This window comes from Juglans regia, chromosome 11 (genome assembly GCF_001411555.2).
Source record: "Juglans regia cultivar Chandler chromosome 11, Walnut 2.0, whole genome shotgun sequence".
Taxonomy (NCBI): Eukaryota; Viridiplantae; Streptophyta; class Magnoliopsida; order Fagales; family Juglandaceae; genus Juglans; species Juglans regia.
In genome coordinates this window covers 35,448,434-35,499,649 of record NC_049911.1, presented here as the reverse complement: position 1 = coordinate 35,499,649, position 51,216 = coordinate 35,448,434, and the positions used below count along the sequence as shown (strand labels likewise).

At 34.9% G+C, this 51,216-nt stretch overlaps 6 protein-coding genes and 1 pseudogene across 8 annotated transcripts; all 7 read left to right on the top strand.

Moving 5' to 3' along the window:
• The first annotated feature begins 710 nt into the window (after positions 1 to 710).
• On the top strand, positions 711 to 3,855 carry LOC109001759 (probable indole-3-pyruvate monooxygenase YUCCA4). The gene is made up of 4 exons (XM_018979153.2): positions 711 to 1,616; positions 1,836 to 2,084; positions 2,172 to 2,294; positions 3,453 to 3,855. Exons 1-4 carry the CDS (start codon positions 984 to 986, stop codon positions 3,681 to 3,683), a joined length of 1,236 nt encoding a protein of 411 aa, XP_018834698.2. The 5' UTR covers positions 711 to 983; the 3' UTR covers positions 3,684 to 3,855.
• A 7,704-nt stretch (positions 3,856 to 11,559) lies between these two features.
• LOC109001794 (transcriptional corepressor LEUNIG-like) lies at positions 11,560 to 24,971 on the top strand. 3 transcript variants are annotated; one of them, XM_018979220.2, is made up of 19 exons: positions 11,560 to 11,611; positions 11,797 to 11,961; positions 12,449 to 12,546; positions 12,663 to 12,772; positions 14,165 to 14,557; positions 14,638 to 14,726; positions 16,326 to 16,404; positions 16,486 to 16,561; positions 16,888 to 16,937; positions 17,232 to 17,540; positions 17,710 to 17,883; positions 18,905 to 19,150; positions 19,233 to 19,368; positions 19,712 to 19,821; positions 20,039 to 20,188; positions 21,726 to 21,881; positions 22,719 to 22,835; positions 23,690 to 23,896; positions 24,446 to 24,971. In XM_018979220.2, exons 2-19 carry the CDS (start codon positions 11,930 to 11,932, stop codon positions 24,587 to 24,589), a joined length of 2,676 nt encoding a protein of 891 aa, XP_018834765.1. In that variant the 5' UTR covers positions 11,560 to 11,611; positions 11,797 to 11,929; the 3' UTR covers positions 24,590 to 24,971. The 3 variants fall into 3 exon arrangements, with proteins under 3 accessions (XP_018834765.1, XP_018834766.1, XP_018834764.1); XM_018979221.2 differs by lacking the exon at positions 11,560 to 11,611 and having other exon boundaries at positions 11,680 to 11,961; positions 19,260 to 19,368; XM_018979219.2 differs by lacking the exon at positions 11,560 to 11,611 and having other exon boundaries at positions 11,680 to 11,961.
• Positions 24,972 to 25,823: 852 nt separating this feature from the next.
• LOC109001758 lies at positions 25,824 to 27,261 on the top strand (annotated as a pseudogene).
• Positions 27,262 to 30,792: 3,531 nt separating this feature from the next.
• Positions 30,793 to 32,121, top strand: LOC109009444 (probable 2-oxoglutarate-dependent dioxygenase AOP1). The gene is made up of 3 exons (XM_018989898.2): positions 30,793 to 31,172; positions 31,374 to 31,692; positions 31,867 to 32,121. The coding sequence occupies exons 1-3, from the start codon at positions 30,793 to 30,795 to the stop codon at positions 32,119 to 32,121; spliced, it is 954 nt and encodes a 317-aa protein (XP_018845443.2).
• Positions 32,122 to 33,368: 1,247 nt separating this feature from the next.
• LOC109009428 (probable 2-oxoglutarate-dependent dioxygenase AOP1) lies at positions 33,369 to 34,719 on the top strand. The gene is made up of 3 exons (XM_018989883.1): positions 33,369 to 33,751; positions 33,960 to 34,281; positions 34,450 to 34,719. The coding sequence occupies exons 1-3, from the start codon at positions 33,369 to 33,371 to the stop codon at positions 34,717 to 34,719; spliced, it is 975 nt and encodes a 324-aa protein (XP_018845428.1).
• Positions 34,720 to 39,297: 4,578 nt separating this feature from the next.
• LOC109009631 (probable 2-oxoglutarate-dependent dioxygenase AOP1) lies at positions 39,298 to 40,493 on the top strand. Its single transcript, XM_018990212.1, has 3 exons — positions 39,298 to 39,686; positions 39,832 to 40,153; positions 40,239 to 40,493. Exons 1-3 carry the CDS (start codon positions 39,298 to 39,300, stop codon positions 40,491 to 40,493), a joined length of 966 nt encoding a protein of 321 aa, XP_018845757.1.
• Positions 40,494 to 48,815: 8,322 nt separating this feature from the next.
• On the top strand, positions 48,816 to 50,489 carry LOC109009441 (probable 2-oxoglutarate-dependent dioxygenase AOP1). Its single transcript, XM_018989894.2, has 3 exons — positions 48,816 to 49,215; positions 49,387 to 49,705; positions 50,102 to 50,489. Exons 1-3 carry the CDS (start codon positions 48,830 to 48,832, stop codon positions 50,357 to 50,359), a joined length of 963 nt encoding a protein of 320 aa, XP_018845439.1. The 5' UTR covers positions 48,816 to 48,829; the 3' UTR covers positions 50,360 to 50,489.
• The last annotated feature ends 727 nt before the right edge of the window (positions 50,490 to 51,216 follow it).

Here is a 51,216-nt window from a genome sequence, read left to right as displayed (position 1 = left end):
TGATCTTCCTTACTTGCGGATCTTGTAGTTGTTCCTGGTAAGTTGCATTGGATTTATCTTTTGATTTATGTGCTTACTCTCTTGTTTTTTTTGCTGATTTGTCTTTTGAGGTATTTGTTCCTTTTAGACTTTTTTGTATTATGGCTGGTAGCTTTAGGTTTTTTAATGCATGAGTTTGGATTTTTTTGAAAAATTGTATTCTCAGGAATTTATGTTGTAATTACGGTTTTTCTTTGTTATAAGTGAGAATTTTTAATAAAATTTAGAGTACCGTTCACTTTCTTCTTTTTTTCTTTTTTTAATTTTAATTTTAATTTTTTTAATTCCGTACGAGTGTCTGTCTTGAGCGTAAAAATATCAGTTTGAGAAATGCGAGTGGAATAGAAATGCCAGCTCCTAACTTTAATCCAGTAAAATTACGGCATATTTTTTTTAGAAATATTCATACCGATCGATGTATTTATTGTATCTTCTCTTTGCCCACGGCCTCTCTCCTACAACCACACCTGTGCAGACTCGCCAGGAAGAAAGGGCATTGAAAGAGAAACCAAATCCTTTCCTTAACCTTCACGCCTCCATTAAAACACACACATCTCTCTCTCTCTCTCTCTCTCTCTCTCTCTCTCTCTCTCTGTTGTAAAACTTAAATCTCCCTCAGATTTTTCTCTCTCCACCTCTCACTTCTCATAAAAACTCTGCTTTTCTCTCTGTTTTTTATATATATATACGTGCACTTAAAAGCCTCAGTCCACACCCCCTGATTCTCTTCTCATTGACTCTTCTCCCAGAGTCGTTCGCAATTTGTTTACTTCACCTCTCTCCTCCTCTCTTTAAATTTCCCAATTCATCCCGCAGTATATTCTCAGGCTTTAGGGAGTGGGGAAAAAAACAGGGCAAGTAAAAAGAACAAAAAAACAGAGGATTCTTTAATTTTCTTTCCCTTTCTTCTCTCTCCCTCTCTCACTTTCTTGCGGTTCTCCTACATGGGTTCTTGCACAGAAAAAGAAGAACCAGCAAAGTGTGTGTGGGTTCATGGGCCCATCATCGTGGGGGCTGGACCATCTGGTCTAGCAGCCTCTGCTTGTCTCTCTGAACATGGAGTTCCTTCTGTGATTCTTGAGCGAAGCAACTGCATAGCTTCTCTTTGGCAGCACAAGACCTACGACCGTCTCAAACTGCACCTTCCCAAGCAGTTTTGCGCCCTCCCATTACTAGGTTTCCCTGAACATTTCCCCATGTACCCAACAAGGGATCAGTTCATCTCATACATGGAGTCTTATGCTGCACACTTCTCAATCCAGCCAAGGTTCAACCAGTCCGTCCAGAGCGCTGAGTTCGATTCCAGCTGTGGATTTTGGAGGGTTAGGACTCATGACTTGGAGTACATTTCCCGGTGGCTTATTGTGGCTACTGGCGAGAATGCCGAACCGGTGATACCCGAAATTGTTGGTATGGAGCGGTTTCGTGGTCCCATTGTTCATACAACAGCGTACAAATCTGGCTCTGATTTCGCAAACCAGAGGGTTTTGGTTGTTGGCTGTGGCAATTCTGGCATGGAAGTTAGCTTGGACCTCTGCAGACACAGCGCTGTACCTCATATGGTTGTGAGAAATACTGTAAGTTGGTTTATTTCTCTCCAAATCTCTTCTTTGATCTTGTTATGCATTTTTTTACACTTTTATCAAAATATAGGTTCATTTTTTTTTTTACGTTGTTTTAAGGGTTATTCATTCCATCTGGGTGAGTACGCTTCCTACTTACCATATAAAATAAATGGAAAATGAGGAAAAACATTCGATTTTTGCTTACTTTCGTCTGTAATCTCGGTGATACAGGTGCATGTTTTACCACGAGAAATGTTTGGCTTCTCAACGTTTGGAATAATAATGGCACTTCTCAGATGCTTTCCTCTAAAGATAGTAGACAGACTCCTCCTACTAGCAGCGAATTTCACCATCGGAAACACAGACCAGTTAGGCCTCCACCGGCCGAAAACCGGTCCAATTGAGCTAAAAAACGTTACCGGGAAGACCCCAGTCCTCGACGTGGGAGCATTATCTCAAATTAAATCCGGTAAAATAAAGGTAAAAATACCCATAAACACGGTTTCTTTGCCTCTCTCTGTGCATGTTATTTCTCTATACCTTCAGCTGATTCTCTTGGGGCATCAGGTGACGGAAGGGGTGAGGGAGATAACAAGAAATGGAGCCAAGTTTATGGATGGACAAGAAAAGGAGTTCGATTCTATAATCTTAGCAACTGGGTACAAGAGCAATGTGCCTACTTGGCTCAAGGTAAGCATGGCCTGTTGCACTCTTTTTAGTTTTACTTCTATCGTGTTATGAATCACCTATCCCTTTCGTTGGGCTCATGGACAGAGGGCAAAAACCTCCAAACCTCTTCTTTTCTCCATGCAGAAAGGAATAAAATCATTTTGGTTTGCTTGGTCATCCTATATACCCTTCTTTTTATTCCATTTTTCTAGGAAAAAAAATTAAAAGTATTGCTTTGTGGTATTTTGTGATGTGTGACTACTATCGTGAGATGTTGAGCTCTGCAGAGTTGCAATTTACAACAAAGATAGTCTTAGAAAGTGTCCCTTTTTAACTCTTACTTCTAGTAATTTGGAGAATAAGGATTCTTCATTCTGTTTTTAACATTTTAACAAAATATTTGTGGATGCCTTTGTGATATTAGTATATCTCATCTGACTATCTAATCGTAAATAGTAATTTTTATTTTTTTTCATTAACTTTTTTTATTTTTACGTTAAGTTTGTTAAGTCCTTTTTTATCAAAAGACCTTTAAAATTCTTGATTATTTGATGTGTAACTCTCTTATAGAATTTAATAAAAGATCATGTTTTACCAAAATGTCCTTAAGACGGCTTTGACCATTTGACGTGTAGCTCCGTTGTAGAATTTAATGAATGATCATATTTTACAAAAAAATCCTTAATAGTCCCGCAGCCGCAGTTAGATACTTTGCTGAAGTTTAGATTTTTTTTAATCTTAATTTTTTATCTCTCTTTAACTTTGTATTTTCTTTTTTCCAGAAAAAATAAGTTGCTGAATTTTTTATTTTTTTTATTTAAACCATTATGTCAAGTGCATCCCGAAACTAACGTACTCGGAGCCGTTTCCTAGTATCACATAAAAAGCAATATTATTTATTAGTGTCCTAGTCTTATATACACATGGATTTTGATAATTGTTAAATCTCGTTTGGATAGTGAAAATGTTTCATCTCAATTAATCACTATAATTTTTTTAAATTTTTACATAAAATATAATAGATAATTCAATTTTTTTAAATTACAAAACTATAATAATATTAAAAATAATATTTTATTCAACTTTTATCTCAAATAATTTAATCTCAACTTATTTCCAAACTGCAACTTAATTTCTTTAAATAAGTAATGTTTTGCCGATTTTTGTTTTGGAACTCAGGGCTGTGACTTCTTCACAAAAGACGGCATGCCCAAAACGCCGTTTCCCAACGGTTGGAAGGGAGAGAACGGATTGTATACGGTTGGCTTCACGAGAAGAGGTCTTCTTGGGACCGCCTCGGACGCCGTGAGAATTGCAAATGACGTTGCTGATCAGTGGAGGACAATCAAGGACTGTAGAACTTATTGTAATTCCCATATTATCCTACTGGAAAATCGTAACAAAAATTAACTTGTAGTTGTAGAAGAAGTAGATGACCTAGATCAGAGAAACATAAATTGGGTTGTTTTCGGGGGTTAGGGTTTTAAAATGGGATAAATTTTCTTCGCTTTTTCAGTACTTGTAAATTTGTCAATTTTGCTAGGGGGTGTAAAACTGTAAATCCCCTTATCTTGTCACGAGGTTTTGTTTGTTTGTATAAATGGAATCAAATCAATAGATTAATGCATTTTCGTTGCACAAGGAATAGTAAGGTTGTGTTTGAATGTTGAAGTGAGTTGAATTAAGTTGAGTTGAGATGATAAAATATTGTTAGAATATTATTTTTTAATATTATTATTATTTTGAGATTTGAAAAAATTGAATTGTTTATTATATTTTGTATTGGAATTTGAAAAAGTTGTAATGATGAATTGAGATGAGTTTGGTAACCAAACTCACCCTAAATGAAGAATTATATTTATAGTTATAAAATGTGTAAGTACCGTGTATTCATTTTTAAAAAAATGAGTAAATATAATATTTACATGAAAAAACTAATTTTTTATGTAGACTTTATTTTTTTTTTTCTAAAATGAGTGTGCGGTATTTGCACAATACATGACTATATTTAATATTACTCATAATGTTACTCATATTTTCTTTTACTATTATATTCTCATCATTCTATTATGTGTTATTAAATAATTATATATAATTTATTATATTTTATTTGTAAGTCTATCATTTAATGTCACATCAAGAGATGACGTTGATAAAAAAAAATGATAAATATATGATTTTTTTTTTTTAAAAATTTGCGTTGATGGGATCATAAATCACTTCATAATTCTCATAATTTAGTTCTTTGTAAGTCTCACATTGCTTAAATATGACTATTATATTACATTGACCTCTTATATAATGATTAGCCAAGAAGGTCAAGACAATCTAAAATATAACTCTAATGAGTTTAAGTTCTTTTAGTGTTTATAAATTTTAATTTATAATTTTAATTATATTATAATTCAAGTTCAAAAAAATATTTTTGAACTCAAAAATAATTTTTTAGACTCAATGGGTTGGCCTAGGAGGGGTGTGGGGTGGGATGTGGGTAACACCCCAACTCTATAGGTTAAAAACAAATGAAATACCTAACCTCGATGAGCTTTTCCAATTGTCTGGTTGTCTCTGAAGGATAATGATAGATTTACTATTTTTTACCATCTATTTACTATTTTTTTTATTTTTTATTAATTTTTTCTATTGAAGATGTTAAAAAAAAAAACTTATATAAAATAATAAAAAATAAAAATTTTAAATATACTATAAAACAATAAAAAAGTAGTAGGAGAAGCCTAATTATCCGTCTTCTAATACTATGTGCGAGCTAACTTTAAAAAACTACGACTGCGTACTCAACTACACGGGGAAAACAAGGAAAAAGATGCGAAAATAGTATACTATGGCACTATGCTCACGTCTTGGAAGTTCTTATTTTTCTGTATTTAATGGTGACGGGCAGCTAGGTAATTTTCCCTTCCCATCATTTGATCGTTTATTCGGTTATGCTGACATGTGCTGTCGGATGGTAGGTCACTTTTCATGGGCTTGATTGAATTGCTTGGGCGGGCAGACCCATGGATCTGATCAATCACTTCTTCTATGCTTTTTTTTTTTTGTTTTTTGTTCTCAAATGCCCAAAAAGGGTACAGTATATCGGTTGCCAATGTGATTTCTACAAGGGACTTGGGGAGTGTTACCCTATCTCTGTGGTCCATACTTCATATAGCCTTTAATTTTGTTTTTAACGTGGGAAGATACATAAATTATAATACATAATAAGTAGTTATTTAATTATGAATAGTAATTTTTGTTATTTTTTATTAATTTTTGTTATTTTTTCGTTAAGTTTGTTAAGTCATATTTTATCAAAAGACTATTAAAATTCTTGACTATTTAACGTGTAGTTCTCTCGTAGAATTTAATAAAAGATATTGATTTATCAAAATGTTCTTAACACCTTTGATCATTTGACGTGTAACTTCATTATAAAATTTACTGAAGATCATGTTTTATCAAAAGACCCTTAATATTCCCGCGGCGCATATGAATTGACGTATCTTTTTCATATCTTTTTTGTTTTGACAGTGTACTTATTTTTTTTTATTTTTTTTAGTTTTTTTAAAATAAAAAATTAATAATATTTTAGTAAATAGATAATCCAATATGAATGAAGATCAATACTCATACTTTGCTAAAGTTTAAATTTTTTTTAATCTTGATTTTTTATCTTTTTTTAATCTTGTATTTTATTTTCCCAAACAAATAAATTATTAATTTTTTTTATTTTTTTTATTTAAATCATTATGTCAAGTGCACATCAGAGCTAACACATTCGGACCGTTTTCCAGTATATAATAAATACAGCAAATTAAACAAGGTTTCTTATACAATTTGTTGGAGAATAATAATTATATATGTCAATGTCAAGTTGAATATAAATATTAGAGCTTTTGGTTCGATTTATAATTTGTCTATTCTTATATACGCAAGCTTATAATATAATGATGCAGTTCCAAGATGAAAAACATACGTACGTGAGACGAATATTGTGACGGATTAAGATAGTAAGCTCAAAATCATGGCGAAAGAGAAACATATATATATACAGCTCACGTAATTTGAAAGAACAGTAGTTCTGACTCCTCCAGACTACAGCGTCTTCCCCAGAAGGGTCAGGAATGCATGCGCAATAGCTTCGTTTTATTCAGAGGTTGGTGTAGGTCATCATGTACCTTTCTATTTCTACACCTGGTAATCCGTAATTCGATATATAGCTTGTTTACGACATGCAGCTAGTTTCAAATTCCATGCATTATCGACCAAAGCAAAACTGCACATGAGGAAAGGGGACGAGAGACTGGAAAAAAAACACGTCCGTGTCAAATGGAGTTTTATTTTCAAAAACTTTAGCACAATACAACGATTGAAGTTAAACTTTAAAGCATGATACTAGGTAAAACTAAAAAACTAGCCTTTTCTGCGCCTTATTTCTTCATGTTTATGAACGATTGGTTCCTTTGTCCCTGTCTTGAAATAGAAATTAGGACATGTGTCCTCCAAAGGCAAGCGATACCATGGGTATAAGCCTGCTCCTGCAAAGGAGTTTAACACACTTTCTTTTTTGCATTGATCGGAAAGCATGACGCACAGTGCATGCCAAGGTCCTATAGTAAGTAGCTAGCCTTTGATATCTCTCTCTCTCTCTCTGATAATTGAGACAATGATGGGGCTCTGACGCCCTCTCTTCCCATAGAGAGAAAAATGTACGAAAGCCTCAGAAACGGATTGACAGCTCTGTTTCAGTACTCTTGCACCTCTTCTTTCCCTCTCTCCCTGCTCTGCTAGGTGCTGATGCAAGCTTAAGCTTCTCTCTGGGATATAGAAATTATCGATATTCTCTTTCTTTCTTGATCTCTCTGTGCGTGTGCCGCCATAAGACAAGGAGTGGGGTGAATATGTAAGACTGAATACTCGTATATTGGTAGACTGTGGGGAGGGTGGGGAAAAAGGTCCAGTGGGTGAGTTAAAGAAGGGTTTTCTTAGGCATTGAATTCGAAATCCTCATCACACGCTTCCCAAGCACGCGTTTCGGTGTCACTTACGTCATCTTCTCTCTGTCTCTGTCTGTCTCTCTCTCTCTCCCTTCGCTGTCCCGCTGATCAGTCGAGTGACCCATATTTGCAGAGAGAGGACTGAGAGGCAGATTGCATGGTTTTATCGAAGAAGCTCAACAAACCTCTCTCTCTCTCTCTCTCTCTAACCGTTGATATAGATTCATCTCATCACTCTTTCCATGCACACCTGATGTCACCCCGGCCACACTGTCCAAAAACCGTGTGCGGTACGCAAATTTATTATCTTTTCAGCTTGAAACTATATAGATGACATATGGTTGTTTCTTTGTTTTTCTCCTCGTTAATTCTGATCCTTAGTTTGATTATCGTACTTTTGACCAACATTGTTCTAGATTTAATGTTGTGTTGTTTTGTTGATTCTAGTGTTGGAGTAGCTATCGAGGCCGTTCGTTGTTGGGGACGCGCTGAGGGAGGGATCAATCTTTGTGTGGGATTTACTCAGACTTCGATGCATATTGCAGGGGGCGTATCTATAGCAAGTATAGGTTGGCATGACATGGCATGCAATTGTACTGATCAGAGACTGATGGTTGTGCATGCATGCCAATGCCATCCCCCATGCAATCTCTCTCTCTCTCTCTCTCTCTCTCTTTTAATTACACACATGCACGCTGACAACATTGAAAATCTGCCATTTACTGTTGGGATTCTTGCTTTTGTTGTGTTTTTGTTTTTGTTTTTTTTTTTTCTTTTGTAGTGATGAGACGATGATGATGATATAAGAAAAAGGTCCCCGAGAGAATTCTCTTGGATTTGGGCCCACTTGGATCTCAGTGGCATGTTGCTTTTGCAGCAGCTTAGCTCGTGCTGACACATTGAGAAAGGTTACCATTATATATAGACTATATATAGGATGAGAGAGAGACCTCACAATGGTTACCCTTTCTCTTTCTCTTCCACATTTTCTGTTTGGATTTTTCACCCCCACACACTCTGTTAATCTGCTGCTATACTAATGTTCATAAGGGGCCAAAACACGACACAGTGGCTTGATTCTCTTAAATATACGAGAATATGGCTATGAAATAAATAACTTTATAGAGTCGGTCCGACGATGTTATGTTAATCTTAAGCAATTTCAAGCGAGGTATTGATATAATGTATTTGGAATTTTGGACACAACTATATCTATCTGATTTAACGAGGATGTTTGATGATGAATCAGCGTTGGTTTGAATCTACTCGAGTCAGAATTGGGTTTGACTGGCCCAACCCAGGATAACTCATTGGTGAGAACAAATATGGGCCGATAGAGAAAGCCCAACGTATTTTGGTATCCAGATGGCCCATCAATGTTTTGTCTACCAGTCTACCTTGTTGAAACCGTGGGTGCTTTTGTCGCTGAGCGGTGCTACTCAGCTAGCAGAGTAGCTGAGTAGCACCGCTTGTTTATACCGCTACTTACTTTTTATTTTATTTTTTTTCTTCACAGTTTTAATATATTTAATTATTTTTAAAAAATAAAAAAATATATTAATATATTTTAAATTACTTCCTTAATCATTAAATCTAAAAAAAACATGTTTTTTTTTTAGAGCGATACATTGTAGCGGTAATGACATACAAACTTTTCTCTTTGTTGGTTGGTTTAGGTCCCGTGAATTTAGAGTTTATTTTAATTCATCTCATCTTATTTTATCTAATTATTATAATTTTTTAAAATTTTCACATGAAATATAATAAATAATTTAATTTTTTCAAATCACAAAATAATAATAATATTATTAAAAAATAAAAATAATATTATAATAATATTTTATTCAATTTTTAACTTTCATCTCAACTCCCTATCCAAAAATCACTTTAGTCAAACATATCATCATTATCCGTCTAAATCGGCTTATTTGTTTTGGAGTTGAAATTACATTATTAAAAATATTGACTTAAATTCTACTTTTGTTTTGCGTGAAAATTTATTATTTTTTAATAATATATATTTTAATGGGTGCAATGATAAAATAAATTAAAAATCTTATAATATTTTACATAGAATTATAAAATTTTTTGTGGGTCCAATATTTTGTCGTTTAATGCATAACGTTTTGGAACCTTACAAATATATGTTGATCACAATCATCTCATTTAATATTGTCATCCATCACGTCACAATTGAGATTGAACATTTTGCGACTTGCAATTTGTAGTGTATAATTCGAAACTCTCCCATAAATTCCTCGAAATTAAGTTTAGGCCCCAATTTTTTTAGAATCTACCCATGACATTTTTCTTTTGAATAATCACACTTTTGATCTCTAAAATTCAACCATTTTAGTCGGTAAAACTATTTGGTTTGGTTATTAAATATCTTTTAACTCAATTCATCATTATAATTTTTTTAAATTTTAATATAAAATATAATAAATAATTTAATTTTTTTAAAATTTAAATTAATAATAATATTAAAAAATAATATTTTATCATCTCAATTCAACTTAACTCAAAGGTAAAGTCTTCTCGTCGACACTTTGAATGGTCAAAATAGTAATTTCGTGGTTGATAAGCGAGGGAAGGGCTACCAACCAATTATTAACGTTAGGTCACGGTCCAAGGACAGGGCAAAACCGAGATTCTCTTGACCAAAACGAAAAGGGATCGATTCATAAATATAGAAAAAGAAGGGGTGTTTTTTCATTAGATTTTCAATTTTATTGTTTCGTTATCTAGGCTAGACATTTTTTTTTTCTCCAATCAAGTACTTTTTTTCCATATTACATTAACAGAATGTAGGGCACAACAACTCAATTAAATAAACATTATTTTTAAATAATTTATAATCAAAATATATAGTGATGATAATCATAAGAAACAATAAAAATATAAACGAAATAATACACCACCTTTTGCAGAGATCGTGAGTAAAGGGTACTGAATTATTTTATTTGAAAAGATTTTCGAAAATTAAGGAATAAACTCAAGAATAAAATAATAAAAGTGCTGCTGCTCGGGCTCTTACAAATACATTAAAATAAAATTATTCCGAATAATAATACAGAATTCAGCTAGTCAGCTTAGACCAAAATGGGTTGGTTTGATGCTTACAATATTTTTAAATATTTATGAATAGTAATGAAATAGTCTAAGTTAAGATATTTTATTGAATTTTAGAAAACAAGAGAGAAAAAATTAAATTCAAATATTATAAAATTAAAAATTTGTATGAATCAAATTTTTGTTTTAAAATTTAAAAACTTTGTATTGTTTTTTATGTATTATTTGAGAGTTTAAAAAATTATAATAATTAAATAATAATTAGACGAAAAAATTGATGATTTGAAATTGAAAGCATTGTGTTTAAGTGATGTTTGAAAAAAAAATATGTAAAAAAACTTAAAAATATATAAGAATACTTAAAAAAATATATTTGTTTTCCAAAAATCCCTCTGAGTTTTGATGCCAAATTACACAACTTTGATGCTGTGTTTAAATGTTGAAGTGAGTTGAGTTGAGATGATAAAATATTGTTAGAATATTATTTTTTAATATTATTATTATTTTGAGATTTGAAAAAGTTGAATTGTTTATTATATTTTATATTGAGATTTGAAAAAATTGTAATGATGAGTTGAGATGAGTTTGATAACCAAACTCACCCTGACTGTAGAACAATACTAGTCTTTCCGCTAGGGCTCTGATCCGATATTTTTTAATTTATTTTGTGATTAATAAAATATTTTTTAATGATATTGTAAATTTTTTTATTTTTTAAAAATATTTAAAATATATATATAAAAAAAATATAAAATACAATAGATCAGGAGCTCCCAGCGTAGCTGTAGTGTTACTCTTGGCCATAATACTTGGTAGTACTTTATGGCTTCGTTTGGTTCTCCAAATACTCTCAACTCATCTCAACTCATTATTACAATTTTTTCAAATCTCAATATAAAATATAATAAACAATTCAATTTTTTTAAATCTTAAAATAATAATAATATTAAAAAATAATATTCTAAAAATATTTTATCATCTCAACTCAACTTAACTCAACTCACTTTAACATCCAAACACAACCTATGCACAAACGGATTTCTGTAATTGAAGTAAAAAGTTGTAGATGCACCGAATGTCTCAGACGGAAAATTTGACTGATTTGAGGGCTGATTTGGTAATTTCGGTTGAAGCATTATGGTACCTGCAACAGTAACTCAATCCACCAAAGGGATATGAGAAAAATCTTCCAGAAAAAGATAAAATAAAAGGTTTATAAACAAAAAAGCTGTTTTTTTTTTTTTTGGGGGGAGGGGTTAGTTGCAGTTGTAGGTATATCTATCCATTTTTCACTTTCTCTATTTATTCATTGAATTTAGTATAATATTAATGTTTTGACGTATTATATTAGATTATCATCTACGTTCCTATTCGCTACAATTTGAGGCTGTTCTTCCGTTCATTCACATTGATTATCTCCCTCTTGTCTCTGTACCGTCTCTTGCTTTCTTTAACAGGTTTTCATGTTTAGTGACAAGAATTTGCTTTTCTGGGCTTGATTATAGTCAGAGGTAGAGGGAAGCAGAAGCGGGTGTTTCTACCAAAAATCCTTACTATCGCCTGCTTGTGTGAACTCTTAAATTCAGCACCATGTCCCAGACGAACTGGGAAGCGGATAAAATGTAAGTGCTTTTTCCTTCCTGCATATTGTTCTCCTCTCGTTATTTATGGGTATCTTTCTCCTCTCGTTCAATGCCCTTGTCGTGTCAAATCCTGTTTGATCTGGGCTCCGTGGTACTGGGATTTTCTGAGTTCTGAGTTCTGAGTGTGAATTTTTAGATTCGTTCTTTATTCCATGTATACTATGTATTTGTAAGTGGGGGTAATTTAGGGTTTTTTTCCCCTACTTTCTAAGGTAGTTGAGTTTATTTAGTAGTTCTTTCATATGTATATTTTTATATATTATTTTAACTCTTGGCTTGGGGTTCGTCTCTGAATTTTTGTTGTAACATTACTGTTTTCTATTGGCTTCCTATCATCTCTCTATTGACAGTAAACTTGGGGTTAATTTTTATTTTAGATATTGTCATTCATAAAGTTTTAATTTTTTTTTTTTTTCCCAAATACGCATGATTGATACAATATGTTCTTCCCACTGCTAAATAACAGGTTAGATGTGTATATCCACGATTATCTAGTGAAGAGGGACTTAAAGGCTTCTGCACAGGCTTTTCAAGCTGAAGGGAAAGTATCGTCTGATCCCGTCGGTATGTATAGTCAGGAGGAGTCATGTGCATACACACAGACATTTTTCAGTTCTGAGACATTTTTCTTTCTTTTATACATTTTGATCTCTTTAAGTTTTTGGAAAATGGATTTACAGCTATTGATGCCCCGGGGGGGTTTCTATTTGAGTGGTGGTCAGTATTCTGGGACATATTTATTGCTAGGACCAATGAAAAGCACTCTGAGCCGGCCGCATCTTACATTGAGGTTGGTTAAAGAATATTTTATTATCATTTTTGGATATGCTCTTTTAGGTTTTGTTTTTGACGAAGAGAGTGCTGCTGAGGAAATGTGGTAACCATTCTGTGTGATGAGAGTAGAATGAAACTTGCTGTTCAAACACCATTAGAACACTTTTTCCACGTATATGCAAACTGTTTCATCTTAAGGCGCTGATGCTTTCATGAAAAGCATGGATTTTGAGCTTCTTGAATAGAATTAACAAGATTCTCTTTTTTACATGTAGATTAGTTTTTTTACTCAACAAAGTTACTCAAATTCTTTTAAAGAATATTGCTTATTGATGGTATCCTAGATATTTTTTTGGTGTCGGAAATTGGAATCCTGGATATCAGTTGATACTTGATATTGTGATTCAGTAGTTCTAAATTTGTTGTTTTATTCCTGCTACTCGTGTGTTTATTGCAGTAATAGTTACTAGTATGGGATTTCTGCTATTAATCACTTCACTTTTGTCTCTCAGCTGCTAGAAAGTGAGACTAACCGCTTCTGTTCCTGTGTCTGCTTTTGGCATTTTTTTGACATTGCATCTCCAATGACAGTTGTTGCTAGATTATTTTTTCTTGCATTTGTCCTTGATTGTGACAAGAATTGAGAATCAAAATGATGGATACTTAGCATGCTAAGAAGCCCAACAAGGGTACCTTTTGAGATGTGGTTTCTCCTTCTTCTTGCTTGGTTTTTATTTTCTTTTCCTAACTACGGCAATAGTTACTTCTCTCCCTCATCTCTCTTCACAAACCTGTGCTAGGTATGTCCTTGCTCAAGCATCATTTGCTCTTTAATGTTTGAGTAAAGAATAGTCACTTAACTCCTCTATGCTGTTCTGTCAAACATACGTACAGGTTATGATAAATTCCTTGATCGTGTCTCTTCTTTGCTTTTCTTTTGATTTGTCAATTGTTATGCGGTGGAAATTGGTCTTTTAAGATTTGGTTGTGGGTTTGAAGCTTCATTAGTTATCTTCAGAGACGTCGTCACACAACTACCCATTGATACACATCTTGTTGCTTAGTCTCTAGCCTTGTGTATGAATTGTGCCTACTTACCCCTAGTGGGAATCTGTACCAGTACAAGCACATTTGTCTATATTATTCTCCTAAGGTCAATCTTTACTAGTGTACCAGGGTGGCTGTGGTGCAAAACAGGCAACATGCCTAGGCTAGTTGATGGCTTTCGGAGTTTGGTCAAAGTGGAACTTTGTGTTCTGTTGTACTTATTAAATTGGTGGACTTCACATTTGCCTGTATGGGTACAATGGTGTTTGTTGAAGTTCTTCGACAATTAGAAAGTATAAAAGGGAAAAAAAAGTTTGAAAGAAGGTGCTATGTGGAAACTCATGGACTTATTAAATTGCAGACGCAGTTGTTTAAAGCAAGGGAGCAACAACAGCATCAACAACAACAGCAGCAACCGCAGCAACCCCAACAACCCCAGCATCAACAACAGCAGCAGCAGCAGCATCATATGCAGATGCAACAGCTCCTGTTGCAGAGGCACGCTCAGCAGCAGCAGCAGCAGCAACAACAGCAGCAGCAGCAGCAGCCACAACAGCAGCAGCAGCCACCAACGCCGCAACAGCAGCGAAGAGATGGGGCTCACCTTATTAATGGCAGTACAAATGGCCTTGTTGGAAATGACCCTCTTATGCGACAGAACCCGGGAACTGCAAATGCCTTGGCAACAAAGATGTACGAGGAAAAATTAAAACTGCCTCTTCAGAGGGATTCTCTGGATGATGCAGCAATAAAGGTTGGTGGACTATTTAGTCTTCTGGATAGCCTGATTATTATTGTATTCAAGTCTTTAACCGTCTTAGGAAATCGTTACAGCAAAGATTTGGGGACAATGTGAGCCAGCTTTTGGATCCAAATCATGCCTCGATATTGAAGTCAGCTGCAGCAACTGGCCAGCCTTCAGGGTACTTTTCTCCAAGATTTACATCCTAAAGTTTGGTTTATTGTTCATGTGGCCCTCCTTTCTCATTCCCTAAGAAATTTCAACCCATTAGCCGTCCCTCTCTAAACTAAATGCACTCCCTCCCATTCCTCTATTAACACCCACATCACCCATTCCCAAAACATTGTGATTTCTAGTGTCCATCCCTGTGGCCCCCACTGGTCTTCTTTGGCCTCCACGTCAAGAAATAGCAAGATTGAAGTTTTCATAAAAATTTCTCAAATCATTGAGATAAGTTATGCTGGGGTTTGTGAAGTGGTCGGGCCCATTGAAAATATTTTTTGACCAGAAAGTTTTGTGAGATTTTTTTGCGAAATTTGTTCTGGTCTTTGTGTTTTTGTTGTCTAATTGAGTCAAATGATTAGATTGGAATTTTTTGAGGGATGGAAAATTTTGAAGATGTCTGCATTGAAAGTGAAAAGAAATGAGTAATGATACACTTACAACTCGTTTATTATTCTTAGGATAATTATGTAAGTTGAAAGATTCAAATAAAGTAAACTTATTTTTGATAAGGTGGCACAATCACAATGGTTGGTTGTAAAAAAAAGTGTAAAATAATTTTAGGTCTATTAATATTCATGAAAAAAACTAAAAACTCCCAAATTTTTTTGCTGCCAAACGTGGCCTAATCAGAAGAGTTGTTGAGAAACCATTGTATTAAGGAAAATCCTAAAGGCACACGTTAGCTCTTGGAGAATGCTAACTTGTGCCTAGCGCATTCTCTCTTTGGAGGCTGGATCTTATAATACTCCTTAAGGCTCTTGTAGCTTTTTCAAGGAGGGCTATGAATTGTATTCCTATGAACAAAATGCCGTCTTTAAGACATGTTGACTGGATTGCTGCATGACCCTAGACTGTCAGGCGCATTAATGCTAGATGGGCTGGTTGTGGACTCACCATTGGAGTAGCATTTGGTGGTGTTAAGAGGAGAGAGTGGAGTGAGGGTGGTCTGCCGGAGATTGCAAGGTTTGGAGGTTGGGGGTGTGGTGTTTGAGAAGAGAGGAACAAGGGAAGATTTTTGTTTGTGAGAGAGAGGAGAGATGGGTTGAAGGAAAAGAAAAAGGAATGGAAAGGTTTGATGCTTAATGTCCCAAGCTTTGATGGAACCAGATGTATGGGCTATGTTGACAATAAAACCAAAATTTATGGTGTAATTTCTCAAATTAGAAGCTCAGAGATCATATTGATTACAACACCAAAAGTAGAGGGATTAAAATGTAATTTGTCCCTAGAAATGTACTTGATAGCCTTTGGGTACAGTCGGAAATGAAATCAAGTGATTTCTGCATAAAATTTTAATTGATCTTGTATTTGTCTGAATGTGCAAGAACTTTAGACTATACAAAAACAATGCTTGAGATGGATATTGGATCTTTGATAAAGATTACTTTGTCTTTTGGCAGTGAAGTGTGAATATATGTTTGCACCTTCAATTTCTATGGTTAATTTGAGGGAATCATTCCCTATCCATCTTATGTTTAAATAATAAGGACATAACATCTTATTCCTGTTCCCGTTAGCAGCATTATTTAGTGCATTTAATTATTCTTAATTTCAGGCAACTGTTGCATGGCACAGCTGGTGGGATGTCTCCACAAGTTCAAGCTCGCAATCAGCAACTACCAGGGTCCATGCCGGTATGGTATTTTCATGCAAGTGACCTCATTATTTTTCATTTTACTTATTCTTTGTGTTGTTCTGACTTAATGCGGAATCAGGATATCAAGAGTGAGATTAATCCGGTTTTAAATCCCAGAGCTGCAGGTCCTGAAGGATCATTGATAGGAATTCCTGGTATTCTTTGCCTGATTTCTTTATCTTCTTTAAGTTAAATGTCACATTCTTTTGAATTTTGTTGGAAATAATTTTGTGTGCATGTCCTATGTACTGCACTATGCCTTTTGAATTCTTCAATTCTCGAATACTTATAAAATTTGAATTATGATTGGAATACTTGTGACACGATTAAACATGAATCCTTCTGTGTTCGTTCCTTTTAATTAACAAGCCCGGTTGACTGAATAGCTTCTGGAAATTAACAGTCACAACATCTTACGAGATTTTTAATTGTAATTGCATTAAGATCCTTATATCTAATACTTAAATTCCTGTTGTTTCAGGGTCAAATCAAGGTAGTAATAATTTGACTCTAAAAGGATGGCCCCTAACAGTAAGTTTGTTTGGTTTTTTTTTTATAATTGTTTTAAAGAGTGGATTTTCCTTTTTGTCCCCTTCCCACTCCTCCTTTTGGCAATTATTTATCCCTCTGTATCGAGTTCGTGAGTTCTTTTTGGTTTGAAATATCTGTTCTTTACATTTATTATTTTTTCTGGGATTTTATTGCAGTTATGATCATCGTATTATTGTTGTTTTATCATCGTCATCATCATTTTTATTTTTATTGCTGCTGTTGCCGTTATTGTTGTTATTTAGCAACAGTTTAATGTTTTTGCTTATTTGTTAGGGACTTGATCAGCTTCGCACTGGGCTTCTTCAGCAACAAAAGCCTTTTATGCAGGCACCTCAGCCCTTTCACCAACTTCAGATGTTGTCACCACATCAGCAACAGCTAATGCTTGCACAGCAAAACTTGACATCACCATCTGCAAGTGATGAAAATAGAAGACTAAGAATGCTTTTGAATAATCGAAACATTGGTCTTGGGAAGGATGGCCTTACAAACTCTGTTGGTGATGTGGTTCCGAACGTTGGATCACCTCTTCAATCTGGTGGTCCTCTTTTGGGTCGTGGAGATGCGGAGATGCTAATTAAGGTTCTCCTTTTCACTGTCAATTACCCTTCATCTGTAGTTAGATGTTTTCCTACAACTTTTTTCGGCATATTTTTTTCCCACATTAGTTGCCTACCATGGTTGTTCTGTGTCCATCCCCTCCCCTTGAGTGGGGGCTTAAGATGTTACTAAAGAGTTTTTATTTCTGTAGTTAAAAATGGCTCAGTTTCAGCTGCAACAGAACAATAATCCACAACAGCATGCTCTTTCAAATCAGCAATCTCAGAGCTCAAATCACAGTCTTCACCAACAAGATAAAATGGGAGGTGCTGGCAGTGGGACTGTGGATGGTAGCATGTCGAATTCCTTTCGAGGAAATGATCAGGTCAGTCCTTACATCAACTCTAGCAATATATGCTTGAGATATGTTTTGCTCTTGATACCATCTTCTGGTGTGCCATGATCGTGTAAATTGCACATTGTCTTGTGCTCGTATCAACATCTTTTTGGATTGGATTTGAAATCCTTCTTGTTCATGTGTACAACACGACTTGATTAGCAAAAATCGCAGTCATGCGAATAATTTATGTTCCATGATGTGGTAAGGCCCTAGTGGAGCCATCTGGGCTCTCTTGTGGGACATATCTGTACAAGTTGATCACAGCCATCCGTTCTACATTATCTAACTGGGGTTTTAGCAATAGGAATCATGTTTTTTTTAACTTGTTAGGTATTAACGTTTCTTTTTTTTTAAACCTTTGTGCCCAACTCTCTCTGAGGGTTGCATTTGACATGTATAAGCTGTATGAATTATAAGCACTACTATTTTGAAAAGTAGGTAGAGAAGAATTTGTTCCCATCGCATGTAATGCCTGTCCTATACGGTCATGTGTTTTTCTAAAGGAAAACCCTATGCTTACCGCTGGTAGCTCCCGCTGGGGGCTACTGCTGGTTTTTATTTTTATTTTTACTTAATGATTAAGTAAGTGTTTTTTAATAATGTTGTGAATTTTTTTTTAAAAAAATTAAGTGTTAAAAAAATACATATAAAGAAAAAGCAAAAAAAAAAAAAAAAAAAACAAGTAAAATCAACTAGCGGGAGCCCCAGTGGTGGCTGTAGAGCCACCCTTTTATAAATTCTCTCCCCTAAGATTTCAGGTTTTTGAAGCCATTTCCATTCACCCATGCTAGTTATTATTAAGATTGTGGTTGAAATCTCATGTGATGAAACTAAAACAGTGGTTGAGAGGGTTGAATTAGAATTGGTCAATTATGTTATTGAATCCTGGGATGTGGTAAAATATAATTGTGTTTTTCTTTGGGGAGGGGATATTTCTGAGTTTTAATATAAATATGCTCTGTAAAGTTTGGGAGGTTCCTAACATTTTTCCTGAATTTGTTTTAAGGCTTCTAAAAACCAGACTGGGAGAAAGAGAAAACAGCCAGTGTCATCTTCTGGTCCTGCCAATAGCTCAGGAACTGCTAACACAGCAGGGCCCTCTCCAAGTTCAGCACCCTCAACTCCTTCAACGCATACACCTGGAGATGTGATATCGATGCCTGCTTTGCCTCACAGTGGTAGTTCTTCCAAGCCATTGATGATGTTTGGTGCTGATACTACTGGCACCCTTACGTCACCATCAAATCAATTGGTGAGTGTACTTGTTGTGATCTTCTATTGAGGAACTCAAAAACTCCTTGCATTGTATTCTCATTGGCATTCCATTTTGGCAGTGGGATGATAAGGATCTTGAATTGCAGGCTGACATTGATCGTTTTGTAGAGGATGAGGATAATGTCGAATCATTTTTATCCCATGATGATACCGACCCTAGGGATGCTGTGGGTCGTGGTATGGACGTAAGCAAAGGTGCGGTCGTGATGTATATTTTTTGATCAAGAGTTTATGATTAGCTTGTGTTGTTTGTCTTGTTTATGTACCATATTTTTCTTAATTGTGACTCAACTGTTTGCAAATTATTTAATTCATGGGTCAAGTTTAATTCTGGCCCTAGAAAATGATCATAGTAGGACAAAATGGTACTTACAGTGCTGCGAGTAACAAACTTTCATGGGAGTAGGAGCTTAAGATTAGTGATGAAACATGTTGTTAGCCGAACCCATCCACCTGTAGGTGGTGGCAGTGGGTGAAATTTGGATTTTAATCTGAATTTGGGCTGTTTTTACCATGATTTACTTTCATTTTTCTTTAGGGTTCACATTTTCAGAAGTAAATTCTGTTCGAGCAAGCACAAGCAAAGTCATCTGCTGCCACTTCTCATCAGATGGGAAATTGCTTGCCAGCGGTGGCCACGATAAGAAGGTGAGTGCAAGAGTTTCAACAAATATTTTGTGATGTATTGAGCAACGATTATCTAAAATAATCAAATATGTGCTGTGGCTGCTCTGTGTTAGAAAACTTATTTCCTGAATGTTAAATTGAGCACACCTGATTCCAATAAAAAGATGATTTTTTTTTTTCTCTGCTGTTTCTAGATAAGAGCAACTGTAATTGTTTGCTTGATGATCATGTGACACAGGCTGTACTGTGGCACGCGGATTCTTTAAAGCCAAAAACCTCACTTGAAGAGCATTCTTCTTTTATTACTGATGTCCGGTTCAGTCCAAGCATGCCACGTCTTGCAACGTCTTCATTTGACAAAACTGTCAGGGTTTGGGATGCCGACAATGTTAGTTGAACCTTTTTTTCCTGATCCATAATAGTATTTGAATTCATACTTCATTTCTCTTGTATTGATCTTTATACATTTGACTATGTCATTTGCCTTACATTTTTCCCATGTTCTTCTGTTTAATCGTGCATAATAATGACAATTATTGAATTACATGTTATTTTTCCTTGTATCTTCAGGATGGATGTTTGGTTAAAGAAAATAAAATTAGATGTGCATAAGTTCCAGTTTTGTCTCCCTTGGCTATTAATGCCTGGCCAGGTTTTCTCTGCAAAAGAAAAAGAATAAAGAAAGAAAAAGAAAAAAGAGCATTAGCTGACTGCTGAGAATGCAGATTAGTGTGGGTTTGGATCTGGGGGTTTTAAAATCATATTAATGCAATTAGCAGCATGAAGGTAGAAAACTGCGCCTTTATAACTTATGAACCTAGAATATGGAAACATAATGGTGTGACATCGAAGGGCGACATGGAATAAAAGGACATGAACTTGGGTTGCTGCTTATGAAACTGTGGGTTCTTTGTTGCTGCTTGCTCTACTTTTCTTCCATAATAATTGTGTAGTTGTTTGCAACATGAAAGCTGGTTCTATAAGACACTAGAAGACAATGGGAAATTCACGACAAGGGAAACTCACTATAAATTGGTAGTATCAATTGATACTTATATGATGCAGGCTGATGATCTTTTGAGAAATTCTGGTCCACTATCTACATTTTTTTATTGGCACTGGGTGTCCAGCAAAGAGTTTCCCGTAAATGCACCTGGGGTAATTCAATGGGAAAATCCCCCAGTTCCAATGGCCTCTAGAGATTGTTTGCACCTAAGGATACGAACCTTAGACCTTGAAGGGAGCATACCACCAAGACCAAGGCTTTTACCACTCGAGCCAACCCCTAGGGGTTACATACTTACATTCACTATCTACATGAGGGGCTATTGATTTACTTCAATACAAGCTATTTAACTACTTATTAATATATATATGCTACCTTAATTGTTGAAATATTCCAAATGCTGCTTTTGAAAAGGTAATGAATTTTCACATTTCAAATTTCTGAAAGCAATTTAAGATAAGACTGGTGATAAATATAGTGGTATTGGCTTGTGGATATGCCTATTTTTGGTGAAGAGGTGGATCATAATTAAATTCGGATGATAGTCACCTTGAATCCACTAGCATGTAAAGGTATACAATTTCGGTTCCTGCTAACAAGATATTGGTGGATAGTTAGCTCTCTTGGTGGTTTGGTGTTGGTCATGTTTGTGGAAAACTCGTGCTTAGTCTCAATTTACTTCTTAAATAATAAGTTAATATCTAGCAAAATAGATTTCATGGGCTGTGCTTCAAGAATGAAAGCATATCATATTTCAGATCATTTATCTTGCCAATGTTTGCTAACTGCCTGCTATTTTAGTTTTCTTTGTTGGGTGTTATGGTGGTCAAAATTTACTAAGAACTTGCATTTTATATCTTCACAGTATGATGCCTTAATGAACCTGATATATTTGTGACTATTTATGTCTTATATGCAGCCTGGTTATTCACTTCGTACATTTACGGGGCATTCTGCCGCTGTTAAGTCACTTGACTTCCACCCAAATAAAGATGACCTCTTTTGCTCTTGTGATGAAGATGGTGAGATACGATACTGGAGTATTAACAATGGAAGCTGTGCGAGGGTGTCCAAGGTAGAGTTTTATGTACTATTGGCTCAATAAACTTTAGTTCAAATGGCACCTCCTTTGCCATGGGAATATGGTAGAGATTGAGGTTGTGGGTTCAAGACCCACTGGGTGAGTGTGTAACTTTTTTTTTTTATCAGTATAAAATAATTTTTATTATATTCATATAATATATATGTATATATTATTGGTCTCGAGAAAGACCAATTAGGGTTAATCACCGTGATACCCCATATGATAAGGATAAGGGTAGGTGGTGTATTAGATCCCATATTGCTTAGGAAATAGAAGTTCTTGCTCTTTATAATATTACAATGAGGCTCTAATTGTATCATTGACTATCCTTTTGGAGAATAGGCTATGTGGTTTTGACCTTTCATTGGGGCATTACAAATGGTATCAAAGCTTATCCCAACTAGAAATGTGGGACTTGAGTCATGCTACTTATGATGGATTGGCCTGATGAGGACGTTGGAAATTTAAGGGAGGGAGATTGTGATACCCTATATAATAAGGATAAGGGTTGGTGGTGTACTGGATCTCACGTTACTTGGGAATGAGAAGTTATTGCTCTTTATAATGTTCTAATGGGGCTCCAATTGTACCATTGATTAGTCTTTTTGGAGTATAGGCTATGTGGTTTGGGCCTTTCACTGGAGTGTTACAATCACGCAATAGTGAATCTAGTGTCTCCTGATGGACATGTGTAACTTACCAATTTAATAAGAATATTCTTATGATGCAGGCCTATGTTTGTATGATTGGTGTTGGGTAGTGGTGGTTTCCACATACTTATTGGTTTTGTGAATGGAGAGAATATTAATACTTTATTACATATAATAGGGTGGTACGACGCAAATGAGATTTCAACCCCGCCTTGGAAGGTACCTTGCTGCAGCTGCAGAGAATGTTGTATCTATACTGGACGTGGAGACACAAGCATGTCGGCACTCATTAAAGGTTCATTTAACTTCTTTTATTATTGTTGAGTTAGACCAAGGATGAATTCTGTAAGCAGAGGCGAAGTAATATGCTGCAGAATAGATGGAAAGCCCTGCTTGATCCTGCAAATACTTCTACTCTTTTTCATGCAGGATGGTTACTGATTGGAGTTTGTCTCTTAAAATCTTCACTTTGAGTCTCTCATGCTAAAAATCCCATGATACATAAAATATCGCTTCTGTATGTTATCTTAATCTATTTGATATGTAGATTAATTTTGTATAAACTTAATAATATTGATTTTTTTTTTGTTGGTAAACAAGATTTTTATTGATTAGAGAATCTAGCAAACTACAAAAGAGAAAAAGATGTTAGTATATGGATACATATATGGTACCTGATTCTAATGAAATCAATCTAAATAAGTAATAAAAACCTCATGTAAAAACCTAGTAATATGTGAAAATTCATTATGAGACCCATGGCCACACGTACAGCCCATATCTAGAAATTTAACATAGCAAAAAAGCCCCCATCTTCTAGAATTAAATGAAACTAAATCATTTTGTAAGCCCCTTCTACTTTTCTTTCTCTTTCTTTTTAATAATCTACTTTCTTGGATTCTTAGGCAAGCCAGTTTTGTTTCACTGAGAATTGGGATGCTTGTTAAAGGAGGAAAATTTATGCGATTGCGGCAAGCATCTCTGTTGTTGTTGGTGACTCTAATTGATTTTTTGTTCTTTCACAAGTTTTTGAACACTTTTTTGGAATTTTCGGTCTTTTAAGATTATATTCTTTTGGCTCCTGCATTCTACTTCCTAAAATGTGGCATGGCTAACCTTCTTCCCCTGATTGTGGATCTGTAATTGCAGGGACATACTAAGCAGATCCATTCTGTGTGCTGGAACCCTTCTGGTGAGTTCTTAGCATCTGTCAGCAAGGACTCTGTCAGAGTTTGGAACCTTGGATCAGGGAGCGAAGGAGAATGTGTACATGAGCTCAGCTGTAATGGCAATATATTCCATTCCTGTGTTTTCCATCCTACATATCCTTCATTGCTGGTCATTGGTTGCTATCAGGCAAGCATCTGCTTTTTTTCTTTGTATCAGTTTGTTTTCTATGATTAATAGCTCCTTAGGAGGTTGGCAATATAGATTTTTATGACGACTTTTTTTCTTTCTTGAATTGTCACATCGCTATATTTTGCATGTATAAGTTGAAATTGGCCTTCAAACTTCTTGGGTTGGCATATATAATTGTATGGGTATACTTTCTCCAACCCAGTTTAATCTTGAAGCTGAGGTGCGCATAAAAGTCTTTGGAGCTTCCCATTTGTAAATTTTTCTCGAGAGGAATATGGGGCTTCAAGTATTGGGATCATATAAGTTGCAAACTTAATTAATTTTTCTCTTATTTTGGTGGTGTAACTTTGTGGAAAACAAAATGATCTGGTGATTTTACAAAGGCGGCCTCTTCTGTGAAAAGAACTAATAATAATAGTAATAATGTGGCTGGAAATGGGGGTTCTGACTGACACTGCCTTATTTTCTATTCTTATTACCTGATATTCACGGTCTGGTTCAATTCAATACAACTACACGGGATGATCACATTCCTTACTGCTGCAGTCTTTGGAGCTTTGGAACATGACTGAGAATAAGACGATGACGCTGTCGGCTCATGAAGGACTTATTGCTACATTGGCAGTGTCGACTGTGACGGGTTTGGTTGCTTCAGGTAGTCATGATAAATTTGTTAAGCTGTGGAAGTGAAGTAACTGCACGAGATTAATTTTTCTTTCCTTTGGCTGGCTGTGGATCAGATGCTTGTAGTAGTTTGTCTGTCAATCTTGGTTGCTGCTGCGCTTGATCTAGCTCACATATTTATTTTTCCTTGTGGATCACTTGAGCTCGCTCCTTCTAAGTTCTCTTACTTACCCCAGAAACTAACCTTTTGCAGTATTGTTGTTGTTAAGTTGTATTTGTTGTCTTAAATTGGAGATTTGTTTAATGCTCTGTCTTGACTGGCTTTCTTCTGGACTACTGCTCTGCTTGTAACATGTTGTATGTACTCTTATTAAGAAAAGCAGAAACATTCTGTACTACAGTACTCTCTCTATCAACAATATGATACTTCCACTTCCAGTTTGGAACATCTAACCTCTTAACCATTAGTGTTTTTTTTTTTTTTTTTTCCATTTAGAAAAATTAGCTCAGGGCCGAATGAGAATATTCGTACAAGGTACTCTTCTTGGGCCCGAGGTTTGAGCCCAAGCCTAACATGGACCAAATTATTTCGACTAGTTGGGCTTAAGGCGCTAGGTTTGGGCTAACTGGAAAGCGGGGGATCTTGGTTAGACCTTTGTGATTATTGGAAGGATATTTCGGGCACTTATCAATCACAACTTGTATTTATGGACCCTTTCTTTGCCCTTTGTTTCGGGTCGTAGTTAGTACGGTGACGGAGCTACTCGTACTCGTATTTTTCTGGAATGCCCACATTGAAGGTAACCCATTTTTCACATGTATTATGTAATGATTTTGGTATATGTTGGAGCCGTTGAAACATGGAAATTGACAAGCATATGTGTTCCAAAAGGAATACAGGAAATTAATGTTTTAACTTTGTTTTAACGTATATATAGATAATAATACATGTACATTATACTCAGCTAGCTTAAGCCATTTCGGATCTTGTAAACGGCCAGTTTTGTTCATCCAATTTAAAGTTTTACATTGTCGTTTAGCTGCTGACATTCATATCAAGGATCAATTTTTCTCTCCCCTTCCTTCAAACAATATATAAAAGATATGATGAAACACTTGCATGCATGCATGCATGCCTCGTGAGTATGCCTAAGATTCGAGTCGGCAGTTTGGTTTTATCTCAACGTCAGCTTGAGAACCATGCCGATTGCCGCCTAAAGAAATTCTCTTCTAACACCCTTGTACTATAAATCTGAACACAAGATCGATCAGCATACCTCTAACCTGACTTGAATAGAAAATGGGTTCAGATCCTCAGTTTCAGATTCCATTCATCAAGTTCTCAGTGCCAGTGGGCTCTGAAGAGTTGGACCGAGTAACTAAGGGGTGGAATAGTCTTTGCATGAGAGTTCGATTCTCTTGTGAAATTTACGGTTGTTTCCAAGTAGTGTACGACAAGGTGCCTGTACAACTAAGAGCTGATATCTTTTCAACGATGAAGCAGCTTTTTGGCCTTCCATTGAAAACAAAGCAGAAAAATGATAATCCAAAGGCTTACTATATATGGCTACTTGGGACAGAATGCAGCAGTTCCCTTGTTCGAGAGCTTCGGCATTGACGATACATCTAACTATGAATCCCTCAAAACCTTCACGAAATTAATGTGGCCTGATGGTCACGATCAGAATCTTTTTTATATAAAAGAACACTCTTCTTTTCTATGATATCCCTGTTCTATTTTATTCAGCTAAAAGCAAAAAGTTATTCTTCTTGCTCTTCTTCATCTTACTCTACTCTTCTTTACTTTTTATAAATTTTTTATGCATGTTGAATTGTTTCCAATAGCCAAGCTGTTATTTCTATACTGAAGTCGCTGGAAGAGCTGAATCATATAATCGTAAGGGCGATTCTTGATGGTTATGGGTTGGGAGAGAAAACAGAGTCAATTATTTCATGCAAGACACTGCTGAGGATAATGAGATACAGAGCTCCTGATCCAGCTGGGGAATATATGAAAGGGCTCGGACCTCATACTGATAAAATATGGACCACAATCCTATTCGAGGATGAAGTTTCAGGCCTTGAAGTTGAAACTAAGGATGGAAAATGGGTTAAATTGACTCCATCTCCTGTCTCCTTCATCTAATGGTATGTAAAACCTTTGCAGTGTCATTTAAAAGATTGATCACTTGTGTGTTCTGGCGCATTATTGGGCTACACTATAAGTAGAGGTTGGAGAATGCTTAGGCTACCCAAACTTTACCAAGCATAGATTAACAGCTTCTAATATTTGATAGTTGACATTGGTTTGCAGGCATGGAGTAATTGCAGAATGCGTGCTGTGAAGCACAGAGTGATGATGAGTGGGGATAAAGACCGTTATTCATTCGGAGCTTTTGCAATTCCAGTGGATGGTAGCATGATCAAGGCACAAAAGGAGCTTGTTGATGAAGAACATCCCCAAGTTCTTAAAGAGTTTGAATTCACGGATTTTATCAGATTCCACCTCTCAGAGGAGGCAAGGGCCATAGACTCAGATAAGCAAGTGTTCGCATTTGCAGAAATTTAGAAACTGTTGATAGTACGTAGTTTAAGAATGTAAACTAAAGCTGGTTGGCTTATTAAAGGGCCTGAGAGCCCAAGTTTGTCAGCCTCTTTTAGGCCTGGGTTCGTTTTACCCCACGTTTTAGGCCTTTTTTTGGGGTAAAAAAATAAACCCTAAAACGGAACGGACCGTTTTTATCAACCCTGATATATATCTGATGATCAGTCAGTTGTCATATATATATATATATATATATTGATCTCTGTTTCTCGTTTTTTAATATTTTTCCCCTTTTAATTTCACTAGTAAATGATTCTGTATGAAATAAAGAGTGTATACAATCTCCTTAATTGTGTGACCGATTTCTTTGATCTCTTCTGATCCGGACAAGCGCAACCTATAGATCAGGAATCTAATCTCTAAACTCGAGTTCATGGGTTGCTGTAATTTATTTGGGCCATTTCGTTTTCGTTTCCATTTCGTTTGTTTGAATATTGGTTCGGTGAATTAACGACGCGAACTGATCTGGGATCAGGACATGATCATGATCAGAAAATTAAAGTAGTGGTGTACGTCAAGTAGATCATCTAGCTAAGCCAAGATCACGGACGCTGGTTAATTATAAGAGCTTTCCAGTTAGTCAACAAATTAATTATTACATGACTTTAAATATTTTTTATGGAAATTGATGATATCTGCACCCAAACACTACAAAAATATAACTATTAACTGGTCAATCGGAATACAAACGAAGACCATTGACCTTCATCATGAACAAGACAAAATTTCACACCGGCCGGCAGCGCCCGATAATAAATTGTCATAAAGAGATTGCAATTATTAGTTAAAAGAAAAATAATCTTTATAACTTTTAAATAGATAAATTTTATATAAATTTTTATAAAAAAAATATAAAAATAAATTATTTTTTATTAATAGAATCTATTATATAATAAAAAATTTATATAAAATTTATCTATTTAAAACTTATATCTAACATTATTTAAGTACATGATGTGTTAGATAATATATACCTTATTAATTGGTATTCTTTGTATCTACATGCATGATTTTGTATATATATATATATGAAGTGGCTATTATTATATGGATCATGTTGAACTTTTCTTGAGTGGACCCAGCTGGTTTTAAATATTTTCATAATTCCATGTGTTTTGAATTACATGATTATATTATATGTATCTTAACAAGATGCGTAACCTGGCCGCCTGGATATATCGAAGGATATCTTTGGTATATTCTCATGTACTGGTCGTTAAAACATGAAAATTGACAAGCATATATATATATATATATTGTTTAGGGAATACCGATCGAGATGTTTAATTAAGCTATGTGGGATCAATAAATCTAGGGACAACCGAGATGCACCATGTCATCCAATAATATTAAAAAAAAAGGAGGGAAAATAAAAAATGAAAGCTACTTTGGGTTGGATGCGTTAGAGCAAAACCAAAGAGGAAGATCAAAATCAGAGAGATCTTTGTAGTGCGTTGGATTCGTCTTTCGTCGTCGTTGAGCGTTGGAGGAAAATCAAGTGAAAAGAACTGCTTTGGGTTGGATGCTATAGAGCGAAACCAGAGAGGTCGCCGTCGTGCGTTGAATCTATTTTTCATCGCCGTCGTGCTTTTTTGGTCGTCGTCGTTCATTCCACATATGATCGTTGCCCTGTTGTTGCAGTCGTCGTCATCACAACCTACAAAAAAGAGCGGCTTGAGGCACCCTGCTGTAGAGCGAAACCACAATGATTCGGTTGAAGACCTAGTCCTCCGAACATTCTTGGTGAATTTCTTTAGACATTGATCAGATTTCATTTTCAAATTTCTGTCAATAAGTGGCTTTTGTATTGAACAGGTTGTTGGGTACTTTGACATAAGCACTGCAGAGTAAAGTGGTGATACAAACATCTTTTAACAACGACAATAATACTATAACTTGGACCTAATCACAGAAGGCTATGCATGTGGGAGGTGGGGGAGTCACTTTCTCTCCCACCAAATTACACATTTAACACACACTCACTGTCACAAAGCATAAACATCAAGTAACGCACATCCAAGAGACATACTAGTTTCCAACACCAATGAAAGCCCTCACAACAAATGGTAAACAGCCCTTGCAACAAACTGTTTATGACATGTAGGTCATAAATCATAATGGAGTTCATCAATCGGTCGACACATTCAAATTGAACATATATCTGAGTGCATTTTGAAACATTAGTACAATCTAATAGCTTTGGCACCCAACTAATCATAAGACAAATTATTTATAGAACTTAGCTCATAGATATCAACAGAGAAATAAGAAGTCCTATAAAGTAATAATTATCTGGGACAACTATGATTCCACCCCATTCGGATGTTAGATATATCACTTGATATATTTTTATTTTGGTAAACAGCTGTTCAAATAATTGAAAAAAAATTAAGTATAGCTAAGGTTTGTTTGAAAAAAAATAGGTGTGCCAAAAAAGAGAAAAAAAATAGGATAACGGACATGGAACCTTACCAGGGACAACTTGTCTTCGTGCGTTAGCTCCTCTGTTCACTCCTACAATTGTGTTGCTGTTGTCAATGAGAGTATGGAGTGTGTTTGAAGTTTTGAACGTAGAAATGGTGATTAGGTCTAATTAATCACATCAAGAATTCCAATTCCCCATCTCTGTGATTAGGTCTAAGATTCCAATCGGCAGTTTTGTTTTATCTCATAATAGTCAACTTGATCAGAACTGCATGTGCACCGTGCATGAAGGAACGAAGGAAGCCTTCTAACTGATAGGCATAGGCTACATCTATTTATATGCGATCAAAATTTGCTGTATTGCGGCAATAAAAAATGGGTTCATATTCTCATATTCAGGTTCCAGTCATCAAGCTCTCAATGGGCTCGGACTTGGATCGAGGAAGTGAAGGTTGGCACAACTTGTGCAAGAGAGTCCGAGAGGCCTGTGAAAATTACTGGTTTTTTGAAGTAATCTATGACAAGATACCTATAGAATTAAGAACTGAGGCTTTCTCAGCAGCGAGACAGCTTTTAATTGGCACAACAATTAATTAGAAACTTCATCATTTTTCAATCATCCAACAATATTATGTATGTTCACCTTTAATATTACAAAAAATTATATTAATCCAGAGGTAACCTTGGTTAAAAAAAAAAATTAGATGATAACTAGGGTACTTAATTTGTTTGTTTTCATTGAGTCAACCTCATTTGAAATATTGTAATTTTTTTTTTTTAGAATAAATAGTGTGCACATGTTCGAGATCTCATATTTTCACGTACGTGTATACGAAATTTTATTATTCGGCTGCTGGCCTGAAGCATATGTTTGGAGATCGACAAGCATATAATACATTGAATATATATTAATAATCCATTTAAGGGATTAATTACAGGAAATATTGCCACATACATGATGTACATGATTAATCCACTCAAGCTATATATTTTGGATATTTTAAATAGCACGTTGTTTAATTAATTAGCTGCATGGCGCTGACATTCACCAACGATTAATTTACTCTCCAAGTCCCCATCCCTCCCTTTAAACTATCACCAACACTTGCATCCCCTAGCTGTGACTAGGTCGTCTAAGCTATTCTAATCGGGAGTTTGGTGCATGCATATGCAGGTATCTCATGGATATATATGTATATATATATAACAGAAGCATCGATCTATTACATGGAAATCGAAAATGGTTTCAGATAATGAGTTTCAGATTCCAGTCATCAAGTTCTCAACGGACTCCAAGGACTTGGACCGAGGAACTGAAGGGTGGCACAACTTGTGCAAGAGAGTTCGAGAGGCTTGTGAAAATTATGGATGTTTCGAACTAGTGTATGATAAGATGCCTATACAATCGAGGGCTGAGACCTTCTCAGGGATACGACAACTTTTTGACCTTCCCTTGGATATAAAGAAGAAAAATGTTAGTCCAAAGCCTAACTCCGGCTACTTGGGACAGATAGCTGCAGTTCCCTTGTACGAGAGCTTTGGCATTGACGATGCCTTTAACTATGACTCCCTCAAAAGCTTCTCGGAGTTAATGTGGCCTAATGATCATGATCTCTTCCTGTAAGTATCTTCCTGCTTAAAAATCACTTCTTCTTTTTCGTGTTCATGGAACTTCTAAGAACTAGCTCTCAGAAACAGTTAGCTAGCTTTTACCTCCAAGGCACGCATTATATATTATATTAAAATTGCTGGAAAAAAAGCTGTTCTTCTTTTCCTTCTTTTTTGTTTTTTTAATGCATGTTGTATTCATGTTTTCAACAGCCCAGCTGTAACTGTAATGTTAAAGTCGCTGGACGGGCTGAACCATTTAATCGGAACGATGATTCTTGATGGTTTTGGTTTGGGAGAGAAAATGGAGTCAATCATGAAATGTGAGCCACTGCTAAGGTTAATGAAATACCAAGCTCCCCCATCTGGGGAATATATGAATGGGTTGGTTCCTCATACTGATATGGGATCGTATACACTTCTCTGTGACGATCAAGTTCCAGGCCTTGAAATTGAAACCAAGGATGGGCAATGGATTAGATTGTCTCCATCTCCCAACTCTTTCATCTTTTTTGTTGGAGATCTTCTAATGGTATTATAATTCTCTTCTGTATGTTTACATGATGCATGTTTGTCTCCGTAAGTAGAAATTGGAGTTTGCTTAGGCGCCTAGCTTCTTTGGTGACATCAAACCAACATTTACGTACGAAACATATATAATAGGCTAAAAACTGCTGATGTTGGACAATGTAAACTGATTTTGCAGGCATGGAGTAATGGGAGAATGCGTTCAGCGAGGCACAGAGTGATGATGAGCGGGGACAAAGACCGTTATTCTTTGGCAATTTTTGGAGCTCCAGTAGATGGTAGCATCATCAAGGCACCCAAAGAGCTTATAGATGAAGAACATCCCCAAGTTTTCAAAGAGTTTGATTATTTGGATTTTGTCAAGTTCAGAAATTCAGAGGAGGGACGGGCAACAGACTCAGAAATGCAAATGTTTGTATTTGCAGGGATATAGGATCGACTTCATGTTGGCGATATTGCTCATGCATGCCAGTTTATTAATGTAAAATAAAGCAAATAAAGCTGGTTGGATAGGAAAATGAGAGAGAGAGAGAGAGAGAGAGAGAGGTGGTTAATGTACCTCTTGTTAAATTAAGGTGTGAGAAATTAGAATGCTAAATAAAGCTGGTTGGCTTGTTAATTAAGTTGTGACCGTTGTTTCACGTACCTTTCTCAACCTCTTTTTCTTTTCTCGATCCCATACATTCATTTAACCGATTTGGCTAATACATTATAAACACCGAAACCTTATACAATCAACAGGAATTTGCTAGGTAGAAGCGATTTGGTTCATCAAACTGTGTATTAATATTCATATAATTTTTTTTATTATAAAAATAAATAAATAAAATACCTTATATTTAATATTGATGTACAGTTTAATACCGAAACTACTCGCAAGAAAATTTTTCTCAACACAAATATGACTTGGGACAAACACTGTAAGACTACAAAAAGCAACCCTATTACGGGAAAAAACGGACATTTATGAAAAGTTAATTATTTGCAACATAAATGAGAGATTCATTTTAATAAAAAATAATTGAGAATAAATAAACATCTTTTTGTAGTGGGCCCCATTTTTATGTATCAACCGGCCAAATGTATATTTCAGCTAGCCTCTCTCATCACAGTCTCTATCTCGTTTTATTATTATTTATTTCTACGGCTAATTTAACGCTTAATTGGTTTTGTATGAAATATATATATATATATATATATGTAAGTGTATTATACTAGTAGCGTATAAAATCTACTTTCCGACTAATTCTTTGATCTTTTGTATATGCTATGCTCATGTACTGGTCGTTAAAACATGAAAATTGATCGACAAGCATTTATACATACACATATATATATATATATATTGTTTAGGAATACCGATCGAGATGCTTAATTAATTAATCTACGTGGGATATTGTAATTAAACAGTGATCAGCTTTGTCACTTCAATCAGTGTTAAGTACGTCGTGATTTAGCTGCTGACAGTCATAATTGATTACTTTACTCTCCAACTCCCCATCTCGGTGATTAGGTCTAAGATTCCAATCGGCAGTTTTGTCGTATCTGATCAATAATGTCAACTTGATCAGAACTGCATGTGCACCGTGCATGAAGGAACGAAGGAAGCCTTCTAACTGATAGGCATAGGCTACATCTATTTATATGCGATTAAATTTTGCAATATTGCGGCAATAAAAAATGGGTTCATATTCTCATATAATTCAGGTTCCAGTCATCAAGCTCTCAATGGGCTCGGACTTGAATCGAGGAAGTGAAGGGTGGCACAACTTGTGCAAGAGAGTTCGAGAAGCTTGTGAAAATTATGGATGTTTCGAAGTAATCTATGACAAGATCCCTATAGACTTAAGGACTGAGGCTTTCTCGGCGGCGAGACAGCTTTTTGACCTTCCTTTGGATGCCAAGCAGAAAGGTGTAAATCCAACGAGACCTAGCCGTGGCTACATGGGACAGGGTTCTTTAGGTCCCTTGTACGAGGCCTTTGCAATTGAAGATGGCTCTAACTATGATTCCCTCAAAAGCTTCACGGAAGTAATATGGTCGGATGGTAATGACCAATTCTGGTGAGAATCACTGAATCAACTTGTGAGAATCATCATTAATACTGATCACAAGTCCTTTTCATGTTCAAGAACTCGAAGTATAAAGTACTTATATTGAGCCTAATTAATTATAAGCTAAAGAAAAATTAAGGTCGCTCTTTCTTTCTGTATATTTAATCGTTTATAATGCATATTAATGCATGCATGCTGTATTGCATGCTTTCAACAGCCAGGCATTTATTTCTATGGTTAAGTTGCTGGACGAGCTGGAACATATACTAGAATTGATGATTCTTGATGCTTATGGTTTGGGGGAGAAAAAAGAGTCAATCTTGGAATGCAAAAGTACACTACTAAGGCTAATGAAATACAAGGCTCCCCCATCAGGGGAATCTATGGAAGGGCTCAGAGCTCATATTGATACAGGATTGGGTACAATCCTCTGTGAAGATCAAATTTCAGGCCTTGAAATTGAGACCAAGGATGGGCAATGGATTAAACTGTCTCCATCTCCTAGCTCCTTCGTCTTTTTTGTTGGAGATTGTCTAATGGTACATACACATATAATTCTCTACTCTATATACATAGATTCATCTTGTTTGCTAATTAAGTGACATTAACCCATGCATGCAGAACGTTACAAAATATACTATATATAGGCCAGATCATAAAAATATTTGATGTTAATTGATAGTGGGTATTGATCGATCATTTTGCAGGCATGGAGTAATTGCAGAATGCATGCCGTAAAGCACAGAGTGACGATGGGCGGGGATAAAGACCGTTATTCTTTCGGAGCTTTTGCATTTCCAGTGGATGGCAGCATTGTCAAGGCACCAAAAGAGTTTATTGATGAAGAACATCCCCAACTTCTTAGAGAGTTTGACTTCGCAGATTATGTCAAGTTCTACCTTCGAAAGTTCGAGGCCGGTGGACGGGACAATCGCCCAGATCACGTATTGAAAATATTCGCATTTGCAGGGATATAAATTGAACTGCAAATATGCACAGTGTGGTACTGATCAGTTTAAAGCTGCATGCATGTAACATATATATATATATAGCCAGTAATTAATTGGCTAAATAAACAGGCCTTGTACGTATATATACGTACGTTGGCCTATATATATATGTATATAGCCATTAGCCAGTAATTGGCTAAATAAACTGGCCTTGTACGTACGTACGTTGGCCATACTAGCTACGTACTTATAGTCTTATACGCATGAATAAAATAATACTGGAGGCTGATCATCTAGTACTACTGGTGCTCAATTTTTACAAGTCCTAAGTTCTTTAAAAAAATTAAAGTCTATAAAAAAACAAAAAATTATATTTCTTTTGGTACGATTCGATCACCTTTATAAAAAGAACCTATGTGAGGATTTTATACTTAAAATTTTTACAAATCGTTAATGAATTAAAAAACTAGTCGTTGTTTCATGATCTTATAACTCGACCAATTCTGTTATAACACTTTTATTTATTTATTTATTTTTTTGCCCCACCTTCATTAATTTTTTTTCGAGTTCTGATCATCTCGTGGCTATAGGTTGTGTTTGGATGTTGAAGTGAGTTGAGTTGAGTTGAGTTGAGATGATAAAATATTATTAAAATATTATTTTTTAATATTATTATTATTTTAGGATTTGAAAAAGTTGAATTATTTATTATATTTTGTATTGAGATTTGAAAAAATTGTAATGATGAGTTGAGATGAATTTGATAACCAAACTCACCTTTAGTCAACAGCTCGATCGGGCTAATCCATATGATGTGACATGATGCCGTAGAAAAATTCAAACAAGGATACGATCACCGTGTAATTACGACGTGAGATGGATCGATCCTATTATCTAATTATACTATATTATATATATTTAATTTTTTTATTTTTACTAAATTAATTTAATTTTTCTATTCATTATGTATATATGGTTACATAATATATTTATTAAATTAAAAAATAAATAAATAAATAAAAAATTATAATTTAAAGATAATGACTAAAATTTTTCATAATATATCTGCGCCAATGACAACTCCCTTATCAAAAGAATATATCCATATATATATTGAGAAATTTTTATGTAATAGACACGAAAGTTAAAAATTATGAATTATATATGTAAACATTCTCATTCATCAATATTTACAAAATGAAGCTAAGTCCGATACAAAAAACGGCAATACATGACTAGCTAAAAGGCTTTTTGAGCAATAATATTTTAAATCTACTTCACACCATCCAATTAATATAATTTGATTTGTAAAATTTAAAATTTAAATTTTTTTTTTAAAATTAAATTATGATGTGGATGCTGGGGTAGAAACTTTCTGCCAATAGTACTTATTCAAATTTTAATATTCTATTGAAAAAGTGAAATTCAGGGCTACCTATATATTGTAAATAAAAGCTTGTGATCGAGATAGTTAAAAAAAAATAAAAAAAAAATAAAAATTGGTGCTGAAGACAAATTCATGATGATAAGTCGACACAATATGTAGGAAACGACAAGACGATCGAGCGCACAGACTCGAAACGACATGACGGAGTCTTAAAGGCAGTTTGGGGGAAGGGATGAGACACAAAATTTTCATCTCATCATTACACTTTTTTCAAATTCCTATACAAAATATAATAAATAATTCAATTTTTTCAAATCCCAATTCAATTTTTTCAAATTTCAAAATAATAATAATACTAAAACATAATATTTTAAACATTAAAACAAAACAAAAAATTCTCATCTCACCCCCAAATTTGCCCTAGTCCCAGTCCGAATCCAATCACCTTGTTCTCTCAGTCCGATTTCTCCCCGTCTGTTTTGAAGATGCCGGACCAGATCATTATCATGACCTACCCAACCTAGATCTGCTGAAGAGATTAACCCTACAATCAATTTGGACTTTTTTCCTTCAACATTTTCCCAACAATCAAACAGATTTATTAAAAAAAGGCAAAATAGAGAATCAACGAATCCATAAGCAAGTCAATACCCAATACAGAATATCACTACACGAAATCAGACATTTTTCAGCTCTAAAAATCATTGTAAATACTTCTAAAAATCGCTACATTTGATCAGTTGTGGTGATTTTTAAATCCCTGTATCTTTTATGAAATAAAAGTATCATTTTTTTAATCAATTTCAACAATAGACAAAAATTGTCGCAAAAAAATATTATTCATGGCAATTTTAGTATGTCACAAATGTCCCAAAAATTAACGGAGAGAGGGGGAGAAGGGGGAGACGAAGGGAAATGACTAAAAGGAAACGTGCCAGGTAATTAAGTTTTATCAATTTTTTTTTTTGTGGCAACTTAATATCGTTGCAAAATCTGAAATCCTCGCCGCAAATGATGAAACAACGAATCAAAAATGGTTGGAACTATATATTTGTGGAGGTAAATTTTGCCTGAAATAGTCGTGTATAGTTATTCATAAATTTTGTAAAATGCTATTTCCGGCGCTTTTGATTCGCCGATAATAAGCACTTAACTGGCCACATAAAACTTTTATGGCGACAATGTTCGCCGCAAAATGTATTTATTGTGGCGATTTTACTATTTGACGGAAAGAAAATAGCCACTATAGTCACAGACTCACAATGGTTTTTGGCATATCGCCGCAGATAACATAACAGTGATTTCTCATTAGCATTTTCCAAATTTGGCTTTGGAATTGAGCTGTGAGCTTTAAATCGCCGCAAATAAATAGTATTTGCAGCGATTTTTTTTTCAACGATCTTAAAATCGTTGGAAATAATCTATTTTTTTGTAGTGTGTATAAGTTTTACATAAGTTTTTTTATAAATTCAATACATAAGATCTATCCATATCATTTATACATTTAGATACACAACGCAATCACAAAGTTTAATAAATTACAATCATAGCTTCACAAAACCATAACCATATATCACTTCAATATAATTAGTATTAATTCACATCATCCCACTCCAATCTTTCTTACTGCATACAACTTAAATTATAAAACATGTTAATGTGCTTGTTGTCCATATAATTCAATCCAACACAACTACGTACGTACATGATTCCATTAAAGCCTTGATCTTTCTCCACCCAAAAATACTTATTTGCAGTGAATTATTAACTAGGAATGGAGGGTCGAATAGTCCCTCTTAAAGAGTTGGTCGTACCCATAATTGTGAAGGCCCACAAATCGAAGGTTAAGGCCCATGATCCGGTGATCAAAGGACCAACAACCAAGATGCGCCAATACGGAATTCGAATCCAGCTATCATTAACCACGGATTAATGACATAACAGACAAATAATTTATCTCTAGCGTGATATACGTCTAGAATACCTATTCGGGGTATTAAATCCCTCTAGCATAATGGCTGATTGAGATCCTTAACAATCCGTAACCCAACAAGGATCAATGGAAGTTACGTCGTCTAATAAGTCTTCTCATCACGTGACCAACTCATATAAATAAAGGAAAAAAACTTGCCTTAGGTAACTTATGATCACCTTGAAGCTTGAAATACTCTTCACACTATATATTGACTTAGGTATCAGTGGTGTCCCATCGAGCTCACTTACCTTTGATTGCAGGATATAACTAGAGGTCGTTGGTAATGATACAAAACACATCGCAAAATGATCATTTTTTACCAAAATGAATCAATTCTCATCACAAATAGTCATGATTCTTGTCACAAATGAAACATGTCATAAGTGCTCTCTTTTTCTTTTTTTTTTATTATTATTTTTTACAACTTCTAACGTTGTTATATCAGTAAGTTGGAGGGAATTAGAATAGCAAGTCTTGGCTGTGCTATTCATAGCAAAGATTCATTTGGGTACGTACGTATCCTAAATCATTCTTTTATTAAATATTCAGTATTATGGATATGATCAACAATGTATTCATGAATTGATCAGCATGAAAACCGTATCCATTATATATATAAAATGTCTATGCATGTTTATCATTTATATATATATCATGCACATACGTACTTTGTATCATGATCATAATTAATATTATTGTCTGAACTTGTCATGAATCAACCTGCTGTAAAATATTTACTCATTTTCATGTGTTTTGCGTTTCAATCTATATTTTAGAATTCAGCTTCTGCTTTTGGAAGCATATTTTTTTGTAATATATATTAGGGGCCATTTAAATTAATTTAAACATAAAAATTGACGTGAAAGGGAATACAAGGAAATAAACAAAATCTGCTAGCTTAAGCTACTTTGGATCTTGTAAACAGGCAGTACTAGTTTTATGCCTCTAGTCAAAATATAATTAATATTAATGCATTAACGTCATTGTTTAATTAGTTAATTTACTCTCCAAGTCCCAACCTACCCCTAGCCTCCCTTTAAATTAGACTGTAATGACGACGTCACTCTTACGTGTCCTGCTATCAGATCTAAGATTCCAATCGGCAATTTGGTTCTATCTCAATGTCAACTTGTGAACTGTCATAACAAGAAACCCTAGTTTGTAACAGCTAGCCATGCATGCATACGATATATACGTATATATATGTATATATCATCAACTTCTTTAAACGTGGAAATCAAAAATGGGTTTGAATCCTCAGGCGTTTCAGATTCCAGTCATCAAGTTCTCAAAGGGGCTGAAAGAATTGGACCGAGGAACTGAAGGGTGGAACAATTTGTGCGACAAAGTTCGGGAGGCTTGTGAAAATTATGGATGTTTCCAACTAATGTTTGAAGAGATACCTATACAATTAAAAGCTGAGATATTCTCGGTGATCAGACAGCTTTATGGCCTTCCTTCGGATATAAAGCAGAAAAATGTTAATCCAACAAGGCCTGGCCGTGGCTACGTTGGACGGAAGAATCCTGTCAGTCCCTTGTTCGAGAGTTTTGGCATTGAAAATGCCTCTAACTATGACTCCCTCAAAAGCTTCATGGATTTAATGTGGCCTAATGGTCATGATCACTTCTGGTGAGATTAATCTAGATTCCTCAAAGATCACTTCTTCTTCTTTTTGTCATCATGTTCAACAAATTCTAAAAACTAGCTAGCTCATAAAAAAGTTCTCTCTCTCTCTCTCTCTCTCTTTTAATTTTTTATCTATTTCCCACTGCAGCCAAACTGTTAGTTCCATGATGAAGTTGCTGGACGAGCTGAGCCATTTAATTGGAACGATGATTCTTGATGGTTATGGTTTGGGAGAGAAATTAGAGTCAATCATGGAATGTGAGACACTTCTAAGGATAATGAGATACGAAACTAATTCCACATCTGGGGAATCTGTGAAAGGGTTGGCAGCTCATACTGATAAAGTATTGTTTACATTCCTCTGTGAAGATCAAGTTTCAGGTCTTGAAGTTGAAACCAAGAACGGGCAATGGATTAAATTGTCTCCATCTCCTACCTCTTTCATCTTTATTGTTGGAGATCTCCTAAAGGTATATATAAATCTTTATAGTTGGAGATCATATCCTACAAACATAACTTTTTATTAACAACATCTGATATATATTGATTTTGCAGGCGTGGAGTAATTGCAGAATGCATGCTGTGAATCATAGGGTGATGATGACTGGAGATAAAGAGCGTTATTCTTTCGGAGTTTTTGCAGTTCCCATGGATGCAAGCAATATCAAGGCACCAAAAGAGCTTGTTGATGAAGAACATCCCCAAGTGCTCAAAGAGTTCCGTTACAAGGATTATCTCGATTTCACCTATTCGGAGATGGCAAGTTCCATAGACTATCATATGCACATGCTCTCATTTGCAGGGATGTAGAACGTCTTAATTAACTTGCTGGCGAATACATGATCAGTCCTAGTAGTATTTGCATGGCTTATACAAGCATGCATGTAAAAATAAAGCTCTACTTTGGCTTAATAAAGTTGTGGTCGTTTCAAGGCCTTTCTACTTCTGTTCTTCTTCCATTCATACGTGTTTTTTTTACTTAATTTTGGCCTTCATTTATGTTTAATTGATGTCTATTGATCGTACGTAGACTTTAAATATCTGGTGGCCGTCTATTGTATCACCATGCGCCACCAAGGAAACCCTATATATACTCGCGATCAATGCGTTCAAAATCTTTCTTCGATGGTTGATGGTCCATTTTTTTAATTTGTTTTCCCAAACAAGACATCATAACACAAAGAAAGCTTTTATATCTTGTTTTTTTCCCCTTAAAATCCAACCATTGATTATTGATTAATATTGCCTAATTTTAAATATACTCTAGCTAGGTTATATTTAAAAAACAAATGATCCGATCCTTGCTATATACTAAACTTCAAAAAATTATATTGTTTAGGATATATTATTAGAAGATAAATATTTTAGTGATTTTAAAAAATTAAATCTACAAATTGATATGTTTTTATGTCATACGTTAGGTTGTAAAACTGCTTTTATTATAAATTAGATATAACGTATTATATGAAGTCATGTTAGTTTATAGATTTATTAGTGTTTTAAAATTTGGATTAATTATTTATAAGTTGAAACCCCAAAAAATCTTATAAAATAAAAAGTAAAAAATCCAATGATGAATTTTGCAATTAACATATTTTTCGTAGGTAGATGTGGTTGAATTTCTAAGACATAGAAGGTGCGCAAAGATAGAAGGTGAGCCCAGAGGTTAGATGGCCCAGACAGCCCATTGATAACAGAACTAGCGAGCCCAACTCCACCAATCTACATTCAACAATTACAAAACAGTTCGAATGTGGGCTTGGTTTGAACTTTGAAATTAGAGGTGTAGCACGAGATGGGTGCCGACAAGGGCAGTTTTTTTATTTTATTTTTATATTCTTTTTATGTTCTTAAATATTTTTTTAAAAAAAAGAATTTATAATATTATTAAAAAATACTTTCTTAATTACTATGTAAAAAAAAAAAAATTATTAAGACCCAATTCTCGCTGATAGTAGTTTTTTTCTATAAATTATAAATAATGAAGGAAAAATGACTTCGAAAGTCGAAACTCTCTCTAACAAGCGAGTCGAACCGACATGGCCAAGTCTCACTTTCTGTCTGAATCCGAATATCCGATTTATGATCTTCTCCTCTCAGTCGGTTATGCTGATGCCTTAAAAACCGATATATTTGCCTCTGAAAAGCTCTCTTCAGGCATTGTCTGGTGCATGGCTGTCGTCAACAACGAAACCCTAACACACCTCGAGGAAATGCAAGTAATTCTCTCCGAATCATCTTTACGCACCACGATATGATTGCAATCAATGTCGTGAATAATTTCCATAATTGAATAAAATAGTTCAAATCTCTCTTTGATGGTTGATGTTGATGTTACCTTTTGTGTTATGGGAGCAGTGAGATTGAAAAGCGCATTGAGGAAGCTCTGAGATTAATCGATTGTCTACACCCCCTTGAAGCTTCTCAAATTGAAACTTTAGACTTCAAAGCCATTTTTCCCGTTGTACAGTAGCTCGTTAATCATGTTAGAACATTACAAGAAGATGACAGGGATCATCTGTGAAGATCAAGTTTCAATCCTTTGTGAAGATCAAGTTTCAGGCCTGAAATCAAAACCAAGGATGGGCAATGGGTTAAATTGTCTCCATCTAGACCATCTCCTGATTCCTTCATCTTTGTTGTTGGAGATTTTTTTTATAAGAACTTTATTGAATGAAACAATGCGAAGCTCATGTACAGAGGAAGTATACAAAAGAAGCACCTAATTACATTCTAGAAACCTGAAAAGAAAACAAAAACTCATGAGCATTCCCTTCCTTAAGAACAATAGCCGAAAACCATTACAGTAAAGAATATAAGTGAGAAGATTGGAAATGGCGCTTTTAATAAGAGTTAATCTTTCCCTTGTTGATAGTATAGTCGCTTCTAACTCGACAATTTTTTCTCAACATTTTCTACGATACCATCCCATATATTTTTTGCTTTGAATGACGCCCCCAACGAAAGTTAAGATATTTCATAGGAAGATAAGCAACTTTGCAGCCCAACAGATCTACTAAATGGTTAATATTTCTCACATCTCCTACCAGTACCAATTCCGACTTGCCCAAATTCACCTTGAGGCCCAAGACAGCTTCAAAGCACAATAATACATCCCTTAAAACTTGAATTTGTCCATTGTCAGCATCACAAAAAATGTGAGTTTTATCCTCAAATAATAGATTATGAGAAATTGAAATAACACCGTTACTCAATGTCTCAATCACTAAAACAAAAAGAAAGGGGGATAGCGGATCCCCTTGTCTCAAGCCCCTCGAACTCTGAAAAAATCCACAACAGTTGCCATTTACTAATATAGAAAACCGAGTAGTCGAAACACAATGTCTAACCCATTCAAACCACCTATCCCCAAAGACACATCTTGTTAGCACATAAAAAAGGAAATTCCAACACACATAGTCGTATGCCTTTTCCATGTCAAACTTGCAAAGAACCCCCAGAATACCCATCCTCAACCAACTGTCCAAACATTAATTTGCAATCAGAACCAAGTCCAAAATATGACATCCCTTAACGAAAGCATTTTAAGGTTTGGAGATGATTTTATCCATCACAGTACTCATGCGATTAGCTAACACCTTCGAAATAATTTTATAAATCTCGTCTATCAAACTAATAGAACGGATATCCTTTAACTCATAGGCGCCGTCTATCTTAGGAATGAGTGCAATAAATATAGCACTTAGGGACTTCTCAAACTTGTGACAAGAATAAAAATCGTGGAATACCCGCATAACTTATTCTTTCACTACATCCGAACACTTTTAAAAAAAAATAGAGAAACTATCCAGATTTGGAGTTTTATCTTTACACATTCCACTCACCACCTGATACACCTCATTTTCTTTAAAAGGCCTCTCCAACCAGCTGGCTGCATAGAAATCCAACTGGTCAAAATTCAGACCATCTAACTTAAGACGCCACTCCTCTGTCTCGGTTAGAAGATCTTCATAATATTGCACAATGTGATCTTGAATCTCATTAGGGGAATGAAGTACATTGGTAACGGAATGAAGTACCTCAATGACGTTATTGCGCCTATGTGAGTTAGCCATCTTGTGAAAGAACTTAGTGCATTTATCCCCCTCTTTCAACCAAAGCACCCTTGATTTTTGCCTTTAAGAAATTTCTTCCATCAACAAAATCTTCTCAATTTCGGTCACCACCTCATTCTTCCTTAACAATGACTCCTTATTTTCATCCCCATCCTCCAAAGCGTGCAACTCATCCCAAAGCAAATTTTTCTGCAATTCAATATGCCTAAAGACTTCATTATTCCACTTCTTTAAATCAAATTTTAGAGCTTTGAGTTTTCCTGCCAATAGAAAACTAGGAGCTAGTTCCAGAAAAGGAATAAGAGACCCACCAATTCCTTACCTTCTCCACAAATCCATCGGCTGCAAGCCACATATTCTCAAATTTAAAATAATGCATACCCCCATGTAAACCACCACAATCAATAAAAATAGAAAAATGATCAGAACAGACACAGGACAACCTCTTCTGACATAAATCCGAATAATGAGTCTCCCATGATGTATTGATTAGAAATCTATCAAACCTTGACCACCTTCTACTGTTAGACCATGTATATACCCCCTACCAAAGGAAGATCCACAAGATTCAGATAAAAAATAAGCTCAATAATCTCTTCCATAGCCACAGACAAAGTTGATGCACCTGTCCTCTCACTAGAAAACCGAACAATATTACAATCCCCACACAAAAACCAAGGCATATCCCACAAGTAATGCAAACCCGCCAACTCCTCCCACAAAAAACTTATATCCATATCCACATTAGGCTCATACACACCCGCAAAAGCTCACCTCCACCCATCCTCAGTATTTTTAATGGTATAATTCCAATATTTGATATGTTAATTTATACGTTTGTCATCTTATTTCCGGGAATGATATACTTCCTATGTGGTACGTACATGATTTCTTTTAGTACCAGCTATATATATATCATTAAAATGAAATAATTTTGATACCAACAATAATTATGCTAAACCACCACTTATATATGTGGTAGTAATTTTGAAGTAGCAGTTAAAAGATTGAAACTTCAATGTGCATGCTACTGAGGCTATTCCATAATTAGTAGATCATATTAGATCAGCTTGCTTAGGCCGCCAGCTTCTTTGTGAAATCAACCCAAGATTTACCAAACATATGTAGGTTAACAACTACTGACGTTGGACATTACAAATTGATTTGGCAGGCATGGAGTAACGGCAGCATGCGTTCCGTGAAGCGCAGAGTGATTATGTGTGGGGAGAAGGAGCGTTATTCTTTCGCATTTTTTAAAATTCCAGCATCATCAAGGCACAGGATCAAGAGCTTGTAGATGAAGAACATTCCCAAATTTTCAAAGAGTTTGATTCTTTGGATTCTGTCAAGTTCAGCCATTCAGCGGAGGGATGGGCAACACTAGACTCAGAAATGCAAGTGTTTGCGCGCGTTTGCAGGTATATAGAGGACTACTTTGTTAATGGTGATAATGCTCTGTTTAATAATGTAAAATAAATCGAGGTGTCTAGTTTAAGATTAGACTGCTGGTTCGGCTAATCCAAAATTAGACTTCCATGCATATATACATAAAAAATTGATGACTTAATTGTTCATGACGACAATGTAAAACTAAAAGAATAAATATTATATTTATGTAGTGTAATATGCATATGTAAATTGATTGGTTCGTTCATTATTTACAAAATCGAGGTATGACTTGTAGTCACAGAACTGATGTTTGGAGCGTCTAATCTGTGTTCAAGGCATATATATATATATATATATATATATATATATATATGCTTCTTCTTGCGTCTTGATTAATTTGGCTTTCCAGTGGGTTATTGATGGTGTTTGATGCATGCTGATCATCAGCTAGCGGGGTGCAGGATTAATTTTCTTCGTCAATATAGTGTTTTTCTCCCTGCTTTCTCTTATGAAATAAAACATAAAGAGAATGATGAATGCAAGCAAAAAAGACACGAGAATAATAAGAAACAAAACTGCAACATACGAGGAAATATATGCAGCAGCAAAAGCAAATATGAAGTACTTTACAATGATCAAGAAATGCATGCAACAACAAAAGTTAAAGTAAAGCACACTGCAATAAAAGAGAAGTGAAAAGTAATAACAAAAAGGAGAAGAAAAGCAACAGAAAAATGAGGAAAGTGTTGTCACATAAAAGCAAGAGATCATCTGTAAAATACATGGCTGCACACACAAAGCAATGTCAAGAAATGAACATGTAAAACACTGCCTAAACCATATTGTCTATAAAGATGCAGTATATTACTTGTAACTAAGTAGAAAGTTTAAAATTAGTTTTTAGAATTTTTATTTCTGCCTTTATAAAGTATAAATAGCAGCAGGCTTTGTATTATTATTTTTCAGATCAATGAGAATGAGCACACTGCCGATACATTTCGAATTTCTATATATGTTTTAACACTTTCCTTTAACGTACAAGTTCGAATATTTATTCTTCATATCATAATATCATGGATTAATGCATGAAATTACACAACGAACGCTGGGATCACTAGCTAGGACTTGATCAGAAAACTGGTGTCTAGCTAGCTAGTCTAAGCCAAGAGCACGGATGCTGGTAATTAAGAGCTTTCAGGTTAGCAAACAAATTAAGGCATACAACACAGTCCATAACGTACGTTAATAACATTTTTATTGGAATTGATGATATCTCCCAACCACTACTAAAATCTAAAATATAACTCGATCGGAATACAAACGAAGACCATTGACCTTCAAGTACAAGACAATTAAACACAGCTCGATCGCACTAGGTCCACTCCGACTGTCTAACATCATGCCAATTTAAGGTCATTTCACTCTTGCTAAAAAAATAATAATTAAAAAATTAAATTTTTTTTTTTGATATTCTTTTATTTAAATATTAACATTATCTTTTAAAAATTACTAATGTCATTTTATTAGAAACATGATAATCTTAAAAAAATTTCTCTCATTCATATTTATGTTACTGCTCACACTAATGAGCATAGTAAATGGATGGATCATGTCGTTGCAGATAATTATGTAAGCAGTATTAATTTTATTAAATAAATTATACAACATGTGAATAATTTATTTGTTATTTCTATTTCTTTTAATACGTTACTTATTAACGATCATTACCTTTCAAATTGCAGAAAAAAATGATGGAGATGTAGTCAGCTTCTGGGAAATCCTCTCCTAGTGACAGACATATTCACGCAAGTGCTCGGGCCGCAGCCTACTATGACAAGAGGTTTGGGATGATCTTTTAAGCATAGATGTTCATCCTCCTCAACTTCATCGACTTCACAAATTAATAATCTTACCAAAAATTTAGAAGTTGCACGGTGTGAGAATGAGTATATGAGGTCGAGATAGAAAGAGTTAAAGTCTCTCTTAGAACGACAGTCTCATTTAGAGATGCGTTTGCAGGACCAACAGAGAGACCAGGAGAAAAGAATACGCAGTAAAGTCCAAGAGCAAGTACAGCGGGAGATGATGGTGCAAATGGAGCGTATTATATCGTTGTAACAGAATCACGATGGGAGAGGAAAAAAGAATAAATAAATTTTATTAGGGTATATAACTAATTTTAATATCTAATTTTGAAATTTTATAAGATATTGTTACTTGTTAATTGATGGTATGTAATATGATACAATTAGTATGTTTTTAAATTTGATGAAATTAATATTTCTGATCTGTACGTTCGAACATAAATTAAAAACATTCGAACATTGGTTCACGTTTGAACCAACGTTCGAACATGAATACACAAAATTATATAGTAACATTTGAACGTAGGCCTCAACGTTCGAACGTAATCACCCTCAAACGAAACAAAATATTTGAATGATTAAACGATTAACGTTCAAACAAACCTTCGAACGCACCACTTGCATTCAAACGCTCATTCGTTTACATTCAAAATAACGTCTGAACGTTACACCCGTTAAATTTAAACATTGGTCCGTTAAAGTTTGAACGGAAAGTCGAACGTTTATTGTAATTAACGTTCGGATGCATAAACGTTCGAACGTAAATATAATACGTTTGAACTATAATCAACGAACGTCAACTTCTGTCATTCAAACGCCAATCAATTAGGTTGCTGTTCGAACATTATTTTCTGTGATAGATCTCAACCGTCACCAAAAAATGGAATGTTCGAACGTTCAACCAAACAGAACACCTCCAACTATCACTAAAAATATTTTCAGTGACGGTTCAATTAGTAAACTATCACCAATTATTTTCTGTGATACACATTAGGTGACGGTCGTGGTGACGTTTTGATAATTTTTTATAATGGTTTCCTCTGTCATAAAAGATAAATTGTGTTGTAGTGCAAACACAGCTGGATCGGCCGAGCACTTTGATTTCACACCCAGCTTGCCATAAAGAGATAAATTGCAATTAGCAATGCACGCACAAATTAGTGCTCAATTACATCTAATTAATGTTTTATCGAATAAAATATTTCGAATAAAATAAAGTATATATGCGTAACTTGGAAGCATATATACTTTGGTGTTATATGCTGTGGTCTTTATAACATGAAAATGGACAAGCATATTATATATATATATATAGAAAAATGTTAGTATGTTGCTTGAATTTGTCATCTTATTTTAATCGTTCATATATTTAATTTATTTTTACTTAATAATTAAAGAAATAACTTTAGTATAGTGATATATTTTTTTATTTTTTAAAAATATTAAAATATATTAAAAAAATATGAAAACATAAAAAAATAAAAAGTTAAATTTGTGCTGGGCCGCAGCCTAGCCCCGCATATATCATTTCTCTTATTTTAATAAGCTACGTGCAGGGATATTGTACAACAGTGATCAGTTTTATCACTTCAATAGTGTTACGTCGTGATCATTTAGCTGCTGACAGTCATCAATGATTAATTTACTCTCCAAATCCCCATCGCTATGGCTAGGTACAAGATTCCAATCGGCAGTTTTGTTTTTATCTCATTGTCAACTTGATGATCTTTCAACTGATACTGATAGGCATACACGCCAGCTATATCTATTTGTAAGAGATCAAAATGATGATCTGTAATATTGTGTCCATCAAAAAATGGGTTCAGATTCTCAGATTCAGGTTCCAGTCATCAAGTTCTCAGTGCAGGGCTCGGACTTGAATCGAGGAAGTGAAGGGTGGCACAACTTGTGCAAGAGAGTTCGAGAGGCTTGTGAAAATTATGGGTGTTTCGAAGTAATCTATGACAAGATCCCTATAGACTTAAGAACGGAGGCTTTCTCGGCGGCGAGACAGCTTTTTGACCTTCCTTTGGATGCCAAGCAGAAAGGTGTAAATCCAACGAGACGTAACCTTGGCTACATGGGACAGAGTTCTTTAGGTTCCTTGTACGAGGCCTTTGCAATTGAAGATGGCTCTAACTATGATTCCCTCAAAAGCTTCACGGAAGTAATATGGCCTGATATTGGTAATGACCAATTCTGGTGAGAATCATCAATACCCATCACAAAGTCCTTTCCATGTTGATCAAGAAGTATATACTACTAGTACTTATATTGAGCCTAATTAAGCTAAGAGTAAAATTAAGCTCGCTAGCTCTTTCTTTCTATTTAATTTTTTTATGCATGTTGTATTAATAATGCTTTCATGAACAGCCAGGCATTTATTTCTATGGTTAAGTTGCTGGACGAGCTAAACAATATACTAGAATTGATGATTCTTGATTCTTATGGATTGGGGGATAAAAAAGAGTCAATCGTGGAATGCAAAACACTACTAAGGCTAATGAAATACAAAGCTCCCCCGTCTGGGGAATCTATGGCAGGACTCAGAGCTCATACTGATAAAGGATTGTTTACAATCCTATGTGAAGATCAAGTTTCGGGCCTTGAAGTTGAAAAGAAGGATGGCCAATGGTTTAAATTGTCTCCATCTCCTACCTCTTTCATCTTTTTTGTTGGAGATCTCCTAAAGGTATAAATCTTTATATATAGTTGGAGATCATCTGATCCTACAAACATAACTTTTATATTTGTTTTTACAACTCAACTCATCTGATCATCTCCTATAAATATAACTTTTATGTGTGTTTGTATAAATCTGTTCGGCCCTAGCTTGTTTGTTTTCAATATTTTTTTATCTCATCTTATTTCATCCAATCATTACAATTTTTTTAAATTTTCACACAAATTAAAATAAATAATTCAACCTTTTCAAATTTGAAAATAAAAATAATATTAAAAAAATATATTCTAATAATATTTTATTTAATTTTTAACTTTCATCTCATCTCATCTTATCTCATCTACGAAAACAAATGAGGCTAATTAACAACATCTGATGTTGGATGGTGGGATATTGATTTTGCAGGCGTGGAGTAATTGCAGAATGCATGCTGTGAATCATAGGGTGATGATGACTGGAGATAAAGAGCGTTATTCTTTCGGAGTTTTTGCACTTCCCATGGATGCAAGCAATATCAAGGCAGCAAAAGAGCTTGTTGATGAAGAACATCCCCAAGTGCTCAAAGAGTTCCGTTACAAGGATTATCTCGATTTCACCTATTCGGAGAAGGCAAGGTCCATGGACTATCATATGCACATGCTCGCATTTGCAGGGATCATGTAGAACTTAACTTGTTGGCAATGACATGATCAGTACTAGTAGTATTTGGTTAATACAAGCATGCGTGTAAATTAATCAAGATCTACTTTGGCATAATTAATACAGTTGTGGTTGTTTCGACCCTTTCTAGTTCTGTTCTTCTTCCACGTTTTTTTTCAACTTCTTTTTCGCCTTCTTTTATATATGTTTTACTAATGCATATCGTAGCCTTTAGAACAAGGAAACCCTACACATAAGTAGGGCTATAAATAATTCGGCCTACACACGTAATTTTCGTAAATTTTCAATTGAACACATATTTCGATGCTTAAACCTGAAATGCTAAATTAACATATTTTCCTGAAATTCGCATAATTCTAAAATATCATCACTTTTCAAATTCATTGATATTCACTTAATATTTAGTTAACCTAATTCAAACTCAATCACAAGTCTATTTAATAATCAAACCCAAACCCACACAAGATACTATTGGTACTGTTTTGTAACAATTACAAACCGACCCAATATCAGACCAAGACCCACTTGAAATAATTAAAACAATCTTCCATGACTTCCAACTAAATGGCAAAGATGTAATTAATATTTAATAATAATAAAAACTTAGAATATTTCATTGGGAATACACGTGATACTAAGGGCATTTAGGTAATTATGTAATATAAGTGGTAGAACCCAACGGTTAGAACTTGGAGAAAATAAGCTTCAAATCAGGAACAACAACTAGTGAGGTTTGAAATGTGTAGTTTCCTAGCAGACCCGTTCGGTTTAATCTATAATGTGTAGTTTATCTATTGGAATATACGAGATTTGAACACCTTGAAACAGAGGCTGGGTAAGCTGTTGAGGAAATATAAATC

Bases quoted from the DNA above. Each gene is read 5' to 3' on its own strand.
- LOC109009444 (XM_018989898.2), top strand. From the start codon at position 30,793: ATGGTTTCAGATAATGAGTTTCAGATTCCAGTCATCAAGTTCTCAACG. The intron at 31,173-31,373 runs GTAAGTATCTTC...TGTTTTCAACAG, and splicing joins AATGATCATGATCTCTTCCT to CCCAGCTGTAACTGTAATGT. The intron at 31,693-31,866 runs GTATTATAATTC...CTGATTTTGCAG, and splicing joins TTGTTGGAGATCTTCTAATG to GCATGGAGTAATGGGAGAAT.
- LOC109009428 (XM_018989883.1), top strand. From the start codon at position 33,369: ATGGGTTCATATTCTCATATAATTCAGGTTCCAGTCATCAAGCTCTCA. The intron at 33,752-33,959 runs GTGAGAATCACT...TGCTTTCAACAG, and splicing joins GATGGTAATGACCAATTCTG to CCAGGCATTTATTTCTATGG. The intron at 34,282-34,449 runs GTACATACACAT...ATCATTTTGCAG, and splicing joins TTGTTGGAGATTGTCTAATG to GCATGGAGTAATTGCAGAAT.
- LOC109001759 (XM_018979153.2), top strand. From the start codon at position 984: ATGGGTTCTTGCACAGAAAAAGAAGAACCAGCAAAGTGTGTGTGGGTT. The intron at 1,617-1,835 runs GTAAGTTGGTTT...TCGGTGATACAG, and splicing joins ATATGGTTGTGAGAAATACT to GTGCATGTTTTACCACGAGA. The intron at 2,295-3,452 runs GTAAGCATGGCC...TTTGGAACTCAG, and splicing joins ATGTGCCTACTTGGCTCAAG to GGCTGTGACTTCTTCACAAA.
- LOC109009631 (XM_018990212.1), top strand. From the start codon at position 39,298: ATGGGTTTGAATCCTCAGGCGTTTCAGATTCCAGTCATCAAGTTCTCA. The intron at 39,687-39,831 runs GTGAGATTAATC...TTCCCACTGCAG, and splicing joins AATGGTCATGATCACTTCTG to CCAAACTGTTAGTTCCATGA. The intron at 40,154-40,238 runs GTATATATAAAT...TTGATTTTGCAG, and splicing joins TTGTTGGAGATCTCCTAAAG to GCGTGGAGTAATTGCAGAAT.
- LOC109001794 (XM_018979220.2), top strand. From the start codon at position 11,930: ATGTCCCAGACGAACTGGGAAGCGGATAAAAT. The intron at 11,962-12,448 runs GTAAGTGCTTTT...GCTAAATAACAG, and splicing joins AACTGGGAAGCGGATAAAAT to GTTAGATGTGTATATCCACG. The intron at 16,562-16,887 runs GTATTCTTTGCC...CTGTTGTTTCAG, and splicing joins ATCATTGATAGGAATTCCTG to GGTCAAATCAAGGTAGTAAT.
- LOC109009441 (XM_018989894.2), top strand. From the start codon at position 48,830: ATGGGTTCAGATTCTCAGATTCAGGTTCCAGTCATCAAGTTCTCAGTG. The intron at 49,216-49,386 runs GTGAGAATCATC...TTTCATGAACAG, and splicing joins ATTGGTAATGACCAATTCTG to CCAGGCATTTATTTCTATGG. The intron at 49,706-50,101 runs GTATAAATCTTT...TTGATTTTGCAG, and splicing joins TTGTTGGAGATCTCCTAAAG to GCGTGGAGTAATTGCAGAAT.